The sequence below is a fragment of the Scleropages formosus genome, chromosome 12 (genome assembly GCF_900964775.1).
Source record: "Scleropages formosus chromosome 12, fSclFor1.1, whole genome shotgun sequence".
NCBI lineage: Eukaryota > Metazoa > Chordata > Actinopteri > Osteoglossiformes > Osteoglossidae > Scleropages > Scleropages formosus.
The window spans coordinates 14,383,746-14,442,355 of NC_041817.1; the positions used below are offsets into that span (position 1 = coordinate 14,383,746).

Below are 58,610 nucleotides of genomic sequence, written 5' to 3' on the forward strand. Positions count from 1 at the left end.
TCCATTGTGTTTTAGTTTCTTTGTATATTTTTCATGTAATTGAGGTAAAAGCAAGATATAATACCTCATTTGTTGATGGGCCATCATGCACAGGTATATGTGTAACTGGAGGCTTAAAGAGGTTCTGTTGTTGCAGACACAGCATTTTTTTTCCTTCATAATGTACCATATGACAATGTATGATTTTTTATGTGTGATCTGTGAAACCAAATGAATCCTTATAGTACTACAGTCTGAGATCAGTACCAATTGAGGTTTCGGTGTTGCATTTTACTATCTACATTCACTGAGCACTTTGTTAGGAGCACCTGTACATCTGCTTATTCGTGCAATTATCTAACCAGCTAATCATGTGACAGCAGTGCAATGCATAAAAGCATGCATATGCAGGTCAGGAGCTTCAGTTAATGTTCACATCAAACACAAGAATGAGGAAAAAAATGTGATCTCGGTGATTTTGACTGCGGCATGATTTTTGATGCCAGACAGGCTGGTTTGATTATTTCTGTAACTGCTGATCTCCTGAGAATTTCACGCACAACAGTCTCTAAAGTTTACTCAGAATGGTGTGAAAAACAAAAAACATCCAGTGAGCAGCAGTTCTGCGAATGGAAACATCTTGTTGATCAGAAAGGTCAGAGGAGAATGGCCAGACTGGTTCGAGTTGACAAAAAGGCTACAGTAACTCAGATAATCACTCTTTACAACTGTGATGAGCAGAAAAGCATTTCAGAATGCACAACATGTTGAACCTTGAGGCATATGGACTACAACAAAAGACCACATCGGGTTTCACTCCTGTCAGTCAAGATCAGAAATCTGAGGCTGCAGTGGGCACAGGCTCACCAGAACTGGGCAGTTGAAGACTGGCACAGAGATCGTAGGGTCAGAACTTGGCATCAACAAAATGAATCCATGGACCTAACCTGTCTTGTGTCAACAGTCCAGGCTGGTGGTAGTGGTGGAGTAATGGTCCGGGGAATGTTTTGTTGGCACACTTTGGGTCTGTTAATACCAATCAATCATTGCTTGAGTGCCACAGCCTGTCTGAGTATTTTTGCTGACCATATGCATCCCTTTATGACAGTATTAGTTTTAGCATTGTGTTCCTAATAAAGTAGTCTGTGAGCATATATTATCACAGTCTTTCTTCACTTGTAATTCGTGACCACAATCGTAACACAACCATCATCTCTTCCACTCACTTTGCCCATGATCTCTTAAGTTAATGTAAGGTGTAAATGTTCATGCACTATAACTTTAAGATCATGCCCAGATAAACCTTTATACAACTACTCCTGTAATGTAACATAAATGTTTATGTATCTCAAAAAAAAATTATTACTGGGAAGATGATTCAGAATCGTGAATATTCTGATAAAGTTGTATGCAGCTACTTGTGTGATGAAGATTGGTTTATATGGTGGAAAGAAATTAACTGCACTTAAGAATCACGCATTGGCGTCTAAGTCTCTCTTTCTCCTAATATAATGCATACATTGTATTTTCTATGAGATGTATATCACCTTGGAGAAAAGCATCTGCTAAATGAATAAATGTAAATGTAACCCCAGCATTACTTTCTAGGAGATTTTAGTTTAATCAAAAGCAGCATTTTGAAAGATTGCGCCTGTTATTGCACTAACCATTTAGATAAGGAGTAAAGTTAAGGTCATGGTTTTCACATAAAACTATGAGCTCTTTCTGGATTGGGACCTTGTCGTAGCAGAAAGGATTGCGTGATCTAGGGATCTCCAGAGCTATATCGTTAGGAGCAGTATGCTCCTGGTAGGGTCTCCCAAGGTGAACAGGTCTGAAGTGAAGATCCAGACTAACACGATCCAAGAATCTCCATGAAAAAAAGACAAGACAACATTTACCCTGCCTGGAATAGGGTCACCAGGACCTACCCTTGGAGCCAGGCTTGGGGGTAGTGTTCCTAGGCGAGCGTCTGGTGGCCGGGCAGCCCATGTAACCCACCCACAAGGTCCTACATGGGGGTCGGGTGCAATGCCTTTCAGGCAGCAGGAGGGGGCGGGGTGGTGCATGACATCACGGCCCCTCGCTGCAGAAACTGGCTCTTGGCCCATGGAATGTAACCTCACTGGAGGGGGAGCCAGAAGTGGTGCAGGAGGTTGAGAGATACCAACTAGATATAGTTGGGCTCACCTCCACTCACAGTGTTGGATCTGGAACCAAACTCCTCGACAGGGGGTGGTCTCTCTCCTACTCAAGAGCTGCACAGGGTGAGAGGTGCTGGATGGGTGTGGGGATATTCACAAGCCCCAAGCTGGCTGCCATACAGTTGGAGTTTGTCCCGGTGGACGAAAGGGTCGCCTCAATGCAACTTAAGGTTACAGAACAGAGAGAACAATTATGACTGTTGTGTGTGCTTATGCACTAAACAGCAATTCAGAGTATTCAACCTTCTTGGAGGGAGTGGGTAGGGTTCTGGACAGGGCCCCACATACAAACTCCATAGTCCTGCTGGGGGACTTCAACGTTCACGTTGGCAATGACTGAGAAATCTGGATTGGGGTGATTAGGAAGAACAGCTTGCCCGATCTAAACCCAAATGGTGAAATGCTATTGGACTTCTGTGCCACCCATGGTTTGTCCATAACAAACACCATGTTCGAGCACAAAGATGCTCATAAGTGTACTTGGTACCAGAGCTCCTTGGGCTAAAGGTCAGTGAGTGACTTTGTAGTCATTTCATCTGACTTAAGGCCTTATGTTCTGGACACTCAGGTGAAGAGAGGTGCTGAGCTGTCAACTGATCACCATCTGGTGGTGAGCTGGATCAGATGATGAGGAAAACTGACGGACAGACCTGGTAGATCCAAGCGCATAGTGAGGGCATGCTGGGAACGACTGTCGAAGGACCCTGCCCAGAATGATTTTAACACCCACCTCCATGAAAACTTCTCCCATGTCCTGGAGGAGGTAGGGGACATGGAGTCCGAATGGACCCTGTTCAAAACCTCCATTGTGGAAGCAGCCAGGAGCAGCTGTGGCCAAAAGGTTGTTGGTGCCAGTCAGTTTTTTCAGTTATACAGTTTTCAGAATCCCTTGTTTCTAGTACTTTGCAAATCCTCCAGAACATGAATAACATTTTACATATTGCCTTTTATGTCAGTGTTTCATACTTGATATGTTACATGTTGTATGTGTGCTCCAAATCCCAAATATAGAATGTTATAGGGTGTGTTATTTACCCTACTTTTGACTTACAGAGTGACAGGCTGATTGCTGTCCTTAATGTGATAGGGTGACATTTTACCTGGTGTTCAGTTGTAAATAATTGATATATAAAAATGAAACTCTAAACCTTCAAGGCTGCAGCCTTTGCAGGAAGACATGCTTGGCCCATGCTGTCACATATTTGCACTTCTTATGGAGCTGCCACCAGCCAAAGATTATTTTATTTCCTCATGTAAGGGCTCCTAAAGTTGGAATGAACTGGTAAGAAGCAGTTGCAGGAAGGCTGAACTGACCGTGTTCCCGCTTCTTCTGCTACTTGGCATTGCCTGTGACTTTGTGAAGGACACTATGTGAGAGCAAGGACATGGAATCTTTGAGTCTGAATTACTTGGGCATATTTTTACTTTCCAAAATAAGGGTGAATTATTTAAAATAACAGCAAACTCAAACGTGAAGGTAAATTCTTTCCTCTGAACATTTTCTCTCACCTCAGTCAAGAACATTCCTTGGGGTATGGGTAAGTATTTTCCTTAGCACCTGCCCAAAACCTTTACGTCAGGTGCTTTGCACTTTGATTTTGTATCATTATTGATGTGTTTTTCCCTCAAGGATCACTCAACATGTTTATTTAGGTCGGAACAGAAAGCGTACTCCATACCGCAGCCTGAGTCCACTGTCTGAAGATTGATCCCGTGGGAGCACAGAGGATAGTTTGATCGGTCTTCTGTAAACAAGCAGCGATTTGTAAATCATCTCTTTGGTCAGATTAATGGCCTGGTGTAAGGGTGAACATAAACTGCTCCAAAGGTTGTGGAAAATAGCATGTAAATAGATCAAAATGCAGTGGTAAAGGTTGAAGATGACCCCAGTCTCCTTTCAAACTAACAGGCATTTATAACTTTTCAACATTTTTCATAATCTTTTGCCGTTCTAAAAGTAAAGCGCATTTAGATTCTTCACTTTCTTTTTATTTTTTGGTTGTTATCATTATTATTATAGACGTACTTATTGAAAGTAGTTTCCAGTTTTCACCTGTTTAGATACATAATCACACATATTTATTCAAATATACATCACTTGGTACCATAGCTAGGCTCAAAACTTGAACTTACAAACTTTTCCTTTTCTTTATAAGTACAAGACTGGTTTCAACTACCGTATATTTGAAAACAATGGCTCTCTGACAGCAGAGGGATGGTCGTGTCTACAGCCTCCATTGTTCACAAAGCAGGCCACAACCGCAGTCGGCCCAGTAATGAGGACAGCTAAGGGTCACACAGACACAGCCTCAAAGCATTTGCCCCATTGCTCACAAATCATATCACACAGAACACATCAATTAAGTCTAGAGTTATGACAACGCGCTTTGCTTTGTAGTACAGCCAAGTCTACAGTGGCTAGATTTTCAATGATTAGTTTGTATTTTTCAGTTAAACTACAAATTTAGTAAGGATACATGGCTATAACATTTAAGGATATGAATGTATTCATGATCTAGCCCCCATTCAATCCCACTGCTAGAACACAAGTTATACTGAAATGTCAGCAAACTTGATCACAGATTAAATTCTGTGAAATCTGTATAATTACTTGAACAGATTAATTAAGGTCTCTTGCTATTGTCTAGTTTCCTCAGTCACCTTTTCAAATTACTTATGAAGCAGTCCCATGCTAAACTAAATTAACATTCGAATTTTCCGTATGGCACGTCATGTTTGTTTCTTGGGCTTTTCACACGCGACCTTTGTGTAAGGGTATTGTATTCCTTACATGGCGTTTCATCTGCGCCTGGAATGCAAACATACATTTCTCTTGTGTGACTGAATGTCTCAATGTTTATAATTGTCTAAGTAGGATTTATGCAGGCAGCATCAGGCAACATACTAGTCGACAAACTGAAACAAAGCGTGGAAAGGTCCCAGGACAGGTTCTGCTGTTAAATTCTTGGGCAAGATGCATGATATATGTCAGAAAATAGTAAGCTATGTAGACTATTTGGAATAAAATCTCATGATAAGCTATTTATTAGTACAATAAACAAAACTCTCAGTGCATAGTGTTTAAAAAGCAAAAAACTTGGAAAAAAGGCCAATGTATCATGAATGCTAAATATTCATGTTGAAACACCTAATTACATTTGAATTTTGTGTCTTGTAAACATTGTATATAATAACATATATTATTTAATAATGGGGGGTGCGGTAGCGCAGTGGGTTGGACCACAGTCCTGCTTTCTGGTGGGTCTGGGGTTCGAGTCCCACTTGGGGTGCCTTGCGGCGAACTGGCGTCCCGTCCTGGGTGTGTCCCCTCCCCCTCCGGCCTTACGCCCTGTGTTGTCGGGTAGGCTCCGGTTCCCCGTGACCCCGTATGGGACAAGCGGTTCTGAAAGTGTGTGTGTGTGCGTATTTAATAATGACTAAAAGTAATTATTTAAATGGTCGCAATACAGCACACTGGATCTTAAGTGAAGAGTTACAATATAAAAGTTATTTTCTACCTCTGCCTTAGCCTTGTACTGTGGTGATGTCTGAAATTATACTGCATACTGTCTATAACTGTGGAGAGAACCTGTTATATGTGACATTCATTGTCAAGAGGGCAGTCATCGCAGGGAGAATTAAGGTTTTCTATCCAGCTGAGGTCAAGTGTAAACACACATACGTTTTGATAGACCTGTTGCACAATTCAATTCACCTTAAATTCAGCTTGTTAGCTATGAAGTCTCAGTGTTTTTTAATTCTGCTTTAATTTCAAAGGCAGCATAAATAAATTTTAAACAAAACCTCAGAAGTAGTAGTTACGTATTCGTTTACTGGAATTACTGTCACTTACTCTGAAGGAACAGTTTTCTGGAGTGAGTGGCTGTACTGAAGTGGTTTTTTCAACTCCAGTCACTTGGCTGGAACCTGAGACAAAGCACTGGTCACTCTTTGCTGCAGTGTTGAATCTACACAACTATAGGGAAGTTGCTGAACCTCTGTCTCTTCAGTGAGTGACAGGAGTGAGTGAGGAATCCTACAAATAGGATGTGGAAATTCCATACATTGTCCTGAAGGATGGGTGCTCACACATGTCTGCTCCACGCTGCTTTCTTGTGTCCTTCCAGAAAGGAACAGCATGCAGAGAGGGATCAAGGCCCGCATGTCCGGGCCAGTACAGCAGGGAGGCCAAGTTCCTGCTGTCTTTAGTGCAATATATCAGTAGGCTTGGCAAGGTGCAGAGGTTTCCAAATCTGTGCTGTGGAATGTCAGAAGTTCTGTCAATAACTTAAATTACCTGCCATGGCAAGGAAGAGTGGCTTATTATTCACATGTTCATTGATGAATGCAGAAATATGTAAAATTATCACCCTGACATTTGGTTATTGAAGGAAGTCTTAGTGCTTCAGCTAAATGCTACAACTCAATCTAATAGATGATCAGTAGCTACTAAAATCCTTGGTTCTCGTAATCTAGAACACATTTTGTTTTTCTTGTTGCATACTTCAAATAATTTAAAATATTGAAATTTGAGGAAAGAAGGTGGACAAAGACATTATTCCTTTATGCTACTTATTATGTGCAATAGGAAGAAATATTGTCTAAATACACCTGGAGAATGCTGTTGCTGACCTCCCCTTCTGCAGATGCATTCTTTGAGCCATATTTCTTGTGTGTCTCCTTTTTCTATCTGTCTTTGGTGGAGAAGTCAGTAAGTCAGCAAAGCAGCCTAGGGCAATTAGAAGGCTGTAGACACTCACATTCATTCCCACTAATTCATTCATACACACAAAGCCCACATGCTGATTGTAACAGGCATATACACGTGTACTGATACACTCTGATACCAATGCTTACGTGTCTTCAGGACTTAGAGGATTGCAGGACAAACTGCGCTCTACAGCATCGCTCAGATGGCACACGAAGATGAGCACAAGTTCTTTAAAAATTAGATACTGCTTGAAAGGATTGCTTTGGCTAACCTCCAGCAAGAGGAAGAGTCAGCACCACTGTTACGTGTTTTTGTATATCTTAAAACATGGTATTTAAAGTGCAAGGGTGTGAAAAACAATGGTCTTGACAATGTGCACGACTGTCATTCTACAGGTCTGAAAAATGCATGAGACCAGTTCCATGTATTTGCAGCCATTGGACTATTATTCTCCAGAGCAGATCCCTTGCTGCTTATTCAGTGCAGAGTACACAGAGCAAGAGCGGAGCCCAAGAAACCCTACACCCGGGGTTGCTGGAAGAGCTGGGCAGTGCCACCATGGCACAGTCCAGAAGAAAATCTGCTAAATGGCCTCACACAAGCAAACATTGGACCACACCTGAAAACTACTCTACAATGAATTTTCATTTAGGACAAAGTTCTTTCTTTTGGTGGGTTTCTATGTTACTGGAAAGTAAATAAGCACAAGCATGCTTTGAAATACCCTGGTGTCCTAAACAGTGAAAGACAGTCAGATACATGCAGAAAGACAGACACAAATTATGTTATGGTTTGGTCCTGATTGTGTCATACGTATATGTTTGTCTAGCTGCGTGTGCAGTTCTGCAGATGCAGCCTTACTGCTAATGAAACTGAACTCCACGAGGGCACCACATCACCCTCTATGGAAACAAGGGACCAAGAGAGACTTTGACGCTGTCAGAAAATATGAAAATGAATGTGCTTAGTACTCTTTTTTCTGTTGTGAGCACAAACAGCTTTTTATTGAGCTTGACCAAGGTGCAGTAACTTAGAGGCTGGGAAGTGCAACAAGGTCCCCATCAAGGGATAGATATACAGTACGTAACCAATACACAGATACTGTTGTGCAGGGGTGTCCTTTTGCTAGGTCACAGTCCTTTGTTTTTCATCAAAAGGTTTACTTGTAAGATTTGCTTCTATTGTAAATGTGCTCCTGCCTGTGACGGTCACGTCTCTGTCCACCGGCTGCATTCAGTTGTATTTGACTCTTTGCTGGTTTTTCCCATCTGTTTATTATGCCCACTGTGGTTTTACAGTTGGCCAGTACAGTGACACAGCAGCACTGCCATCTCACAGCACGTGGACTGTTTAGGAATTGGTTCGAATCTAGCTCAGTCCATGCAGAGTTTTCGTGTTCTCCCCATGTCTCAGTTGGGTTCCTCTTGGGTTTCCAGTTTCCTACAGTAAAAAGACATCCAGGTCAGGTAAACTGGGCACTCTAAACTGCATGTAGTGTGTGGCTACTCTCCCATGGCGTGGCATCCCACTCAAGGTGTTAACCCCGCCTCCGCCCAGCACCTTGCACGCAGAGGTACTGGGATAGGCTCCAGACTGCTGTGAACTTGACCAAGACAGGTGGTTAACAAAAGTGGGTGGGTGATTTTACAGTAATATTAACCATTCTGGGTTAGTGCAACCAAAGGTAACGCTTAAGTTTTACTGACTTCTATCTCCCCTCAGGGTGTTTCAGACTTGGGACCACTTCTGTGGAACTGTTTTGCTGGCTCCACCAGTGTTCCAGTTTGTGTCTGTGGGCAGGACATACGGTGAGACAGACTCTTCTCTCCACAGGCCTAGATTCAATAATCCACATCATGGGCCTCAGGGTCATTCCTGTGTAATTATTCACAGTGGTTCAAATAAATTTCATTACTTCTGTTTTTTCTCATATCCTGGAGTGTGGCTTATCCAGATTTGTAAATAAATCTTTTTTTTTTACTCTATCATGCCTTCCATTTTTGACAAAGCCCTACAGCGATGCAAGTACTCTTTCGTTTATAGCATGAATTTCCAAAATGAATTCTAAGAAAATCTCTATGTAACCTTTGATGTAAGTATTTCTGTTGGTGCATTATTTGACTCACTGTCTATGCCAAAAGCAGTGACTGTGTCATAGGACTACAGTTATTAATCTGTTCCTTATCTGTGCTCATGTTATCTTGTCCTGGACAGTAATTCATGTCCATGCTTGGCACAACAGACACCCTGTTAATTTGGAACTCACATCTTATACCCGATTTTGTGAGACCAGTTGCTATACCTTACATGGTGAGCTGTTGAACATCAAATGCTGGTTGTAATAAATAATGGATGTTTCTGTTTAAGGAATATAGTTCTGCTGGAGCTAACTAATGCCTAAAATCAGTGTGGTGAGTTTTGATAGCATTTGTAAACCAGCTTTTACTGGCTTATGTTTGACATATTTACAGCAGCTTTTGAATGAAACTGATTGTAATAGCAGCACTGTGTTACATTTCAAATGTTTGGGGTGTCAACTTATTTTTATTTTCTAATTCAGTTACAAGACACTCCAGGATAAGGACAAAGCTAGAGTGTTTAGATTCTTGTACTGATATTCACAGTTGCTTTCCTGAATTGTGTATGAAAAATGGAATTGCAGGCTTCTGAGGATAAATCAGTCAGAGGTGTCATCTTGTAAGTAAGGAAACAGATCCAGGGAACATTGGCTAAGTTTTTTGGAGTTCTACCTCTGTGACATCATCCCAAACCACATGTATAGTTGTAATCCCTGAAGTTGCTTTTTGGTGTATGATTTTTTTTTTTTTTTTTTTTGCTCCTAATTGTGCAAGATATTTTTTAAACATATAGCCATGACTCACAAACCACCTCAAGCCTGTTCCTCTGATGATGGTAGATGTGACTGAGATGGTTTCCTGTAAGTCCTTGGGGAATTCTGGCTTGCGAGAGTAGTGCAGAATTTTTCCCCCAAATGGCCAATTTGAAGAAAAACACAGTTTAAGTTTACTCTCAAAAGAAGTGTTTTTACCTTGTGGTTTTTCTTTAAGTGATTACAGCCCTCCGATTGGAAAACAAATTCAGTCATTGCAGAATTTCCCTGTTGACTTCTTTCTTGCACTTTAACCACAACATCTGCCAAAGGGGGGGGTTTGAAAAAGACAGACTAAGATGGTTGTGAACCCAGTGGGTCATATGGTGAAGCTGTGGATGAAGTTTACTTGACATTGCTTTATTCATCATATCACCTACATCTCACCTTATTTGTGTAAAATTGCTCTGAATACAGCTGAGGTTTTTCTGGTATTGTGGTCTCTCCTTTGACACTGTAAAAGGGCCTGGTTGTTTCAAGGTTATAGATCTCTTTGTCATAGCTGTTAAAACTTTTTTCTCTACCACCAGTTTCCTGCTGATTTCCACCTTCAACATATTGACGAAAATGCAAAGAGCCATTCTTGATTTCAAGGAACTGTATTTCTATTTTCCAAATGTGTGGCACTATATACTTTCTTTTTTGATTGTTCCACTGTATAACCCTGAATGTTAGGGTTAAGGTTAGGGTTAGTAACACCAAGAGCCATGATCTTGTACAGCAGGCCACTTAGCATCCATGTAATTACAATTTACACAGAGTCCTCTGGAGTATGACATTCAGCATATAGTGTTTAACTCAATTAGAGGCTATATATAGGAAATTATAAATGCCATGTCCATTTTTGTCAAAATCACAGCACTAGAGCATGCTTTTCTGCTGACCCATGCTGGCCCCTAACCTTTAAACACAATACAAGTGACTTGCTTTTGAACTCTGGCCTCCGTTTGACATCCATGATGAAGAAGCCAAATATCAGCCACACAAGCACCAAAGATTTACCGGTCTGTTGGGAGAGTAGAAGAGGGTGTTTGTAGCCCTTTCTACAGTGTTCCAGCTACAATACCCACCAAGAAACAGCCCAGTTTTGTATCACTGTAGTCCAGTAGTCATGAGTTTTTTTATTTCTAGTTTTCTGAGAGCCGGAAGAATATTCATGATAAACTATGTCTGCTTGCAGTTCAGTTCATCTTACATAGTGCCTTCTCCAGCAGGTTGCCTAAGAGCAGTTAACAAAGAGTAGCAAAAATATCAGAGTGGAGCAATAAACAAGTTGCTTAAGTAATAACAGTGATACACCTCAGGAAATGCTTTGGTTTATGTAGCTTCTTGAGTACTATAAGGTATTAACATTCAACAATGGAAAATCAATAATAATCAATAAAATGAATAATGTATGCCAGATTTGCATGCCAGTGATGGAAATGAAAGGAGTTCTGTCAAGTATCTTCTTTTAACAGCAGTGTTCTATTATGAATGAGACAAAGGAAATCCTAATTTGACTCAGCTTGCTGGTAACTATTAGTTGGACTAAAGTGGATATGTTTATTTGCGTCTAAAAACTATTTATTTGTACTGCTATTTCTGTACTGGAATTTCTATTTTTCTCTTCTCTCCAGAAGAGAACTGAGTTACATCTGAGCTTGGAATGTGTTTGTTCTTGTCTGTGCAAATTATGTACCATTGCAGATGTGCAAGTTTGTACGCTAATGCACTAATGTTTTTATCTGTGTGCCATAATGAGTGAAGATGGGTGAGAATGTTATCTCACCTCAAATGGTTCTCTGGTGCAGGGTTTTCATTCAAATAACTGGGATTACTGCCCCCCATTTGTGTCTCTCATCTACCTCTGTGACTGCGTGTATAGATTAGTACACGTTGGAAAACATGTGCTAGGGCTCAGTCGGACACCCATGCTAGTGCCATTGTGTTCCTGTCTGTGTGCGTGAGAGAACCGTGTTTTTGTGTTTCTGTATATTGCCCATTGTTGATTGGATCGGTTTTGTGCACTTACTGATCCCACACTTCATCTGCTGGCTGTAATACTCCATTCCTACTGCTGGACCAAACCAAGACAAACAGAAGGACTCTTTGAAAATAAATCAAAGACTCCTGAGTATGCTTTTCTAGAACTCAACCAATCAGAACCATCTTTTCCTGCTTTTCCAGGGCTTGCAGGCGAGAAGGACTGTTGACCAGAGACGCTGGCTTTTTGGTTCCTCTGGAGTTCAGACAGACCACAACAAGCACAGTCACCCCAGCTGAACCCTAGAATAACTGCTGAATGAAAGCCCACTCCAACATCCCACACCCTTCTCTCCTACAGCCACCCACAACCACCACCCCCATCATTTCCCTACACACAGTTTCCTGCTCTGTTGCTTCTACATAATATCCTTAACGGCCTTCCAGTCTTTTGCTCTTTATGTATGTACGCACACAAGGCCCTAATAGCCAAAAGATAAAACAACATTGCTCAGGATCACATTGCTGTCATCTAAGAGAGTACGCTCCTGTCACTGTTTGACACCTTGTTATCTGTGTGTCCTGTGGACATCTAATTGTGTTTCCTAATGAAGATGCTTGTCCTGAGAGTAGCTTGAGCCAAGCTGCCAAGACCTCGAAAAAGTGGACACCCGGTGCTTTGAACATATGGTAGAAACTACAGAGAGTGTAGCATGCAAATAATTAAAGAAGAGAATAAATTTATAAATAAGGGATTCATTAGTATTCCTTATGCATTTTGCGTTTTTTTTTTCCATTTATAGTTTTTGTTTATTGATAACAGTTAATTTTTCATCTGACACTTCTCCCTTAATATTTCCAGCTATGTAGCTCCATGAAAGTGCAATTAGCTCTGTCAGCATAATCCTCTGAACTCTTATACTTCTGTCATTTCTCAGATCAGTCACCATAAGAGGTTCTCAAAGACCAAAAGGGAAATCTTGAAATAATAACGATGATATATTTTAAAAGCCTTAAAAGTTAGAGTTTCTCTGAGCTGATCAGAAAGAGAATTAGAGGGGGTTGTTGCAGCATTAGCCATATTAATCTTCCACTTGTAAATATACCGGGAAATGGTGAGAACTTCCCAGACACTGGTGACAAGTGGGCTGCAAAAGGCCTACTCAATGTTTGGAAACACCACTTGAAAAGTCTGTAAATACTAAGACATAAACTTTATTTTGGAGAACTTTTCCAGTATGTTCCGTACACTAGAGAAGTTAATCTGGGAGCGACCTAGGACAGAATTACACAAGAGTTGTTTCAACCTAAGGACAAAGGTTTTTTCAGACTTTTTGTCCATCGCTGTCAGCTGGATATGCTATGATTCGTTTTTTTTTTTTTTTTTAAACAGTTGGCATAGAGATCAATAAAGGAATCTGAGCAATGTAGCTGAAAGAGTTGTTTGGAATTCTACTGAAGGATCCTAAGGGAAACACTGTTCAGTGCCATTTATCATCTGTCAATGTTGCTGCGCAAACACACCCCTTTATTTTATTTGTATGTCAGTGCATTAATCTCGCTGTGGTACATTAACTTTTTTTTAACATATTGACATTAACACTAAAATCTTCTCCTTTAGCATAAATCCCTTTTCCTACACACACATAGTGAAAATTCTATTCTGGAAACACCATAAATTATCCAGTTCTTGTATAGTTCTGGAACTAAAACACACACTTACTGCAGTGCATGGCTGAATATATTTCATCTTCAATAATTAAAAGGTCCATTTGCAAACCGCTGAAATGCTAACACAAGTGTGTGTAACTTCAAGGTAAATCACTGTATTTAAATAGAAACTGCAAAAGCGAGAGTTGTGCGGATACAGGTTTGTGATGTTTATTATAATTTTCTCATTATATCTGTGATGGCTGAGCGCCGGAGATGTGCACTTGTCCCAGACACCAATGAATACCTTAGTGCTACAATACTGAACCTAAATCACACTCCTGGGTGTTGGGAAGAGGTCAAAAAGCCACTTTATCAGTAACAGGTATAACTACATCACTAACTATAGTCAGATTTGTGACCCAAACATCTGTGTTCTTATTTCCCGGACGGAAGACACTGTAAGAGCAGTTGCCTGTTAAAAGGAATATGTTTTTCTCTCTCACTGCACCCTCCTTCTCTAGCTCTCTCTCTCTCTCTCTCTCTCTCTCTCTCTCTCTCGGTCTCTCTCGCTCTATCCCTCCCTCCATCTCTCCGTCTCCCCCAGCCTTTCACCAGACTGTGAAAATAAGCGAAGTATAACAGTGGCACTCCTCGCTATGAACGAATCGCACACGTTCCTTGTCGCCGCGTTACCCTCCTGCCCGTTCCGCGCGCGGGGCCGCACTTGACTTTGCTTTGATTCGCGCGCACAGGGAGAGGGAGAACCGGGGGGAAAAGTGCGCGGGGGCAGGACTCTCTCTCTCTCTCTCTCTCTCTCTCTCTCTCTCTCTCGCTCTCGCTCTCTCTCTCTCTTTCTCCTCTCTCTCTCCCTCTCCCTGTCTTTAAGTAGGAACTTTCTGTTTTCTTCTCAAAGTTCAACCAAGTCCTCTGAAATTGTTTGACTCGCTGCCGTAGCTCTGACCAATGCCTTTGTTCGTTCGCCTTTTTCTTCTTTTCAGGGGCATTCTGAGTATCAAAAGGCAATGCGTCTGCAAGCGAAGCCCACTTCTCTTCCTCTGAGATGTTTTTTCTGAGTTTCTGCACTTTTTCTTCACGTTGCGTTAAGTCAGAGTGCAAGAAAGTAGACAGCCATCGCCAGCACTTCTGCGTGAACTCTGTCTGTGTTCCTGACAACATCATCATCATGCTGCTCGTCCCGCTGCTCTTCTTGCTCTCGCTGTGCGCCGGGGATGATGCGCTTCTGGACTTCGCACCCGCCGCCTCCGGCGCTCTGAGTCTTGTTCCACCTGTGAGCGACGCGCTTCCCGCACCTGTGCGCCGCAGGAACGGGCTCGTGCGCGCGGTCGACCGGATTTACCACGGTGATGGCAAAGTGGGCTACCTCCTGTATTTGGACGGCAGGAAATTTCAGCTGGACATGGAGAGGGACGAGGCTGCGCTACTACGGCTATCCCGTCACTCGAGCTCCGAGTACGCGGCGCTGCTGCGGGGGGCGCGGACCACGCACGGGCACTGCGTTTACCGCGGCACCGTGGACTCCGATCCCGCGTCTCTGGCGCTTTTCGACGTTTGCGGCGGTGCGCTCGAGGGCTTCTTCGCTGTGGTGGGCGCGCGCTACGCCGTCAGACCGCTCGTGAGAGCGCGAGGACGCGAGAGCGAGCTCCACGCGGCGGGCGATGCGGCGCTGGACAGCGCTCTGCTCTATTACACGCGCGACAGATTCAGTTTCGAGGAGGTGCCGGAGAGCGGAGGCTGCGGTACGCGGGACCCGCAACGCAGCAGAGCCAGAGGTGACGCAAAAGCTGCATTTGCAAGCAGTACGCACGATGACAGGTGGTGGTGGTTCTCCAGCATGCTGTCGCGCGCCTCGGGTAAGAGGCGCAGGAGGTCGGTCTCCCGCGCCAGGCACGTGGAGTTGTTGTTGGTGGCGGACGAGTCCATGTCGAAGAAGTACGGCAAGGATCTGCACCACTACCTTATGACTCTGGCCACAATCGCGTCCAGGTTGTATGGTCACGCCAGCATCGAGAACCCCGTGCACCTGTCAGTGGTCAAAGTGGTGGTGGTGACGGACAAGGAGAAAGGACTGGAGATCTCCAAGAACGCGGCGGCAACACTCAAAAGTTTCTGCAAGTGGCAGAATCAGCAGAATCCACTGGATGATGACCATCAGGAGCACCACGATGCAGCCATCCTCTTCACCAGGCAGGTAAACTGCCAACTTTGTCAGCATGCTTTGAAGACGAAACATCCATCCATACGTCCAGGCATCAGCTGTCCATCCACAATCTGTCCATCCACTCAATCCGTCTTTAATTCAGCCTTTCATTTCATCCGTTTCTAATCCATCCATCATGTGTCATCCAACTCTCCATTCATTTATAACCCAACCATCCATTCTATCCAGCTATTATCCATCCATCTCTTCATCTATAATCCATCCATTCCATGTATCATATAGTCATCAGTGATTCCATCCATGCAAATTGAATTCTAATGGTAATCCTACATATTTTACTGATTGTTAAAATTCTTGTGAGCTTCACTACTACACCATGGACAGTGCCGTTTACTAGTGTTGAATTTGATGTGAATAATGTTAACACCAAGGTTGAGTTCTTTGAATCATTTCACTATGTTTTTAAGATTCCACTGTCCACAGTCCGTCAAAATGTATGATAGCAGTATCCCTTCAAGTCACTGGCATAGTTGCCAGTGCCTGTTTTTTATGTCTGTTTTTGTTTTTTTTTTTTCTTTATATGGAAGGTCTGAGCCTTTGATTTGCTCCTTCCTTGCTTTCAAATGTATTACCCATGACATAAACCGCAGCACTGGATGCTGTAGGCTCAGGCTGTCATGTAAATGACCAGTTCCCAGCCTCCCATACTGAACCACTCAGGAGCCCATTCCGACTCACATTTGTTTGGGGATTGGCTGTGTCTTTGGAGCGGTTCCCTCCCAGTTCCCTGGAGCTGTGCTGGTTTCAAGGCAATGCGATCTCTTGCACTGTGCGTGCCCATTCTTCCCAGGGTTACAGGATGTGTTTGACATCAGCTGCTGGCTCCACGGTGGTATTTCACCCTGAAACCACAGAGCATATTTTCCTTCCTTTCAGTAACTACCTATGAGGTCTTTCAGCTCTACCATAAGTATGTCCTTAGCTGTCAAGGAAAAGTAACCGACATTCTGAAACATTGGAGCAATATTGAACTTGCTCATTACAACTCCTGTCCATTAACCCACAAGGGCATACAAATTTATGGGGGTTTCCCTCTTGCTTGAGAATATAGACATTGCTCTGGCGTGGGGTGGATAGATGTATAATCGATCATATTGCTTTACTTGTCTGCCACACTTCTGTGTCCTGTAGGTTAGCATTTGTAGGGAGCAGAATGACAGAGAGACCTGTCTGCCAGCTGACCTCAGGCTGTGTTTGCATGTTTTTGATCCAGCACTTTGGCACCTGCTGAACAACTGCTCCTGGATCATAGTGCAGAGCCCTGCAGCCTAGAACCATGCACTGCTGTTGTTTATTTAACTAGGAGCCACTCGGCACTCTTATTCACAGAGTACTTTATGACATGTTGAGTCAGAATAAACATGGGAAATCACATGTTGGAGGTGTAAACTACCCGGGATTTAGAACCTCCAAGCCTGCAGTGGGCATTTCTCATTCTCACATAACAGTCACTGCTCCACGTAAGCCCAGGCTACTGCTCTTTTGCCGAATTCTCAATACCACCTTTACTGTGACTGTAAAGAGGCCTGACCCAGGGCATTAGATTTGTCCATGCTGTGGACAGTTCTGCAGTCAGACATCAGATAGGGTCCCCACACCAAGTACATAGACACCCATGCAGCCACAGTTCACGGTACAACAGAGGCTCCTTTTCACAGAGCTGCACCATTGCGCAAGAGTCCTTGCATGCTGGGTTCTTTTGTGTGTGATCATCAGATGTTATGTCACTGGGTGAGGTGATGCATGGCTGCTCCCAGCATTGCTGATTTAGTTGTGGGGACAATGCTTTGATTGTGACACAAAGAGCTGCCTGTAGTGAGGTATACAGACAAGTAGGAATACAGTAAAGCACAGTCGATCCTCCTGCCAGCATCTCAGCAGGGTGCAGCGAAGAACAGCCGACGAGCATGCATGCTTCGTAGTCTAAACCTTAATCTCTTTCAGTTAACTTATTAAATCTTCATACCAGATGCTCATATGCACTCATAAGACTATGATCTCTAGATTCATACATCTTAGCAGGGCCAGCAACAGGGTACAGTATTGGTCAGGTAGAATTAGAGATGTAGTCAGTCCCTGCCTGCGTGTTTACAAACAGTGGGAGCATGCGGCATCACTCGGAGCGGTGCGCAAAGAGCCGCCCACCACCGATTGAACGGTGTTGTGGTTTCCCCAACACTGAAGCCGTTTCTATGACAGCGATTTCGTCACAGCTTTTCCCTCTGCCAAAGCCACGTGCGAGTTGTGTGCGCGTGCGTCTCTATGTAAGCCCGTAATGCCATTGGTTTGGCCGCACCCAGGGGTGGGAGGAGCCACCTCTCCTGTGCTCCTCTCCTTAGCGATGCTTGTTTTCAGTAGAACATGGCTATTTCACACACTCTGATCTTTTATCTGAGATAAGCTGACAGAATGCTGAATCCATATGGGCTTTTGCTGGGATATTCTCCTGGCATGTACATCATTAAGCACATTATACTCTGTACGCATGTAGGGTGGTGACATGGTGGGTGAGCTTTGTGCCGTGTGCTTCAATGGGCTTGTTCCTGCTTGGGGAGTCTCTGAATAGGCCAGGTGTTTTATGGGAACTCCCCCATAGTCCGATATTAAATAGGCAAAGAATAAGTCGAGTCAATGCTGGAAAATTCTGTCGAGACTCCATGGGTACAACAGGGGGGATGGAAACATATCCCTCTCAATTTTCAGGCAAGCTTCAATCTGGCCTCTCTAATATTTGTGAACAACTCCATTAAGTATTGTTTACATATATTTAGCTGATCCTTTTGTCTAAAGCAGTTTAAAACAATCTACCCATTTATACAGCGGGGTCATTTTTACTACTCCAATTCATTGTAAGTGCTTTGCTCAGGTGTACTACAGCATTAGGTGGGATCCAAACCTGGGTCCTTCAAGCAGCTCTAATCACATTACTACCTGTTACTCACGTTTTGTGGTCCCCCTGTACCGTAGAAGTTGGTACATCCCTGCAAGACGCAAATCCTGCAAACAAGTGAAACGGGGCGGTGCACAGAGCGTACAGTACACTCATAGCTCAAGATACACCCATTCGGGTACTGAGAATTTGGCTTTACGTAGAGTTTCATTAGATACCCCCACTTTGACTTATTCTGCATTTCTTCACATTTACGAGGACCGAACTTGGATTTTGCAACATTCCCAACAGCTCAGCAGTGCAGGACATTTACATTTATTTGTTTAGCAGACGGGGGTGCGGTAGTGCAGTGGGTTGGACCACAGTCTTGCTCTCCGGTGGGTCTGGGGTTCGAGTCCCGCTTGGGGTGCCTTGCGACGGACTGGCGTCCCGTCCTGGGTGTGTCCCCTCCCTCTCCGGCCTTACGCCCTGTGTTACCGGGTAGGCTCCGGTTCCCTGTGACCCTGTATGGAACAAGTGGTTCTGAAAATGTGTGTGTGTGTGTGTGTGTGTGTGTGTGTGTGTGTGTGTGTGTATTTACCAGACATGTATTCCAAAACATCTTACAATGATTAAATAGTATATAGATGACAACCTTATCCAAGGTGACTTACAATGTAGATACACTGCATTAAACTCCCTACAATCTTTCAGACATCCACACAGCAGAGCAATATAACCCACACACACCCACAAACGCTGTATGGGCCATTTAGAGTCATCCTGTTATGTTATGTTACCTCTTAATGTAACTATGTGCATTTTAATTGTATTTAATGGTATTTTAGCGCAAACAGGTGTCAATTTTGGGGCTCAGGAATACACGCTTTTAGCAGTGAATCGAATGGTAATTACACCACCAGTTTGTGAGAATTCACCTTACGAGGGGTGCTTAAACAACAAGTTACCTTCCTCAGGTAGGGGAAGGCTATATGTTTTTTTCCCTGTATGCACGGGTGCACGCGTTTGTTTATTACGTGTCACACAGCACTGGGCTATGGAAAAGCGTGCTGTGAGAGAGAAACAAAGCAGCTCGTTACTGCCCGGGCACGAGGATGAATTCGGGGGATTTTTCACGCACACGTTAACTCACCCACATACACACCGTAGACACAGACAGCTGGTTGTTGCCCTCCAGACGACTGAAGCTTCACCAACCGTGCCACATAGCTGTAAAATTTGCGGACACACAGTAACACATGCGCACGCAGACACAGAAACACATGCACGCACGCTGACCGTGTGGACCTCTACCTTTCTGTCTGTCACCCGAAACGTGTCACACATTCATAACCAAATAGAGCGACTCGCACATACGTACAAAAGCACATTCGCCACACACAAATACGCCCGCACACTAGCTCTGTGGGCTTTTTAAACTGTATCCAGCTATGAAGAAGACCACAACCTACTCCTCATACATTTCACTCTGGCTTTTACTTCTTCTGATGTTTTACCTGCGTCGTTGCCTCATTCCTTGACAGCTTGTCTTCCGCCAAATATTTAACGCACCTTTTTTTACCAGCGGACGCTCGCCATGTGGATGCTTCCTCTCACAGAGGAAGTAAGTCAGTTCCGACGCTTCCGCAGTCGTGGTAAGAGCGATAGACCCATATGAGCAGTGCCGACAATTTTACACTTTACGTTTTCACTCATAGACTCAGTGTGAAACCCAGACTGAGAGTTCACCTCTGCATTGCTGTGCTACCCACGTGGACGTGACGTCAGCACTAGACCAACGTCGACGGCGCTGGATCCGTGATCCACGGTCGCGCTGCCGAATAACTTGTTTCGCCCGTAGTGTTGTAAACGCGTAGCAGACTGTGTAGAGGGACCCTTCATGGGAAGCACAGGCCATTCTGTAACCAGGTGCAGATGTAACCCCCAGGGTCCACAGACAACTTGGCCTCGCTGCATCTGGGTCACAGAACTATGCCTGCCCCACCCAAGTGGAGCTAACATGTGTTATCAGTGAAACTGTGTGCCCTGTGTGTCTTGGACAGAGAAGGAAGACAGTGTGCCTCTGGGTCAGAGTGTGTGTGTGTGTGTGTGTGTGTGTGTGTGTGTTTGTCTGTGTGCACGTGTGTTTTTGTTTTGCTGGGCCTTGAGGGAATATTTTTGAAGAAACTGTCCCCATAAGGACAGTAAACCCCAAAAAATTATATTATGAACACATCCCCACTAAACAAAATTCATTTTTTTTTTAAGTTCGGTTTGCTTTTAAAAAGGAAAAACTAAAAGTGCAAAAATTTTTCTCTTTATCAGTTCTTTGGTTTTTGAAGTACCCTGGGGCGGAGTTTGGGAAAATTTACTGAAATAAAGAGGAAGTCAATGTGAAATCCCCAGAATAGGAAACCAAATATTTGTGAGTGTGTGTTACTGTGAATAGTAAACAAGGGGATTTACTAGCAGCGGTTTTTCTCTTTCTCCCAGGTGTCTGCGAAAACACTACACTTGGAATGAACAGACACAGAAATAAGTCCTGGGCTTGTTTTTCAAAGTCTCATGTGTTGTATCTGTCCTTGTGAAATGTAAGAGTCTAAAGAAAGACTGATGGTGATGCTGTGCACTTTCTCACTGGATGCTAGTTTTGGTCCAGAAATCTTATGTGCTGTTTATGGCTTGATGTCAGAATTTTGTCATGATTGACCTCTTTTGATAAGTATAATAAGTGGTATGTCAGCACTATTCAGTCTTACAACTGTTGTTCCCAGGACCCAGAGGGAGCAGTCACATCATAAGCGACATGCCTCATTTCTTAGGGCAGTCTGGAACAGTCTTGTGAGGGTTTCCACACTCTCCTCCGCTGGTCTGTGGTTTCAAAAGCAGCATTAATGTATCAGTCTTGCTGGAAACCTTCTTCTGCCTGTACTCCATCATCACCGACTCTGTGTTCATCTGTCTATCATGGACAACTGTCTATTGTTACATCTGTTTAGCCACTGGACCGCAAGCTGGACTTAGACTTCCTGTGCCTCTCCACTTCTCTTGTCCTTTACTATTATGCTTGTCAGTATGGGTGGAAGGAGCATCTCTGCAGAAGACAGTGCCTTTGTATTTTATAATATATGGCTGCTTAGCAGGCACTACCATCTCAAGTAACCTATTTTGCTTACCTTCCTGTTGGGTCCCTTTCTGGGTATTCAATTTACAACTTTTTGTCACAAATCTAGTTGTGCAATTACTTTGCTACTGGCTGCCTCTCCTGTTCAAGATCTACTACATTTACATTACATTTATTCACTTTGCAGATGCTTTTGTCCAAAGCAACTTACAACAGATACTATGTAGTGTTACTAGCCCACACACCTTATTCACCAAGGTGACTTACACTGCTAGATACACTACTTAAACTGGGTCACTCATCCATACACCAGTGGAACACACTCTCTGTGTCACTCACACACTATGGGGGAACCTGAACAGCATGTCTTTGGACTGTGGGTGGAAACCAGAGCACCCGGAGGAAACCCACGCAGACACAGGGAGAACATGCAAGCTCCACACAGACTGAGCAGGGATCGAATCCATGTTCTCTCGCACCACCCAGTCTACTATATATAATCTACTATATATACAGTTTGTCTATCTCTGTCTAGAGCGAAGGTTTATTTAGTTATAGTACTAAATATAATGTATTAGTAACATACTAGTAGTATAGTATACTACTAGCAAGAAGTAAATAGATTTGGTAATGTTTTTCTCCGAAGCACCTTACAGTGTTAAGCCACTTAGAATTAATTACCCATCTGTACATCTGGGTAATTTTACTGGAGCAATTCAGGGTAAGTACCTTGCTCAAGGGTACTACATCTGAAGGTAGGAATCAAAACAGCAACCTTTGAGTATAACGGCAGCAATTCTAACCACTTCGGTAACAGCTATTTCGACGTGTTAAAATAAATGCTATGAGAAGGTATGAGACAAAGACACAAATCTCACATTTCTAGTTTTTACGGGAGAGATCACAGATTATTTCCCTTTTCAGTCAATATACTTCAGTTGTAGCATAAAATCCACAGCTCATCTAAGAAGTATGTTTCACCACCGTCTGCCAGCTGACTGTGGCTCCACTGAAATGGAAACCAGCTTTGATGCAGGTCCAGGATGCTACACCTGATCTCAGGCCCACCTCCTTTATTCCACTTTACTGGACATGTAGCGTGGCTTCCGACAAGCCGGCGTGAAGCCGAGGCAGGCACTTTCCACAACCGCAATGCCGAGCCGCCGTGCTTGGAAGAGAAGCCCTGCAAGAGGGGCTTCCTGTTAAGTCCCGTATCTATTAAATTCCCCTTTAAACCATCGAGGTGACCTTGTAGTCTTTTCTGCGGTTCTCCCATTTGAAGCATTGCTCTGTTATTCAGTGTCACGCTGTTGCACGACAACGGCGGTCAGTACAGGCCACGCTTTTAAAGTTTGAAAAGAAAACGCTTGTTCTCGGTTGTCCCAAACCAAACACAAAGGTGCAGAGGCACAGACGGAAGTGTCATCTGTCACACTGTGCAAATATTTAGAAAATGACGGGTACAGCAAATTACCTTTTATGTTTGAGTGTACGCGTGTGTAAAAGAGCGCTAAAAAGGGTGTTTATGTGTGTGCATGAACGACTGCGTTTCTGAAAGAGATGGGAACTGATGTAGGGAATCGACATAGGGACAGACAGAAATATTTCAACGTGCTCTCACCCTGTCCTTATCTGCCCTTGAACACAGACGGCTGCTGACTGATTGATTTCTCTGTGTTCCCCCCTACCCCGGGGCCCTTCCACATCATACTAGCCAGATATGTGTGAAAGTCTGTCCAATACACAGGCAGCAGTAGTTAGAGGAAGGATTAACACAGGGAGACGGTTAAGTACGGCAGAGAGGAGGCAAAAGCACGCAGTAACATTCCACGTAGTGGGTCTGAAGAAGGGAAATATTCTGCATGGAGGAAAAGGAGAAATAATAAGCAAATACTGAAGTTTATTTCTCCGACAGATGGAGAGCCATAGATGCAGACGTGTGATTCTCGAAGTACAGACAGGTTGTTTGATCTCACTGTTTAAACCAAGATACGTTACATTCGGAGCTGCATATAGAATTGGTGGAGTACAGCATTTTAGAACAGGTAACATTAACAGTAGCGTGTAAGTAGCAACATATAGAACTGATAGGAAACGCAAAGGTATTTGTGACAAATGTTGTCATCTAAATTTATGGAGTAGATAAATCTGGAGAGGGGGGTGCGGTGGTGCAGCGGGTTGGACCAGGTCCTGCTCTCCGGTGGGTCTGGGATTTGAGTCCTGCTTGGGGTGCCTTGCGATGGAGTGGCGTCCCGTCCTGGGTGTGTCCCCTCCCCCTCCAGCCTTGCACCCTGTGTTGCCAGGTTAGGCTGCGGCTCCCCGCGACCCCGTATGAGACAAGCGGTTCAAAAAATGTGTGTGTGTGTGTGTGTGCGTGTGTGTTTCTCATTAAATACCATTTCATGGTAAAACTAAGGGATGCATGGGGTTTGCATACTTTCAAGCAGCACTGTATATAATTGGGGGTGCGGTGGCGCAGCAGGTTTGACCAGGTCCTGCTCTCTGGTGGGTCTGGGGTTCGAGTCCTGCTTGGGGTACCTTGTGATGGACTGGCCTCCCATCCTGGGAGTGTCCCCCCCCCTTCCAACCCTATGCCCTGTGTTCTCAGGTTTGGCTCCAGCTTGCCATGATCCCACTTGGGACAAGTGGTTTCAGTTGTGTGTGTGTGTGTAAAAATCTGGAGAGAAGTGAGTTTAAAAGAAATGTGTTTGGAGGCCTTTCTTGAACGTTGCGAGGAATCCAGCAGTTACGAGTGAGTACCATAATTTCCCGTAACTGAATGTGCACTCCGTAATCCAGAAGTTCGGATCTGTGTGTAGGAGTGTCTCACCTGCCTTTTCGTGCTGAAGAGTACAAACATGATAGACATGGAGCTAGAGGGCTGTGTGTGCAAGAAGTGTGCATGGATTACTGTGCTTCATCTGTGATCTGTGGTACAATACAGGATCTTACATGTAACAGTGTCTGCAACAGGATCCATAAAAGCACTGTGGTGCAGTACTGTATGACATGTGTCACTGTGCCCCCTGCAGGACCTGTGCGGGCATCACTCCTGTGACACGCTGGGCATGGCAGACGTGGGCACCATCTGCTCTCCGGAGAGGAGTTGCGCCGTGATCGAGGACGATGGCCTGCATGCCGCATTCACCGTGGCCCATGAGATCGGTATGCATGTCTGCAGCTGTCCTGTTCATCTGTCATTTTATGCCCGTCCTTCTTCGATAAAGAGGCCACTAATGCACAGCCGGACTAAATCAAAACTTTCACACTTATAGTAGGGGCTTGTTTTTACAAGTTTCCATAGTATTATTGAGCTAGTATTTAGCTCTTGCCTTGGCCTAGGGCAAGGGGGGTGTTTTGGCGCAGCGGGTTTGGCCGGGTCCTGCTTTCCGGCGGGTCTGAGGTTCGAGTCCTGCTTGGGATGCCTTGTGATGGACTGGTGTCCTGTCCTGGGTGTGTCCCTTGCGCCCTGTGTTGCCAGGTTAGGCTCTGGTTTGCCGTGACCCCACTTGGGACAAGTGGTTTCAGTGTGTGTGTGTGTGTGTGTGTGTGTGTGTGTGTGTGTGTGTGTGTACTTTGCCCAAGATGAACTACAATGGTACAGTATGGTAAACTGCTTACACTATACAACAGCGCAATTTAAGAGAGAATAGGGGTGATTCATTTTCACCTGAAATACATTTTTGGCCTGTGGGACGAGATCAGCAGCAAAGTCCACACAAGCAGAGACAGATTCGAACCCACAGCCTGGGAGCTGTGGGGCACCAGCCCTACCTGCTCTTTCACTGTGGCGTGGTGGTTGCATCCTCTATTGGGTAATAAATATATTAATAAATACATTAATTTGTTCCTCTCTCTGCACATTTGCTGAAGCCATATAGCTTGAGGACCTTGCACACATACCTAAAGCTGAAGCCTCGATCATCACTTATCCAGTTCCACCGCAAGCCACCACCATGTAGCATCCCTCTTCCAGAGGCAAAAAACAGGATCTCGCTTCATCTTGTCTGTGTGTGTGTGTGTGTGTGTGTGTGTGTGTGTTGTCCCTCACCCAGGGTGAACTGCAGCCTGCTATAGCTTCTTATGTTCCACCCGTAATTCCAGATTTATTTCTTCCTGTTTTTATCTACAGCCATATGGGTGCTGTATCTTTTTTCATTCTATCAAGACCAAACGTAGCATACTCGCACGCACTCTGTCACAATAATCCACTCACACACTTTCACACACCCACTCTCAGACAAGTACACACAGAGACTTTTGTTCCAGAGGATATGCTCTACGTTCATAATGATAAACCTTGTTGGAATCCTTAATTACACTCTATTTAGAGCCCAGAGGGGTGTGTTTGGCTTAGCAGGGAGGGGTGGTGAAATATTCCAGCAGGCAGCCGTCCACAGAGCTCTTTGAGACTGCTCAACTCCAAGGGGAGTCTGACCTCTCCTTCTTCGCTCCTTCCTCTCCCAAGCCCCCTCTTTCCTGTTCTCGTGTCACCGGTCGGGGCCATCAACACCTCCTTCCGTTGCACTTTCTCTCCTGGCATCACTACGGACGACAATACGGTACATAAATGAAGAAAAAGAGGTTCCGTTTCTTAAACCCAAGGAGGATTAGTGCCTTTAGTCGTACTATGAAAAACATCCACAGTTTAGTAAGCATGTAGGCATCAGCCTAGGGTGAGGGTGCCTGCTGAATAAATCAATGAATAAATAATGTAATAGTCCTAGTCCTAACTCCAGTCTGTTGCAGGCCGTGCTTTTAACTACAAAGAGCATATAAAGCAAGTAAAAGGTGTGCATCTTTAACAAATGAACATCACATTAGTTCAAAAGATGTCTTAAAAAAAATTTATAACACAATTGTACAAAATATACGCTCCATTTTATTCTGTTATGTGTCGCTTTGGAGAAAAGCATGTAATGTACATTTTCTTAAACGCCTGTGTAACTGAGGTCTGCGCTTACAAAATACCTGTTTGTTTTTACACCGATACCTGACCGCGTTACAAAAAAATGTCCTAAGGTTTAATGTCTGTTTAAATTAAATTTCTTACTTTTGATGTATCACTGCATGAAATTCTGATATACAGTCTCACATCGAGGACATATAGTATGTAATGAAAAAAAATATTTTTTAGTGTTCATTTTTCAAAATGACAATGACTGTAAGAAAGGAAGAACCTGACCTTATTGTAAGAGATAAACTTTCTTGGAAAGTTTTTGCTCACCCCCATGGAATCTTCCAGTTTTGAGAAATTTGGACACTTTCACTTTTGAACTCTGTTTTCGCATTTTTTTCTTGTCTTATTTGCTGTGGAAGTTATATTCCTAATACACCGAGAAAAGTACATTTGATAAGATGATAGTCTCCTAATCGCAAAACTTAAATGTTATCATGCACCATGGCTGTAGCCCATTGTCTCTATTTTCCTCACTCCCTCTATCTCTCATTTTTGATTTTTTGTTTCCTTCTGTCCATCTTCCACAAATGGTAGACCCGTTCCAACTGTCTCAGTGAAGTTACAGTTAGCCCACAATGGAACAGAGTCAGTACAGTCCAGTGGCATGCATGACATCAGCTCTGGATGAGGTACAGAGCAAAGTGTCTGGGGAATAACACCTCCTCCAAGGAGGGAAACCACAGTCCTCTCGGTAGCTTGTTCTGAAGAGCGTGGACCACGGCTGGCGTCTGCCCATAAACAACTGTAAAGTTAGAGAAAATGACCAGTTAGTTGTTGTCCATAAGGACAGTCCATGAGAAATGTGCATGAACCTTTCCGTCGCTGTCCTTGTGGACATAGTGGTGTGGTGAATGATGAGGATTGAGGGGCTGCCTTATTCCCGACTTTCAGGAAAGTCAACTCTACCAAAGGTAGACCAAAGGTAGCGTACTGGCACGCGCTCTGTCACAATCTAATACACAATCCACTCACACACTTTCACACACCCACTCACTCTCAGACAAGTACACACAGAGACTTTTGTTCCAGAGGATATGCAAAATTTATTTGAACTTATAATGTAATGCATGAAATGCCCTTCCAAGAAATGCGTGCGTCCTGCCTGCAGGAGACCGGGGTTTGGGTCTCAACATGAGCCGATATCCTACCAAGATGCTGCAAAATTTACTTGTGTGTTTACCTGTTTTTTTTTTTTTTTTTTTTTGCTAGGCCACCTCCTGGGCCTGTCCCATGATGACTCCAAGTTCTGTGAAGAGCGCTTTGGCTCCACTGAAGACAAGCGCCTTATGTCATCCGTCCTGACATCTATTGACGCTTCCAAGCCTTGGAGCCGCTGCACCTCAGCCACAATCACCGATTTCTTTGACGATGGACATGGTGAGCGATGTCAAAAGATGAACACTTCTGAAAGAAGAATGCATTAAATAAATTAGTCCTGCATTTTTAGGTATGTTTTTTCGCCAAACCACTTTAAATAAGTACTTGACTGATCACTGGCTGTAATTTCTGCCCAAGCTGTCATTACAATATCTGTAGCTTCGCACGTCAACAGTAAAGTAAAAGTAGATCACAGGTCTGAGGGGTTGCAGGTATGCAGGTACTGAGTTCTTGAGTGAGGTCTCATATTGCTCTTTTTTCAGTTTCCACTGTGAACTTTATCCTCTGCCTTCAACAATTTTATCGCAGGTCAGAGACAAATGATGAGGATATGGAGGAAAATCAGTTAAATCATCCGTGAGAGAGTTCATTTGATCCCACTTGATCCTCGCAGGATCAAATGAGTTCTCTTTGTAGCTTTAGTTGCGCTCCGATGTATGACATCATCAGCGCACCCTGTGAGACAGGAGACAGGGATCATATACCATTTATTTGTCTTACATCTAGTGTCTCAAATGCCACAATGGAACGCAGGGGACATGCAGTATTTAGACATTTTCAAAACATTTTCCACATCCCACAGAGAGCATGCCTCTGCTCTGCCTTACAGGTGATGCAACATTTAAATACTTTCAACATATAAAGAAAACTCCCATCCAAGTGGTGTTTGCTTCAGATTGTCCAGTAGACTGGTATAACTAAAAATGCACATTTAGTGCTTTGTCTCTCTTTCTACACCATATGTGCTGCTCCCTCTCGTTACTCTTTCCATTGCCTGCTTTTCCCATATTCCTGACTCCACCATCCGTGTCCTCTTTTCTGTTCCTCTTGCCGCAGCGGAATGTCTCCTGGACACCCCTCGCCAACCCCTGCTGGGCCCGGAGGAGCTGCCAGGCCAGAGCTACGATGCGGTCCGCCAGTGCCGGCTGGCCTTTGGGCCCGAGTACACGGTGTGCCCCGGGATGGACGTGTGCTCACGACTTTGGTGTGCCATCATCCGCCAGGGTCAGATGGTCTGCCTCACCAAAAAACTACCTGCCGTGGAGGGCACACCCTGTGGCAAAGGTCGTATCTGCCTACATGGCAAGTGCGTGGACAAGGCCCGCAAGAAGTACTACTCGGTAAGAAGAGGATAGGACACTTTGGATCACGCATGCGTGCAGTTTTGCCTGTGTGTATACATGTACTGCTTTATTCGATCCTCTGCGTTTCCAGATAAGTGTGTATTTGTGTGTGTTTATGTGGGTCTTGTGTATGTGAATGTGATTCAGCTCCCGGTGAAAGTCAGAGCAATGTGACAAAGAGAGGTTGCTACAGTGATATTGACTAGCTGTCGGTGGTTCTCCTTTCTGTCTGACTGTTGACCTGTTACATCATACAAAGCGATGGGGAGAGTGATGGGGGGCTAGAGCTCATCTCATTATGGTTATTTTTACTGAGGAGGGTTGCTGTTTGTGAGTCTCTTTTTAGTTTAGCTGCTTAGAAAATGTTTTCATCCGAAGCCGATTTCTAAATTTATTCTCTACTTCAGCCTAATATAAAATTTAAACATCTTTTGCGTTACAGACACAACATGTGATTTACCTGGAATTATGAGGGATAAATACATTTCACCACTCGCCAGCTTATGTCACTGGAGGAGTTTATACAAAACTGAAAAAACTATGAGAGGATGCATATTTGTCAATCTAACACCTTCTCGTTGTAAAATAGGCATACACTGCTTTGTTCCTTGTGTTACAAACATTCGTTACAATTTTCTAGAATATTTTTCTACGGAAATGTAAACATTTCTTGTTTTTTACAAGCATCGTCTTCTCCATTTTCTTTTCCAAAGTTTCTGACTGAAAATGATTTGTGCTTCTGCGTGCAGCCAATAGGTGGCAGCAAAACGCACCCAAAATAGAAACAAAATGTAGTTGAAGTTAGTGGTTGAAGTGATTTTGGAGTTACAAACAAATCCAACTGCACACAGGCTTATGGTCCCAGTTTTGTTTGCAAGTTGAGGGCCCAGAACAATTAAGCTCTTCTCTGTAATTCATGGATTGAGAAGTTATTTTATGTAGCTTTTTTTTAATGCTGTTCCAAATTTAGTTCAGTGAGGCTGGTATTTTAAGTTTGCAGTATTTCAAAACTTTGAATCACTCTGGATTTGCATACAAGACACCTATTTTAAAGCAAGTTGCATAACATACAGCCTTCTGACAACTATATCACACACACACACACACACACACATTTTCAGAACCGCTTGTCCCATACGGGGTCACGGGGAACCGGAGCCTAACCCGGCAACTGAGGGCGTAAGGCCAGAGGGGGAGGGGACACACCCAGGATGGGACGCCAGTCCGCCGCAAGGCACCCCAAGCGGGACTCGAACCCCAGACCCACCGGAGAGCAGGACTGTGGTTCAACCCGCCGCGCCACCGCACTCCCCACAACTATATCAGTTTTAGGGAAAAAACCTTGTTGCTGGGATTTGTCGGATTAAATGCTTTTATGCGTCTCTTCTTTCCTTGCTCTGTCAGACTTCGAACCATGGTAGCTGGAGCTCGTGGGGTCCCTGGGGTGGATGCTCTCGGACGTGTGGCGGAGGGGTGCAGTTCGCTCACCGCCTGTGCAACAATCCTGCGCCACGCAACAATGGTCGCTACTGTACAGGCAAGAGAGCCATCTACAGGTCCTGCAATGTCACACCCTGTCCCCCTACCAGTAAGTACAGTGCGCCTTACCTCACACTTACCGCAGTCCACACAAATACCCACATTCACACTATTCCCACTGTAACAAACTATCAGAGCGCAGCAATAAGCAGACACAACCTGCAACACAAAGGACATCCTATTTCTCAGACTGCATTTCCCTTTGACGTGCCCTAGGTAAAAGTTTCCGTCAGGAACAATGTGAGGCACGAAATGGTAACCAGGTGGATCCTAAGGGTGTGAAGACATTTGTGGAGTGGGTGCCAAAGTACGCTGGAGTGCTGCCTGGTGATGTGTGCAAGCTCACCTGCCGGGCCAAGGGCACGGGATACTATGTGGTGTTCTCCAACAGGGTAAGAGGCAGGCCACTGGCATGAGCTTCTTGACAGGGGCCCAGAGAGGGAGCTACCAGGTGCACTAGGCCCGAAGCTACATGGTGTTCCAGAGAGTGAACTAGGCCCAGAGCTACACGGTGTTCCGGAGAGTGAACTAGGCCCAGAGCTACACGGTGTTCCAGAGAGTGAACTAGGCCCAGAGCTACACGATGTTCCAGAGAGTGAACTAGGCCCAAAGGGTGACCTAAGGGCCATAGTTGCATTGTGTTCCACAGGATGAGTAAAGTGGAAAATTGTTCACTATCCTTAGCCCAAGGAAAAAAATGGATCAGCACATAATGTTCCAGATCAGCTCTTGGCCAGTGTTACATAATGTTCCAAAGGGTCAGCTGTGTTAATGAAAATTACCAAGTGAGCAAAGAGGAATATACAGTAGTACTTAGTGATTGTGATGGTGACCAAGGGTTAAATTCTGCATAGCTTTCCGGTGCTTTCCAAAGGCCAGTGCTTCTTAGCATTCCAGAGGGTAGCCACAGTCAGTGCTAAATAGTCTTCCAGACGGTGTCCATGGGGTAAATGTTACAAATAAGGTGACAATGAAAGATAATTATGGTACAAATTGGTTTCATTGTAGCAAAAACAAGGACGGTTAATTGCTGTCTCTCTGCCAGGTGACCGATGGGACAGAGTGCAGGCCCTTCAGCAACTCGGTGTGCGTAAAGGGAAAGTGTGTGCGCACCGGCTGCGACGGCATCATCGGCTCCAAGCTGCATTTTGACAAGTGCGGGATCTGTGGAGGAGACAGCACAGGCTGCATCAAGGTGGTGGGCAACTTTACCAAGAAAAGGTGAAGTACACCATTTTCACAGCTGACGTCTGAGATCTCTTTGAAGAGTAGAATACCAGTTCCAGTCCATTCATGCTCCTATACATTCCTTTGGAATCACCTGGATTTCACAATTAATTACACATAAAATGTAGTCTTGTAAAATGTGAAATCCATCCTTCTCCAGTTACCAATAGGCTCAACGTGCCCAATAGCAATACTGAGTCGCAAATAAGACATGGTCACCGTATCTACAGGATGACTGGGCATTGTATTGTAAGGACGATCTGTATGTGCTGTTGTTCTGTGGAAAATCCATGGCCTCAGTCATCATCTTTGCATGAGCAAGTATGGCTCCCTGTTCTAGCCAACAAGACTATAAGTAGGGTTACCAATCACTTTTGTCGTGATTGACTCAAGCTGTCAATCTCCACCGCAGGATGGAAAGCTGCATATGAGACAAAGGAACGAGCTCACTTTCTGCCGTCACTGCACCTTCAGTCCGCTGCATGCATAGTTGAGTTTGTCTAATCGTCCTCTCCCATCGTTTTTCTCGCTTTGTAGCAAGGGCTACACAGATGTGGTGAAGATCCCTGAGGGTTCCACCCATATCAAGATCCGCCAGTACAAGGCCAAGGACCAGCCCCGCTATACTGCCTACCTGGCACTGCGCAGGTCCGGTGGGGAATACCTGCTCAATGGAAAGTTTACAATCTCCACTTCAGAGACAATCATCCAGCTCAATGGCACTGTGCTCAACTACAGCGGCTGGAGCCAGAAGGACGACGCGCTGCATAGCATGGGCCCCGGGCCCCTGCAGGAGAGCCTTGTCGTGCAGATCCTCGCCACCGACGCCAAGCGGCCCCTCGACATTCGCTACAGCTTCTTCATGCCCCGCAAGGCCGCCCCTCCCCCCACAGATCCCCCGCCCCCGGCCCCTCCCTCCCCGCAGTGGGTCACGGGGCCGTGGCTGACGTGCTCCAGGACGTGCGACGGTGGTTGGCAGACACGCACCGTGCAGTGCAAGGACACGCAGGGAAAGCTGGTGAAAAGCTGCCCGCCAAACACACGGCCTTCTGCCTTCAAACACTGCCTCATCAAGAAGTGCTGAGGGCCTCAGCAATCAATCACAGACCCTCGCGGATGTGTGGTGCCCTGGAACGGACACACAGACACGTGCAGACCTTCAGCCTGTTTAGCTTTTGTCTGCTTTCATTTTGAGTATGACTATTGTTTATTATTACGATTTACCATTAATCAACGTTGTGTGCATTATTATTAGATTTTTCTTGTACTTGCGTCACTGCCTCATGTGTCTGTACACCTGACAAGGGCTCTGAAAGGGGAGCGCGCCCTCCCCCGCCTCACTATCTCCCGTTCTCCTTTGACCACAAGAAGCTAATGGACCAAAAGACAAGGCTGGGGGCAAAGTTCTGAACCGATAGGACAAAACTGGACAAGAGCTCTGCTGCTGCTGCTGCAAAAAAAAAAAAAGAAGATTGGGTTTCCTGTAACTTTGGGACGGTATTGGACTTTCTGCAACATTTTCTCAAGACGTCTTCGCTGCACCAGCGGGAAGGTTCTGCACTGATAGGATAAGACTAGGGGTTGTGCACCAAAGTGGACTCCGCGCTCCTGGCCGGTGGAATATGGGTAATGATGGAGGCCATAGGTTAAATCCTCTTCCTCGATCCAAAGTGGGTTAGAAGCTCTGTCTCAGACAGAGGGGGAGGTGGGACACGCGGGGGAAGGATGTGTCGCGCCGGGTGCCTCGGGATTCCAGTACCTGCCGGAGGCTTTGAGCGTTAACGTTTTCTGTTACGTCTGTCTTACCGGCGCGTTGTGTGAAACTGAGAAAACTGAGACACGCCGAGCCGTGTGCACATCGCCATACGCGAGCGTGTTTCACAGCGTGCGCATGTGACTGTGCGTGTGGGACCTTGCTGCGTTATAGCGTCGAACCCGTCCGTCACACCATCCTCTTCGTAGCAGGAGGCGTTAAGACCGCATGCGTTCTCCCGTCCTAATGCCTCACGGCCAAGACGATGCTTCAGCAACCGCTCCCGGTCTTTCGCGTTCGTCCTCGTCTTTGAATTGTCAGGAATGTGTTTCTTGAAAACGTTTACGCCCTGTGTACTCGCAAAACACACCGAGTGCGAAGTCTCCTTTCGTATGGCGTGTCAAGAAAGGCAGAAGTTGAGTAACTAGCCACTTTATTTTCACTTAAGTCAACTGACGCTCAGTCGCTGTCACCCACTAATTCACAGACACACCAGTTCATCCGCTCAGTCATTGTGAAATGTACAGTCTCGGTCAAAAGTTTGAGTACACTCGTTGGAAACTACTTTTTTTTTTTTTTTTTCGTGAGTAGCTCCTCTGGGCTGCTTTGCTTTCACTCTTGCGTCCGGGTTGTACCATACAGATATTGGCCTGAATGCCCTCATATACTCACACTTTTGACTTTTACTTCTCAGAATGTTGCTTATTGATACAACCTTCCAAAGTACAGTACATGAAATGAGCAAGGTTGCAGGTTATAGATGATGAGAGAAGAATCGCGTGCGTAAGAACTGTAGCTTTTGAACAGGCTGTCTCTGGTCCGCATCTCGCTCAGTGGCTCCTGCTCACTCCCTCACGCTCTGCCACTTGTGATCTTTCCAGTTGAATACTGAACTATTCAGTAGAACGCTGCATGTATGCCACAAATACGTCTCATGAAAACAATCGGTATATTCGTTACATGCATACAATATAGCACATCCCGCATGCGGATACGGGTTTCAGTTCGGGTTTCAGTTTCACGGTAGGTTTTGCTCTTTTATGTCATTGTTACTACTCGTATGGCTGTCCAGGTAAAAAAGCACATTGTATAGCTCAGTGATATGATTTTAATAATTACTTGGTCCTAAATTTAGCTCGTTTTACAATACTTAAAGTAAGCTTGCTTGGTTTTCCAAGCATAAATAAAGTATATTAACGATGAAGGTCACTTTTCAAGAGTATATTGCAATGTACTATTAGAAATTATGTACATTTTGAGGACATTTTGCTTTGACCTTAATTGGTGCACTGTAGTAAAATCAAGTATACCTTCAAGTATTCTGTATGTGGCTTAGAGCAATTTCATTATGTGGATTATGTTTTTGATTCCAGTGTGCATCTGGTTATGGCTCATTCCTTGGACTTATACTTTTGCATAATTGCACCTGAACACACTTTTTTACCATCTGTGTAGACAACTTTGTATGCTACGTACACCACCCTGTACAGTTAGAAATTTTTTTTTACATCATGTGTATGTCTGTCTGGATCACTGTGCTGCAGGGCAAAGTGCATGCACACACACGTGCTCATGCAACACACGCACACAGACTCACCTTCACACATGTACACTCTATCCAGTACTGTCTGACACTCCCACCATAGGGAAAAGACCCTAAAATGGAACGACGGAAACACAGCACTGAAATTGTAATTTATTGTTTGTACAACTGGTATGTGAAAAAACGTGATGAATTTATTTATTTTTCTTTATTATAATTATTTAACAAAAATACCAATTGTGCAGAACATTAAATTTTTTAAAAAATACCTTGTTTTTCTAGTGTCTTCTGTATGTATATAAAGTTATATTTTACGATTGTGTGCGGTTTGTCTGTGTTTTACATAAACTGTGTTTTTGTCTGTTATGCAATCTCTTAAGAATGTTGTGTTTTCATGGAAATTCACATTTTTATTAGGTCTGATCAACCCTGAATTCCTCTAGTTATTTTGTACCTATTTACTTTTTCTTTCACTTTCTTTTCCCTTCATCGTTCATTTTTCTTTATATAACTTCAGCAGAAGTCAGCCAGTACAGAAAGTCATTAAAAGCAGCAAATGAAAAATCACTCTCTCTCACACACATTTTCAGAACCACTTATCCCATACAGGGTCACAGGAAACCAGAGCCTACCCAGTAACACAGGGCATAAGGCCAGAAGGGACACACCCAGGACAGGATGCCAGTCTATCACAAGGCACCCCAAGCAGGACTCGAACCCCAGACCCACTGAAGAGCAGGACTGTGGTCCAACCCACTGCACCACCACACCCCACTTCCTGAAAAATAACAGTACTATGGAAACCATTACTAGTACTCATTGCTCACACACACACACACACACACACACTGCCTGAAACCACTCATCCCCAGCAGGGTCACAGCAGACCAGAGCCTAACCCAACAACACAGGGCATAAGGGGACACATCTAGGATGGGATGCCAGTCTGCTGTAAGGCATCCCCAATAGGACTTGAACCTCAGAATCACCAGAGAGCAAGACTCAGGCCAAATCTGCTGCTCCACTGTGCCACCCTTTAGTACTCATTGCAGTGTTTCAGAAAATCTGTCCCATTTTATGGTTTCACAAAATTTGCCTGTTTTCAGCTTAAGAGATAAAAGTCATTCTCCAGTCCTAGCAGTTTTGTATGGTGTTCATAGTCATATTTTATTTTTTAAGAACTTCTGAATTCTGTGTACACTTTCTTACAATGTACATTAAAAATGCTGACTATTTATCCTGTAAATAACTGGCCATTGCACATGAGACTGTGTTTCCAGTACGTTGAAGAGCAATTATTGTACTCCTATTACTATGAAGACTTTTCTCTGGAAGCAGTGTAGCTGGCTGTGTTTAGGCTCTGCATCTCTCTCCTTAGAGTTTCTCCTGGGTCCCCTTCTTCCATGTAAAGAAACATCTGTTTGTAAAAGTCAAATATTGCAATAAAATGCAAAGCAGGCAGCTGCTCAGCATTGCATAACAGAGCTCCCAGGTTCTCTCTTGCATAGGTTAAACCCATCCGGTGTCAACAAGCACTTGTTCTGACCAGGGTCACGTTGTCCATAGGTTAAAGCTCTTCATAATCATACAAATAACCCTCAGCAAGAGACAAAAAAGCTGCAGACCTCCAGGTCAACAAGTCTGACTATCTTTTATTAAAAACATCTTCAGCGATGTTTGTTAATTGCAGTAATTTCAGTTTTATGGTAATTAAATTTTTATCTAATTTAAGAAACCAGTTATGAATTTCAGGGGGTACAGTGGTGTAGTGGGTTCAGCCAGTGTCTGCTGTGTGGGGGGTATGGGGATCGAGTTCTGCTTGGGGTGCTTTGTGATGGACTGGCATCCCATCCTGGGTGTGTCCCCTCTACCTTCAGCCTTACGCCCTGTGTTGCCGGGTAAGGCTCCAGCTTCCTGTGACCCTGCGTGGGACAAGTGGTTGTTGACGATGGATGGATTATGAATTTCTAACAGCAGCAAGAGATGGACCACATAATCCTGTGTTTATGCATCAAATAGAACTGAATCCTGAACTTTTTTCCTGGCGCCTTTATTTGTTAAGTGTGATGCTAGAAAATGTTGCTCACTTTAGAATTTTTTTTCTAAATTTATAATGTTATGTTGTTTCTGGGCTGTTCCACATTGCCATTATTATGAATATTGCTATATGTTTAGTGAATCAGTTTTAGTGAAGTTTTATTCAGAGGTACTGTAACACAACACACTCATGAAAATAAGGCTCTAAATGCCACGTTTTATAAGTCCAAGTCCAGCTTTCCAACCAATACATCATCTGTCCATCCATAGACAACCTGATGAATAAATTACAACATAGCTTTACAGCCTCTATCTACCACCTGCAGTTTCTTAATAAACATTTTATTCCATCCCAGAGGCAGTGTGTTTGTGTGTGTGTGTGTGTGTGTGTGTGTGTGTGTGTGTGTGAACACGCACACTGACATTCTCTGGTCAAATGTGATGCTGTAGCACCATCTGCTGTGTTGATTACTGGGTAATGCTGTGTAACATACACTATCTCCCTTCCACACCAACACATAGGATGCACGGTCACTCTTTCACACAACATACACAAATGCATTGGGTCACCAACTTTAGCATTATAACTCATATACTTTAATGAGGGAGCCATTTCTGTCACAACACTCTGCCAAAGTGTTGCTTTACATTAGATGCAACATTAATGAAACAGACACAGCAAGTGATATTAATATGACCGTGTCTTTTTTTTTACTTTTGAATAAAAGCATCCAAAAAGTCAAGAATCATTCTCAGTGACAGTAACTAATGAATTATTATTTTGGTTATTATAATTCATGTGCTGCTTTTTGGATGCTTGAATCAAAAACTATTTACAGTATTGGACTCATTGTACAGTCATGATGACCATTTATCATTTCTGTTATTCGTCAGAAAAATTGAATGACCAAGCATGAGATGAGAATTTTATGAACGTTTGTGTCTTTCTTCTCATCTGAAGTTTTATCCATCATCAGGTTGCATTATACGTACAGAGAGAAAAAAAGATATCCAAATTCAACCTGGGAGCTCCGCTAACATGCGGCACGGCTCAACCGCGCCATCTGGTGGACAAAAATATATAGTTTTCATTCGTTTGTCATTTTTAAGGTGGTCGCAAAGATTACGGCTCATTAAACTAATTCTAAAATCGCGTAGCTGGGGTGACACGCGTTAACACTAGTCGTTTTTATTTTAAAGTATAAATCAAAACGCAATATATTTACAGTTTAAAGGGTTTCAGTTCCAATATTTAGTGAATACAATCAAATATTATAAACTTGATATTAGCTACTGGTTTTAATAAGTTAGATTGGCTAAAGTTTAACCTAAACTCTTTTGGGACAAGACACCGCGGTTACCTAAAAAAATTGTGGATTTTAATTTATTACGTATGTTTAAACTAAGAGAGTAAAAGCACCGATACAACAAGTACTTTTGAACACTATAAACTGGTTTATTGAAAGTGCACAAAAAAAAAGCTTCTTACAGGAATTATACATTTATGACAGTTTCAATTAGTCTTCGTCTAAAGTAACTGCGTTAAAATCATATTTAAGATGGACGGGCTAGTCTACATGAGCCGCTCTACACGTTCAACAGAAGTGTCCAGTGGGGGGCCGGTCCACCTTAAGGGCCTCTGAGCGCTTCGGATTCCCGTTCCGTATCGTGTAGTAAAGCGGCGAGTCGCGTACCTCACACCTGGCTTGCGCGTCATTCCATGCCCTTCCCCCGGGTTCGGGAAAAACCCCAACCCAGTGATGTCAGCCGGAAAGCCACAGCAAGGTCTTAAATGAGTATGCTTAAATCTAGTGCTTATGGAAGCGCAGCAAAGTTCTCGCGTCCAGAGTGGTAGAAAAAGGGACCACGAGAGCTCTGTGTGTGGGGTTCGAGCCCACAGTGTCAGAGAGACGCAGGAGAAGGAGGAGATCCCTCCCACTAGCTGGACACAGGGTGATGTTTTCTCAGCCAAGAGCCCCTCCGATATGATTGATTATGGTGGCCAGGCTCCAGGGGTCTTCTACGTTGTCGTTGCGCACGGCTGTAGATCAAAGGGAATCCGGGAAGGGGGCGGTCCCACCGCGGGGGGGTATATAGGGAGCCGGAGCGCGCGGCTGGCCGTACAGCAGCAGCAGGAGCAGGACACGAGGGCGACTTTCGGCGGCACGAGAGCGCTTCAGTCCCATAGAATCCTCCTTTGGCGACACTGCGCTAAGAACTCTGATCATCTCCCTGTGAACTGGCATTAAAGCGTTCCTTTCAGTTATTAGTGGTACACAAATGGATTTTTCATCGGATACATTTCCCGTCTTAGTGTAATATTATTATACATTTCTGCACTGCTACTTAAAACTTTTGACAGCTTAAAAAGTTTCAAGTTCCATAAGGAATTTTCTTTTTTAAGTTACTTTTTAAAGAGTCTTTTTGTCCTTTTCACGGCACCATTATGTGGTTTTATTATGCGCTGTGCTGTGCTGCGCTTCTGTGCGCGAGCGTGGCGCGCGGAGCGTGGCAGGAGGACACGGCGGTGCCGGTCCGAATCGACGCGACGGAGCCCCCCGGGCACGCGGCTGCTGAGAAACGGATCTACCGGCTGGACGTCTTTGGCAAGCGGATGGTGCTCGAGCTCGAGCCGGACCACACTTTCCTGGCGCCCGGGTTCGTCTTCCAGGCGGTGGGACTGCCCGGCGAGGGTTCGGAGCCCGAGGCGCGCGGCTGGGGACGGGGGTCGGACGGCTCGGACTCGCCGCGCTGCTTCTACTCGGGATCCGTGAACGGGGAGGCCGGTTCGGCAGCCGCGATCAACGTGTGCCGTGGGCTCCGGGGCGGCTTCTACGTGCGCGGAGAGGAGTTCTTCATCGAGCCCGGCAACAACGTCACGGACACGGGCGCGTCCGAGCGCAGCCGCCACACGGTCCGCCGGAGGAGCCGCACGCTGCGCGCCGGGGAGGGCGGCTCCAAGTGCGGCGTGAACGAGGAGGAGGAGCGGGTGCCCGAGCAGCGCCGCGAGGAGGAGCCGCGAGCGCAGGGGGCCGCAGGTACGGCTCGCGCGCAGCACCTCGCGTGCGGGACGGGGCTTTAAAGTTTAAACACCCGGTCAGCCGTAAGTTACCCAGAGTAAATGCACGCAGGTTATGTTATCCGTCTTGTCACCGCTGGCATGAAGCTCGTAATTGCCGACGACGGTCGTACTACTAGGAAAAATGAAACCTCACTCTGTTCTCTGACAAGCCAAGCGAGTATTAACTAAGTCAGTTACGTTAGATTTCACTTCTTTTCCCTTTCATAACCCCAATAGTAAAGGTTCTTTAAAATAATACCCCCGAGTGATGGGATGGATGGTTGCACCGATTTGTGTTAGGGAGGTGCGCTTCGCGACGCGAGCGCTCTCTGATGCAGTGTTCCGCGAAACGGGTTTTATTAGTGACAATTTTGGTGTTTCATCCAAATTATGGGCTCTTTGTGGGAACATTTTAATGAAAAAGTGCGGAAACTGTGGGGCTGCATAGCTCAGAGCCGGGTAAACGAAGGGTTAAATGGAGTTTTGCGAGGGAGTGGGGGGTGCGGGTTGGTCAGTTATCCAGGTTAAGACGGGTAAACCTGCCTCCTGGTACCGTTCGCGGCGCGGGTTTGCGCTGCCGGCCCCGGCGCTCCTTCCCGGCTTCGGCTTTTCCCTCATTCATTTCCTCCAAGTTCACTTAAGGGGATTTGGGCTAAAGGGCGGAGTCTCCAGAGGAAGGGGCTCCTCCTCGGCCTCGGCGCTCCAGCCCATCAGTCCACTGTCACTGTGGCTTCCCATCACGTCCTCTCAGAGGTCTCCGAATGTCTTCTTTCTCGCAGTAGCATGAAAGGGTCATATGTTACAAGAACAGCCCATCGTAGGTGCTTTCGGTCGCAGACACGCACGTGCACGCCTACGCCTCGACCCTTGACTCAACAAGGCTTGAGACGAGCCTCTCACTCATTCCAACACTTCTCCTCCAGCGCGCCGTCGATCGCGCCGCTTCGTGTCCAGCCCACGCTACGTGGAGATGCTGCTGGTGGCGGATCAGTCGATGGTCGAGTTTCACAAAAAAGGACTCAAGTCATACCTGCTGACCATCATGGCTGTAGCCTCTCGCCTGTACCGCCACCCCACCATCCACAACTCCATCAGCCTGGCCGTGGTGAAGCTGCTCGTGGTCCACGAAGGGCAGCACGGGCCGGACGTCACCTCCAACGCGGCCCTCACCCTCCGCAACTTCTGTCAGTGGCAGCGGCAACACAACCCGCCCAGCGACCGGAACCCTGAGCACTACGACACGGCCGTGTTGTTCACAAGAAAGGTACGCCATGCGCACGTAGATGCAATTCTGTCTAATGCTTTTCTTGTGCTTCGCACTGTAAGCCGTACAGATAGAGATGTAAATGTGTCCAAGTCCAGAGAGCTTAGGGGTTGTGTAAGGAGCGAAATGCTCAACAGGAAGGTTTATTATTGTTTGAGAAAAGTCAGCTGATCCTGTTTGCCCCCCCCCCCCCCCCAACTCCCTCTCCACAGGATCTGTGTGGCGCTCACTCCTGTGACACATTAGGCATGGCAGATGTGGGCACTGCGTGTGATCCTGAAAGGAGCTGCTCCATCATCGAAGATGACGGCCTGCAGGCGGCGTTCACTGTGGCACATGAGCTGGGTACGAGGACTTTGCGCACATTCCGTACGCGCGCAAACATGGCACGGATATCCGGACTTACTTATGTATTCATAACGTAGAGCACAGTATGAGATCCGGGCATCCAGCATATCTACACCCGTGCTCATCTTCTCACAAAAAAGTAACTGATCACTGACCATTTTCCCACAGGTCACGTGTTAAACATGCCCCATGATGACGCAAAGCAATGCGGCAGTATCAACGGCGCCAACTGGAACTCCCACATGATGGCATCCACCCTGTCCAACCTGGACCAGCTGCAGCCGTGGTCCCCCTGCAGCGCCCTCATGGTCACCTCCTTCCTGGATAATGGCCACGGTGAGACCCTGACCGGATCGTACGCTCGCATATCGTGGTTAGCACGTCGTTTGCAAGTGTGCAGAGTTGAGGTGTTCGTGAGCTCATCTGTCCCCCGTGGACCCTTTAGGTCAGTGTCTGCTGGACAAGCCCCAGAAGCCTCAGCCACTGCCCAAGGCCCTGCCAGGCTCAGTGTATGATGCAGACCAACAGTGCCAGCTGACTTTTGGGGAGGACTCCCAGCATTGCCCGGACCTGAGCACGACCTGCGCTGCCCTCTGGTGTACCGTGACAGCCCCCGGGGGTCTTCTTGTCTGCCAGACGAAAAACTTTCCCTGGGCCGATGGCACGCCGTGTGGGCCGAACAGCTCGTGCCTGGCTGGCCAGTGTCTAACCAAGAAGCAGGCTGTGGAGTACCAGGTGAGTGTGGATGTTCCAGTGTCCTACTCTTGGGTTGAATTCTGGCATGGAAATGGTGGTGGTGGTGTTATTGAAGCAGAGAAATATTGTGTGAGTTATAGAACGATGATGTGCTGTCACATGGGAATCTTCTTTTTTTTTTTTTTTTCTCTTTCGCACTTAACTGATCACAATTTTTCTCTTAAACAGGTCCCTGTCAATGGTGATTGGGGGGAGTGGGGTCCCTGGGGGGACTGCTCACGCACGTGCGGGGGTGGGGTGCAGTACTCCTTCAGGGACTGCAACAACCCTGTGCCCAAGAATGGGGGCAAGTACTGCGAGGGCAAGAGGATCCAGTACCGCTCCTGCAACACCCAGCTGTGCCCCGACACTAATGGTGAGCGCGCAGCACGAATGGCGAAAATAAGCGCCGCACTAGCGTTACTAAATCCAGGACAGCAGTGGTGAGGGGGGCCTCCAGCTCAGGGTGGCTTAGGCATCAAACCCAAGCCATTTGGAGGTTTTCCTTTAAACTGAAAGCATAACAGGATGTGCTGTGTTTATGAGCGAGACGGTAAAGTGGGGGTTTTGGCTTCAGCTGTGATCAATAGTTACAGTGCAGTCGCCAGTTGCAAGCTGTTAAAACAAACATCCTGTGTCAGCTGGAGTTAGCGCCGTACTGAAGTCGAGTTCTGACCCTTCCTCCCACCCCACCCCACCCCCTCTCCCTTTTGAAGGTCTGTCATTCCGTGAGGAGCAGTGCCTGGCCCACAATGACATCTTCACCAGTATGTCATTTGGCTCAGGAGATGGAGTTGAGTGGGTCCCCAAGTATGCGGGCATCTCCCCCAAAGACCGCTGCAAGTTGGTGTGCCGAGCCAAAGGGACAGGCTACTTCTTTGTCCTAAAACCCAAGGTGAGATGCCGTGAAGGTTTATAAGGTTACGCGGCATTAAAGTTGTTGTATCTGGAGCCAAAGGCTGCAGGTTTCACTCCCACCTCCAGCAAAAGTAACCCTGAGCAAGGTACTTAACCTGAATTGCTCTGCTAGAATTACCCAGCTGTATAAATGGGCAAGTAATTGTTGGTAGCGTAACATTGTAAGTAGCTCTGGAGGAAAGCCTGAGCTAAATGAATAAATGTAAATCTAAACATTAACTCGACTTGCTCTCATAGGAGAAATATGATCTAATCATGACTGTCCGGTCATGACCGCACAGCAGCTCTTTAGTTGCCAGACTGATAACCAGTGGGGTAGATTTTCTGTCCTTAACTCTATGGAGATAGGAACGTAGTACACCCATGTCGGTCTTGAAAAAGGGTGTAATTTCGTGGTGAGAACGGAGTGACGGTACCACCTTAGTAATGACTGTGATTGCATTTGTGTCTCTGCTGCCCCCAGGTGGCAGACGGAACTCCTTGCAGCCCCGATTCCACATCTGTGTGCGTGCAAGGCCAATGTGTGAAGGCTGGCTGCGACCGGGTCATCGGTTCTAACCGCCGCTTTGATAAGTGTGGCATCTGCGGTGGGGATGGAACCACATGCAAGAAAGTGGCTGGGTCACTGGATCGTGCCAGGTGAATACTGTTTCTATTTGCATGTTTCCTCATATCGAAACGGAATTTTCCAGTGCTGCTGTCTCTAGCGTGCTATATTTATGAGGCACTTACCATGGGTTGACCTGAAATTGTGAACAAAATGAGTGACCCTCCTTGCCGTTCACTGTCGTTCAGGCCTGGTTATCAGGATGTAGTGACCATCCCTGCTGGAGCCACGCATGTGGATATAAAACAGAGAGCTGCGGGTCGTCATGACAGCAGCTACCTAGCCATCCGAAGGCAGAATGGGACCTACCTGCTGAACGGGGAATATAAGCTGACCACACTGGAAACTGACATTTCCCTGCGGGGGGCGCTGCTTCGCTACAGCGGCTCCTCGGCCTCCCTGGAGCGCATCCGAAGCTTCGCGCCGCTCCCAGAACCCCTCACCATCGTGGTCCTCTCAGTCGGGGACTCTCCTCAGCCCCGCATCAAGTACAGCTACTTCGCCCCGCGGCCCGCCTCCCGCCGCCGCCTCTCCATTAACGCCATCCAGGAGTCCGGTGGTGCCGAGTGGGTGCTGCGCGACTGGGGCTCCTGCTCCAAGACGTGCGGCGGTGGAGTGCAGCAGCGTGACGTTGACTGCCTGGACTTCCAGGGCCGGCCCTCGTCCGAATGTCCCCTTGAACTGCGGCCGGTTTCTTCGCAGCCGTGCGCCCCTCATCCCTGCCCCGCGTGGCAGCTGGAGGAGTGGTCCGCCTGCTCCAAAACCTGCGGGCAGGGCTTCCGAAAGCGTTCCCTGCGATGCCTGAGGCACGACGGTCATCCTCTACCCCACGAGAGCTGTGATCCCGACAAGCGGCCGAGGCCCCGACTGGACCTGTGCAGCCTAGGGCCCTGCTAAAGACCGTGTCCGAGGAAGGGAGCCCGAAAAAGACTCCCAAAAGGACATTTGGAAGAGAAACAAAACACTTCTAGCAAATTATAGCAAATTAATTGCTGTAACTGTCTGTTACTTACAGCTGTATACATTCCAGCAAATTGTACAGGACAAATGAGCCTGCGAGGAGAATGTTTACATTTTGAACAGTGTTTAGAATGGTGTGCGTCTCCGTGGGGAGCGGTGAGGCCACGGTCGCGCCGTCAGGTTGGTCGCACGCAGACAGGACGCCGGGCAGAGCCGAAGGTGCGCTTGGCACGTAGTTGAAATGCTCTGCTCGTATTTGATGAGCTTCGCGAGAAAAGAAAAAAAAAATGACACATTGGTGTTGAAGTATGCTGCTCTGAGCATCGAGGGTGAGGTGTGTGTGTGTGTGTGCGTGTGTGTGTGTGCGTGCGTGCGTGCGTTCTGTCCGAGCTGGACTGGACAGAAGTAATTCTGATTCTCAGCAAAAGTTAGAATGAGGTGTTCTACAACACTTCCCGCCTTGCAAAAGAGGAAGCTCTGGCACCTGAAAGCTCACCTTCACATTGTTATCCTCTCATCCTCTTCCATCACCTCTTGTCTCCGCCTGTTCCAGCAAGGGGTTTCAGCCAACGGCTGACGAGTTGCAGTCAACGTCCCGCTCGGAGGATCCTTCTTCGACCCGCCAATCGTGCTTCGCACTCCCTGTTCTTCCTTTCCTTATGCCCCCCCGCCATCCCGTTACGCACCGCCAACCCTGTACCTTCAGTACCAACTCACCTAATATCAGTCATCCAGCACATTGTTAGTTCAAATCTTTTTTGGAAGTCACAGTGCTGTTTCGTTGGGGGTTTCAGGGGCTTCGGTTTCATTTGTCAGCAGGAGTGCTCCTTATCTACACAGTCTCTTTTGGGTCTCGTGTGTGTGTTGGCTTTGGTAAGACAGCTGGCTGTGTAGTGTGTTGAACTGGTCATCTGTTGCTGAGTTGAGCTGTGTCATAAGCATCCCAGCACCCTTATTATAAACAACACACTACCTTTTTTGCAAATGTATGTACTAAAGTCTTCTGTGCTCAGATGTACCAAACATGCCCCTGTGTGTGTGGGTAGTATGTGAAGATAGAGATCTATGGAGGCACCTCCCTCCTGATACTACTTCATAAGTAAGTCTGTCGTACCTTCTGAGAAGGTATGTTTTTTTTTTTTTTTGTACAGAATAACAAAATGTTATTTATTTTTGTACAGTTTGAAAAATATAATCCTATTTCGTTATTTTATAATTATTGTTACTATCATTGAAATACCATAAGAATGTAGATTGCATAGAGTATTTATACAGTTATATATGGTCCTAGGTTTATGAATAAACTATCACATTGATGTCAGATGTATGAACTGGAGTACTTTCTCGTTTTTCCTCAGCACAAATACACATACGCACACAGACTAGAATCGCTTATCCCGAGTGGGGGTCGCGGCAAGCCAGGGCCAAACCCAGCAACACAGGGCGTAAGGCTGGAGGAGGAGGGGACACACCCAGGATGGGACGCCAGTCCATCGCAAGGCACCCCAAGCATGACTCGAACCCCAGACCCACCAGAGAGCGGGCCCTGGCCAAATCCCCATGCCCCCGCTCAGCACAAATATTACCCTTCAAAAAAAAGGCATTAGTTCCAATAGGCTATAGCTTTTGGGGCTGTGTGCCAGTTTCATGCTTGGTAGGAGGATGTGAGTAAAAAAGCCCCCCTCCCCCCCCCCCACACTGCCACATGTCAAAAATGTTTGACAGAAAAGAGGGGAAACAGTTGGAGGTTCAGTACTGTATGCTATGTATATGATTAAAACACTTAGCCTGTATTTACTGCAGTTTTGTTGGTTTATTCGACCAAGTGAATGCTCATCAGCGTTTGCATTAATTTTCACTAGGTTTGTGTGCACAGCCCAAGAAGAAAGGCCACTTCAGTGTAATAGTGTACTTCCTGAAACAGACCCCACTCCATCTGAGGGCTATTATCTCACTTTGCCCAGCAGACAGACAAGGCTCCCATAATTAAGGCCTGTGTTTATGACTCGGTGAAGCACTGAAGCCACAGCCGTCAGGCGGTGCACGCTCTCCCATAATCCCACTGAAGTCAACCGGGAGGTGGGAGATCAGCAGGGGGTCCTATCGCTGCAGTGCTAAATATATACAACATTAAAGGTCTGGTACAAGCACATAGAAAAAATACCTATGAAACTTATCTCATTGGTATTCACAGAAAGAATAGATGGTGCGTATCTGAAGATGGTTGCTCGTTGAATTCCACAGTCTTGGGTGTCGCTTTAATTTGATAAGATAGACTTTTTTAAAGGTAATTTCCGGCTCACGTGGCTTTGATTTTACCATACAGTTTGAACGAGCAGCGGGTTTGCCCCAATGAGCCAGCAACAAATGGAGAAAAATGTCTTGCAGGTAAAGTGCGGTGTATCTCCGAAAGCTATACTATTTTGGATTAAAGAAATCACACACATTGTCTGAAATCGCTTGTCCCCAGGAGGGTCGCAGGGAGCCAGAGCCCAACCCAGCAACACAGGGTGTAGGAAACATACCCAGGACAGGACACCAGTCTGTCACAAGACACCCCCAGCGGGACTCGAACCCCAGACCCACCAGAGAGCAGGACCCAGTCAAACCCATTGCATCACCACGCCACTGTACCCCCCTTTGAAGAAATCAATGAAATGGAAATGAAATAGGTCAGCTATTCAGAATTTAGCTAGAGAGATTATCAAAGACACTAGGCTGAAATACGTGGTTTAGCAGTGCTGCTGAACTGGATGAGTACTCCATGTGCTCAGTAAAAAAAACTATTCAGATGTTGGTGTATTCATTTATTACTCAAAAACACCTATCCATGATTTAGGGGCTGTGGTGGTCCAGATCCTGTAAGATCTACAATTCAGCTTTTATAAAGGTATTTTGTCATCAGGATAATAATATAATGACTATAATTACAGAGACACCCCCAGTTTTTCTGAAATAATACAGTAAGCAAAAAAACTCTCAAAAGAATATAATTATCTATCCAAAGTGGGGGATAAAGGAAATCAGCCCTGCTGAATTCCTCAAATAGTCAGTGCAGGAAACACTTATTCGTACAAATCTAGGTCCAAAAACCTTGACTTAGATACACATGATTCGCATAGGTGAATCATAATCATAATAAAAGATAGTGATAGCTAATAATATAGCATATATTATGTGGTCAGGCTGCTTCACAACAAACATGTATAATGGGAGGTATCATTCAGGATGTGTTTTCTCAAATAAGTTTCGTTGTTTACATCCGTCCCCCTACAGAGACCCGCGGACAATGTCGAAGGCAAGGCGCAGTAACGATGTTTTTCTGGGTACATCGAGTTTGACCGGTTCCTTTCAGCGACTCCTCTTGCTCTCTATAATTATGCTCTTCTGAGCCGAGCGCGGTCAAAATAGAGCGTCGAGGACGGTCAGAATAAGAATAACGACATGATGATTATAGCTCCGCATGCGGGGACTGCGTGTGTAGCCGAGCGCCACTGAGCACCTTAATGGGGCTCGTTATGGTCGGGACGGTCGCGAGGAAGCTCGGCCACCTGGATAATAATGGCGGAGGCTGTTCGTGAACGCGCAGTCGTGACCGAGCGGGACTGTGCCAGGCAGGCGGGAAGGCGCTCGGTGCCTCCGCCAGCGTTCTGTGGTAAGGACAGGGCGAGCGCGCACACGTCTCTTTGAAAGAGTTTCCTCCGCCGAGGCGGGGGGGGGTTTTGGGGAGCGGCAGTGGAGGGCGAGGGCGAGGGCGAGACCGGGGGGGGGGGGAGCGACACGCGGAGAGGAAGAGCAGAAACAAAGAGGAGTTAGTGAGAAACACACTTCTGCGGCGGAGCGGGCAGCGCGCGGCTGGCACGCGGCACCGCACATCTTCCAAAGCGGGACTTTCGTGAGGTGCTGCGCGGGGAGCCGCCGCCGCCGCTCAGGTCAGTTTCGCACCATTGAATGAGTTTTTTTTTTTTTTTTTTTTTAAAAAAGAGTTGTAGAAGTGACGTTACATGTGACGTTAACCCTGCTTGTGTTTCGGTGACTGAATGAGTGGATTTTCCACACAGTTCGAGTCGGACGGCGGGCCAGCAGCTGGCTGCCATGGGTGGACCCGGGTCAGGGGGCGCGCAGCGCGTGCGGACCCTCGTGTGGGACTCGCTGCTCGTGTGTCTCTTGGCCGGTAAGACTGCGCGTGTCAGTGTTCACACATCTGTTCGCGTGTGTGTTCAGTTTCACTGAAACTTCTTCGGTTTTCCACGTTATGAGCAGCGGCGGCGGCGGAATTTGCACAAAATGTGCGATGATGTGCTGAGATAATATAATAACCCCTCGAAATGTCTCGCGCACAGTGTGTGTTATAGGAACAGGATTCCTTACACACAGCTGGTCTGCTTCAGATTTGCAGCTGAATATGCGCACTAGTACTAGACTAGTGTGAATTTTCCACGCTGTGTGTGTTTTTTTTTGTGTACTGTAGACGAGTACTGACAGCCGCACGCGGCACAGGATCAAAAACTTTCCTTTAATCCGAGTTATGTTTTTGTTACCACATTTTTACGGAGATTATGATTTTTATACATAAAATCGGGCTGTTCATGATTTCCAAAAGTTGACCCACTGCCCCGGGCGCTACACGGATACGGACTGTTGTTTCGTATCGCACAAATAAAGTATTCATTGAAAAGGTTTGAAGAAGGTTTTTCGCCCACGGAGCGCCTTTTTCTCCGCTGGTCGGTAAGAAAAGCTCTTGCCGATGAACAGTTTTGCCCTCCCTCCAGCTCCTTTGATGCTCCATGTGGGGCCGGGACACCCGGAGGTGAGAGAGGGTCCAGGGCCCACGGGCGTGGACCACCCACGCAGAGGGACGTGGGGGGCTGGGGGGGGCGCAGGGTGGGCCGCTGAAAGCATCAAACAGGAAGGCAGACGCTATGGGCCAGTGACATGTACAAAACCCGAGTGTGAGTTTGCTTTAGAGCTTCGAGGGAGTGAAAAACTGAGATCTGTTCACTTCCACAGTGGGGAGCAGGAGGCTGTCAGTGCTCCTCTGCTGTGGGACATGAGACAGTCCCCAGCCTATATTCATACTCACTCCTACTTATGTGGGCTCAGCTGGTAGCGTGGGAGTTGCGACTGTTGCCTTTGGACCCAAAAGGTTGCAGGTTCGGTTCCCACATCTGGCTGTAGTACCGTTGAGCAATGTACTTATTCTGAATTGCTCTGGTAAAATCACCCACCTGTTTGTATAAATGAATAATTGTAAGTACCATAACATTGTAAGTTACTTTGGAGAAAAGCATCTCCTAAATGAAAAAATGTAACATTCATACTTACCGTGGGGCCTGTGCAGAATAACACTGAGAAATATTTCAGGTCATTGGAGCTTGTTGGATAACACTCATCATCAATCATGTCACCCAACCCCCGCCTATTCAAAGTTAATAAAAAGGTTACTGTTTCCACTCACATGATAAAGACAAAAATGGTAAGGCGAACAGTGGCTGCCTTACACATAAATTTATTCATTTGGCAGACACTTTTCTCCTAAGCGACGTACAACTCATAGAAAATACAATTTGTGTAAAAACAGACATAGCTGCAGATGTGTGATTCTTAAGTACAGTTAGTTTCCTTCCCCACATGCTCTGGCATTCATCACACAAGTAGCTGCGTAAAAGTGTACCAGAATATCGCTGATTCCTAATTACCTTCCCAGTATTTTTTTTTTTTTTTTGCGACACATATAAACATTTACGTTACTTTGCAGGAGTGGTTCTGTAAACAAACACACACACACACACACACACACACACAGACACTGAGATCCCGTGTCTGCAAGGGCAGGCAGAGCGGTGCCGCACGCTGGTGACACTTGTCACAGGTTGGTGTGAATGAGCCCCGAAAGAGCTGTCAGCCACAAACGGCAGCCCCACACACAGCAGGAACCGGTCACACACCCTGACACGGACTGCATATGTTAAAAAAAAAAAAAAAAAAGCACGAAAGATCGCAGAAGATGGATCACACAGGTTAGTGATGTCTTAGAATATTTTTTATACAATATATCACAGATTTGACTGTTTAAAGTGGGCTGATTTGTTGTAATATGTTTCTTTAATCATTCATTAAACTTGCAACTAAATAAACTAGTATTTATCCCAAACAACTAATTAACTGGAACTATTTAATTGAACCCGGGGACAGCAAGGTAGGCCATGTAGCAGATATCTATTCTAGTTGATGCAGTGGCACAGCAAGTAGCACTGCAGTTTCACAGAACCCACATGGTGCAAGTGGATGTGGGTTCAATCCCTGCTTAGTCTGTGTGGAGTTTGCATGTTCTCCCCGTGTGCATGGTTTTCCTCCCACAGTCCAAAGCTAAGCTGTCCAGGTTCCCCCATAGTGTGTGAGTGACAGAGAGAGTGTGTGTGTTCCACTGATGTATGGATGAGTGACCCAGTGTAAGTAGGGTATCTAGCAGTGTAAGTCACCACAGTGAATAAGGTGCGTGGGCTGATAAAACTACATAGAGTTCATTGGAAGCCGCTTTGGAGAAAAGCATCTGCTAAATGAATGTAATTTTTAAAATCAATTTAAGCTTTTAATTAATTAGTTTTTATCGGTGATATTATATTATTCTGTTGAGGTATGTGTACAAGGCAACTTAACGTTAGTTTTTATGCAGGAAAGTGTAACGTTGGGGAATGGGGGTGTGGTGGCGCAGTGGGTTGAACCACAGTCCTGCTCTCCGGTGGGTCTGGGGTTCGAGTCCTGCTTGGGGTGCCTTGTGACGGACTGGCGTCCCGTCCTGGGTGTGTCCCCTTCCCCCTCCGGCCTTATGCCCTGTGTTGCCGGGTAGGCTCTGGTTCCCTGTGACCCTGTATGGGACAAGCGGTTCTGAAAATGTGTGTGTGTGTGTGTGTAATGTTGGGTTACTCATCCTGTACAAGTATTTCTGGAATAATGGACTACAAAGTAACAAGAGTAGTTAAGTCATGACTTCAATATGGTACGATGTAATCAAAGTATTTTTCAACTATATAGCCAGTCCCTGAAAAGAATGGTGTCTTCGCCCTTATTAAAGACCCTGCTCTTTTCTCTCTGAATAGCTGCCAGCAGCCTCCAGTTTATTGGTCTGATGTTAAATGGATGTGGAAATGTAAACGTTGTGTAGAAAATGTAGAAGAATCGTACATTTGTAAAAAACATTCAGTGAATCTGAGGTTGTTGTAAGAGATTGGAAAGCAGTGTTTTATTCTTACACCCTTTGAGGGACCACAGATCAGCTCACACCTTGTATTTCTAGGCTCCAGATCTCCAACACCGTAAGTGCAGAACTCGATACTGACAGTAGGAAGTCTTTGATTTTTGAGTGTCTTCCAGTTAACATACTTATGGTACTGCAAGCTAGAGAAAGGAAGGTGTTTGATGCAGGTCCTGACTCGCAGCAGAGACGACAGCTGTAGGGAGTGGAGGAAATAATCAACTGCACGACGGGCCTGATAGGTGCACAAAACAAAGATTCATAAAGACAGGCTGCAGACCAGCAAGAAACATACTCTAATAGGTTCACCCGAAAGGAAGACTTCAAGCGTCGTTTTTACTTGGCCTTTGAGAGCCGTAGATGTATGTCAGTATAGTGTTGTGTGCTGTGAATACTGTGAATTTATGTGCAATGTGTGTATTGTATAGTGTTGTATGTGCAATATTGTGTCTGAAAAATTGCATTTGTCTTATTCATGGTACCAATAGTTCTGTGTGCTTGGTGAATTATCACTGGCTTTATTGCTTTATTTCTCCTAACAAATCTTAATTTAAATGTCAAAAATCCTTCTAATGAAACGAATTAATTTGTTGTTCTCTGGACTGCTATGATTTGTTTTGTTTCACCTTATTTTTCATACAGGCACTCCTGACACTATGAAAAGACATCGACCTTCTTTGCCACATGTTTATCTGCCCCTGCAAGGACATATTTTTCACATCGTGATAAATTTGAAGGACACATTTTTCTCATTGTCATGAATTTAAAGGATGCCTTCTTGTTGTGTGAAAAATGACCTGCTTAAAATGAAAATGTGTCCTCTTTTGCATATTTATTTACTAACCATGTCATAGCCCATGCATTCGGATTACTGTGCTCTACTGTACCGCACAGTACAGTTCTACTATAGTGTGTGTTTTCCTAAAGCCGTTTTGACATAACACAACAAATGAATAGAGAAGCCCAGCTTCCCACAATCTTTGGCGAATATGACTTGAGAATTTTACCAATTGGAAAATTCAGACTCAGCCTACACATCAGTATTACGTGTTTAATTTTGATCCATGGCATCTCAGTTTCATATGGGTGGCAAAGGAGGAAAGACTGTAAAAGGGCTCCTTGCACTGAATAACACACTCTTGGAAATTGTAAAAGAAAGAAAGGCTATAACATTGGAGCAGAAGGTGGACATTAAGCATTTTGAAAGAAATGCACGTTTGTGTGGCAAATTCCACATTAAGCAGCATCATCTTTCCTCTATCATTTATTTACAGTATATTATGCTTTTGGTAGGTTTTGCACTTTGTTATAATTTAATTTTGGCTACGCTGTGAGGTTTTTTTTTTCATAAGTGATGATAACGGTATTTAATGTGTTCTGGCACAAACCCATTTTTCCCACTGAAACTGTTATTTGTATTGTTTCCCAGGAACACAACAACAGTACAGCTGAGTGGACTTCTGCTTTGAGTAGCGTTATAATGCTCTGTTAATCGCTATTGAATGGGGTCATCTCTAAATAATTCACAGTGTTATGGTCAGTGGTCCCAAACCCATTTCCTAGAGGGGCCATTTGTATGCTGCTCTTCATTGCAAATTAGTCAGATTAGCCCTGATATCAGTGCTACTTATACCAGTACATTACATCATACCTCAGTGAAACAGGATACATCATTTCTTTAATATGCACAAAATGCCATTTTGAAATGAACGCTGTCATTTAGGGACAACATCAAATTGTGTTAATTTCCAAATTGTGTGGATGAACAGCAAGTCATAATGAAATGCAAGACATGAAGAGTGTGTGTGTGTGTGTGTGTGTGTTGCGTGCACTGATTTTCCTGCTAGGCCCTGGGGCTGCTCAGTGCGACGGCTGTGTGGAATACTGCTGTGACGGCACCCCCCCTTTCTGCTGCTCCTACTACGCATATGTGGGGGACGTTCTCTCGTAAGTACCTCAGTTGTGCCCCTGCTGCTTTGAAAATACCCCCCACCCAACACTATTGTACCAGCTCTAGAGAACTCTACTATCAGACTGAGCTACATTTAACCAGCAAGTACCTGCGAAGCAAATAAGATGCTTCAGAGAAGGGCAGGGGAGATTAAAATTATAATCTACCTTTCCCCCCAGTTTGAACTGTAATCTGTGTGCCATTGGCAGCCTTTAAAAATATTGAATGAGTCCAGATAGAAAACAAAATTGATTTTGTCACATCGTCGATTTTCATGCATTTGTCTGTGCCAGGGAGCGTATACCGTAGCCACTTTTCGTTTTTCTCAGTGCTCTTTTAGTTTTGCACGCATATATACACATGCGCACATAAACAAAGACTTTGTGACTGCAGGATGGACAAATATTTATAGATGAGTCTCTAATGATTCAGCGGCGGGTTGCTGTTTGGTTAGGTGGTCCTTCAGATCCGGGTTGACTTCTGAGAAGAACTCGGCCCGCACAATGGAGGTACAGTCCTCCTTCGGTGCCGACGGCGGTCGTTTGGTGTTCAGAGGATGCTTTGTTGAATCAGCTGTTCTCTGTCCCATATTAGATGCGAAAGTACGCGACCGGAGTTGCAGTTTTTTCACTGGATCCAACAGGTGTAGGGTGGTGTTGGCCTAATTTTTCATCATTGTATAAATGTATAAATTACTGTTGTGGTTTGTGTGTACTGTATTGTGTACTCTGTTTTACTGTAAGTGTGTTTTAGAAAAGAGAATGATTAGGTGGATCGTAGCGAAACCTCGAAGCAGTAATTTCAACTGATTTAGGTCAAATTCTGGCTGAGAAATGATTGTGCTGCTTGTTTTCAAGTCGACACGGCGCTCGTAGACTTGGGTCCGGTGAGGAATGAACTGAAACGCCGGAGCTCCAGTCTAGATCAGAGTCTTTTTGAAGAGTGAACAGGTTTCCTCTCTGTTGACATATTTCGCTGTGTATCGCTGTGCGTCTGACTTCCGCTCAAACACAGTTCAAGTTACGAATAGCTGCGGTATCATTCCTGGGATATAGTAAAACCCGCACGATCCCAGTTTGGTTTGCAAACACTGAACGGGTAGCGAACTCTACCACAGCTTCAGCGAAGAGGTCTGCGGGAAGTCAGGCTGTTCGAAAAGGGAAGAATGGAGAATGCCGTTTTTTCTTCTTTTTTTTTTTTTTCTTCAGATTTTAGGTCAAAGTGTTTCGGTCACCAGTGCAGTATGTTAGTCGCTGCACGTGATGCGGGCTAACGAGCTCCCTCGCTGCGTTGCTTTCGCAGGGGTACTGCTATTTCAGGGATCGTGTTTGGCGTCGTGTTCCTCATGGGCGCCGTGGCAGCCATCTTCTTGTGCACGTGCATGTGCGTGAAGAACGGGCGGAGTTCCCGCGTGGGGGTCTTCAGAGCTTCTCACGTTAGCACTGTTTCCCAGGGATACCCAGGTAACAATGCTTCCACGGTATCCTGGTAGGGGGGTTTGGGGGGGGCACGCGTTGTGAACAGCGTTATATGCCCAGTTATCGCAGCGAACGGGTCTCAGCCGCGAGCGCTGCAAAGAGAGCAGTGCGCTAGAGTGACCACTAGGTGGCGCTGTTCTACTGCTGAATAAAAGACATAGCTTTATGTGTTTTTAACCCCTTCGTTCCCGTTTATTCGCCCAAAATACGGAAGCCTACCCCCTTCTTTTGCCTGTAAGGTCTCCAGGCACCTTTGGGTGATGTAAAGGCACCGTGTGGAGGAGCGCAGTTCACCAGTTTCCAACCACAGCACTGTAAGGTTCCCAGCTGATCATAGGCAGACATCACTGTGGGTAATGAGATGAAAGAGGTCGTCAGTGACCCCCCCACCAAGGGAACACAAATAATTTGGTTTCTCTGACTCTGTGACGTAACCACTCTTTGTGTTTTTGGCATAACCCAGAGCCTTGCCTTTTGGCACAAGGTAATTCATCAGAGCACAAATGGTGAGGCCCAAGGACCCACAGCTTAAAATTATACACTTGACTTGGTGGGCCTCAGTATATTTTCAGTTTTTCTTTATTGTTATAACTCCAGTTTAATTTCTTGGCAGAGCGGTATTTGTCTTTGCTGGCAAAAACATTTAAGTTCAAACATCAATACATGTTCTAGTTCCATTTTAAATGCCATAAAAGCGAAAATAAATCTGCACAACCAACAAATTTTTGCAGGTGCAGGGAGAGAAAAAATGTAATTAATTAATTCTGGTGAGGGCTCTATACCCACACGATTTCTATAAAAAATTATGTGACGTTTATGAGACACAGTGCTAGAATCCATCATGACATTGTGATGATGCAACTTCTGTGAATGATAATCTTTTTCCATTTTTTTTTCCACCAGGTCCGCCTCCTCCATATACATATGACTATGAAATGTACTCTCACCACATTCTGCCCCCACCATACACTCCAACCCCACCCAGAACCTACCCACCACCACCTCCATACCCAGGTTACACCAGCAAATAAGCAAGTAGCCCTGCCTTGAGTGGTCTGCGACGCACCGGGATGCTGCTGTTACCAAACACTGGAGCAGGAATGCCTGTAACGGACAGGATTAAACAGCACTAAAGCGCGATCCACATGGCATCTGTACATGCTTGGAGCTTCTTATTTGTACGGCCCACCCACAGTGGAGAATGGATGCTCTATTACCTGTGGTTTTGTATCGACTGGCTGACTTCCAGCCAGGGCAGGTCCGCCACCCCTCGCTTTTGTCCCCAGGTTAGTGGGGCAAACTGATGGAGTGTATAGCAGGATGCACAGTAAATACTGTAAAGTTTGTCTCTGACTGTGTGAGGCAGTGACCCTTTCCTAAAACACTTGAGGAACTGGATGTCTGAAGAAGGGGGCAGGACTGGTGTGAGAGAATGACTTGCTGTACATAAAAAAAAAAAATTGCCCTTGAACATCGTACGAATGGTGCGGGAGCAGAAACATTACTTGAGGCCACACAGGTCCCTCTGCCTGGAGAATTCTGGGCTTATAAGTAGTTAAAAAGTAACTACAATCTTCTTTGGTGCATCTTAAGTACATTTAATATATCTCCGAATTCTATTCTTCTGTCAAGAACGAGATTTGCTGCACGGCCCGAAATGATGAACGTACCGAAACATATCTGCACACAGAACCCTCTGTAGCTGATTTTTAAAAAAGGATGTGTTGGTTGTTAAAAGAAATGAAAGTGAACTTCTTGTTTACATTAATGGGTACACTTTGTTGGGCAGTTGTGCTCTGTTTGGAGTGTTGAGTAAACAGTTTTTTAAGAAGTGTGTTTGTGTCTGTTTATGTCCTTCTATTTCTAGCTGTGTGTGAAAGCTATGTGTTAAACAAGTGGGAAAGAGAACAGAATTTTGAACTGGATTGTTCTTTAGTTGTGATCACCAATGTTAAATCCATGTCCATGGGAGGTCAACAGCTATAATCACTGTCAGATTGACGCACCGTACCCCATTTGCTAGGGATAACTGAGTGGGTTAGGATATGACGGTACTCTGTTGTACAGTGGAGTACAAATTTACACGAGGACTGTGGAGCTGAGGTAACACATATAGCCAAAAATTACATGTACCACTTCATGCTATAATTATGGGATGTTCTACATAAGCTTCAGCTCACACAAAATAATACCAGTACATGCATTTACTTGCTTAGCAGATGCTTTTCTCCAAAGTGACTTCCAATGAACTCTGTGTAGTGTTACCAGCCCACACACCTTAATCACCGCGGTGACTTACAGTGGGTCACTCATCCGTACACCAGTGGAACACACTCTCTCTGTCACTCACAGACTAAGGGGGACCTGAACGGCATGTCTTTGGGCTGTGGGAGGAAACCCATGTAGACACGGGGAGAACATACAAACTCCACACAGACTGAGCGGGGATCGAACCCATGTTCTCACATACTGCCCAGGGGCTGTGTGAGACAGCAGCGCTACTGCGCCACCGAGCCGCCCATGATGATACATAATCAACGCGCCTTAGAAAAATGAATTATAATTACTCGTAAAGTTAACAAGCTGAGTTTTCCACTCAGGGACGTCCGTACGTTTTCGTGTATTTTGTCAGAGGAAATTTCTCCTTAAAACTTTCCTGCTCTCTGTGAGTTACGCAAACGCGAGCAAGCCTCTGCTGTAGCTGCGAATCATAGGGCGGACCGCGTCGTCGTGTGCCTCCACTAGATGGCAGCACTGTCGCACTTTTCGGCCCCTCCGCTCGGACACTGCGAGCTCCTACTGCTCTTCTTTGTTCCACGAAAATGGGTTTCCGGTCCCC

At 45.6% G+C, this 58,610-nt stretch overlaps 3 protein-coding genes across 4 annotated transcripts; all 3 read left to right on the plus strand.

Moving 5' to 3' along the window:
* The first annotated feature begins 14,248 nt into the window (after positions 1-14,248).
* On the plus strand, positions 14,249-33,309 carry adamts5 (ADAM metallopeptidase with thrombospondin type 1 motif, 5 (aggrecanase-2)). 2 transcript variants are annotated; one of them, XM_018758586.2, is made up of 8 exons: positions 14,249-15,611; positions 24,667-24,799; positions 27,804-27,971; positions 28,809-29,092; positions 30,500-30,683; positions 30,851-31,026; positions 31,680-31,855; positions 32,399-33,309. In XM_018758586.2, exons 1-8 carry the CDS (start codon positions 14,463-14,465, stop codon positions 32,943-32,945), a joined length of 2,817 nt encoding a protein of 938 aa, XP_018614102.2. In that variant the 5' UTR covers positions 14,249-14,462; the 3' UTR covers positions 32,946-33,309. The 2 variants fall into 2 exon arrangements, with proteins under 2 accessions (XP_018614102.2, XP_029112509.1); XM_029256676.1 differs by having other exon boundaries at positions 31,680-31,829; positions 32,399-32,514.
* A 5,935-nt stretch (positions 33,310-39,244) lies between these two features.
* Positions 39,245-45,836, plus strand: adamts1 (ADAM metallopeptidase with thrombospondin type 1 motif, 1). Its single transcript, XM_029256677.1, has 9 exons — positions 39,245-40,232; positions 41,179-41,519; positions 41,732-41,864; positions 42,036-42,203; positions 42,313-42,602; positions 42,792-42,978; positions 43,319-43,497; positions 43,984-44,159; positions 44,316-45,836. Exons 1-9 carry the CDS (start codon positions 39,641-39,643, stop codon positions 45,022-45,024), a joined length of 2,775 nt encoding a protein of 924 aa, XP_029112510.1. The 5' UTR covers positions 39,245-39,640; the 3' UTR covers positions 45,025-45,836.
* Positions 45,837-48,883: 3,047 nt separating this feature from the next.
* cyyr1 (cysteine/tyrosine-rich 1) lies at positions 48,884-57,602 on the plus strand. Its single transcript, XM_029257107.1, has 5 exons — positions 48,884-49,019; positions 49,149-49,261; positions 54,190-54,289; positions 55,596-55,756; positions 56,675-57,602. The coding sequence occupies exons 2-5, from the start codon at positions 49,183-49,185 to the stop codon at positions 56,800-56,802; spliced, it is 468 nt and encodes a 155-aa protein (XP_029112940.1). The 5' UTR covers positions 48,884-49,019; positions 49,149-49,182; the 3' UTR covers positions 56,803-57,602.
* The last annotated feature ends 1,008 nt before the right edge of the window (positions 57,603-58,610 follow it).

What these genes read in the sequence shown, in the direction of transcription:
- adamts1 (XM_029256677.1), top strand. Translation starts at nt 39,641, where the DNA reads ATGTGGTTTTATTATGCGCTGTGCTGTGCTGCGCTTCTGTGCGCGAGC. An exon ending in CCGTGTTGTTCACAAGAAAG is followed by an intron (nt 41,520 to 41,731) that starts GTACGCCATGCG and finishes CCCTCTCCACAG; the next exon opens with GATCTGTGTGGCGCTCACTC. An exon ending in GCTGTGCCCCGACACTAATG is followed by an intron (nt 42,979 to 43,318) that starts GTGAGCGCGCAG and finishes TCCCTTTTGAAG; the next exon opens with GTCTGTCATTCCGTGAGGAG.
- adamts5 (XM_018758586.2), top strand. Translation starts at nt 14,463, where the DNA reads ATGTTTTTTCTGAGTTTCTGCACTTTTTCTTCACGTTGCGTTAAGTCA. An exon ending in ATGTGGTGTTCTCCAACAGG is followed by an intron (nt 31,027 to 31,679) that starts GTAAGAGGCAGG and finishes TCTCTCTGCCAG; the next exon opens with GTGACCGATGGGACAGAGTG. An exon ending in GGCAACTTTACCAAGAAAAG is followed by an intron (nt 31,856 to 32,398) that starts GTGAAGTACACC and finishes CTCGCTTTGTAG; the next exon opens with CAAGGGCTACACAGATGTGG.
- cyyr1 (XM_029257107.1), top strand. Translation starts at nt 49,183, where the DNA reads ATGGGTGGACCCGGGTCAGGGGGCGCGCAGCGCGTGCGGACCCTCGTG. An exon ending in TATGTGGGGGACGTTCTCTC is followed by an intron (nt 54,290 to 55,595) that starts GTAAGTACCTCA and finishes TTGCTTTCGCAG; the next exon opens with GGGTACTGCTATTTCAGGGA. An exon ending in TGTTTCCCAGGGATACCCAG is followed by an intron (nt 55,757 to 56,674) that starts GTAACAATGCTT and finishes TTTTTCCACCAG; the next exon opens with GTCCGCCTCCTCCATATACA.